The 58,868-nt window shown below is 31.7% G+C and overlaps 1 protein-coding gene and 3 long non-coding RNA genes across 5 annotated transcripts; 1 reads left to right on the top strand and 3 right to left on the bottom strand.

Moving 5' to 3' along the window:
* Nucleotides 1–7,002: 7,002 nt before the first annotated feature.
* Nucleotides 7,003–18,289, top strand: LOC143049229 (uncharacterized). The gene is made up of 4 exons (XR_012970137.1): nt 7,003–7,113; nt 13,267–13,500; nt 13,811–13,954; nt 18,050–18,289. It is a non-coding gene; the product is annotated as an uncharacterized LOC143049229 (long non-coding RNA).
* A 2,051-nt stretch (nt 18,290–20,340) lies between these two features.
* On the bottom strand, nt 20,341–29,990 carry LOC143047822 (uncharacterized). Its single transcript, XM_076221102.1, has 5 exons — nt 29,903–29,990; nt 25,948–26,005; nt 24,935–25,099; nt 22,833–22,987; nt 20,341–21,221 (listed from the first exon to the last, which is right to left on the bottom strand). The coding sequence occupies exons 1-5, from the start codon at nt 29,948–29,950 to the stop codon at nt 21,210–21,212; spliced, it is 438 nt and encodes a 145-aa protein (XP_076077217.1). The 5' UTR covers nt 29,951–29,990; the 3' UTR covers nt 20,341–21,209.
* Nucleotides 29,991–35,072: 5,082 nt separating this feature from the next.
* LOC143047820 (uncharacterized) lies at nt 35,073–40,681 on the bottom strand. 2 transcript variants are annotated; one of them, XR_012969667.1, is made up of 4 exons: nt 40,557–40,619; nt 38,038–38,263; nt 37,081–37,224; nt 35,073–36,344 (listed from the first exon to the last, which is right to left on the bottom strand). It is a non-coding gene; the product is annotated as an uncharacterized LOC143047820 (long non-coding RNA). The 2 variants fall into 2 exon arrangements; XR_012969666.1 differs by having other exon boundaries at nt 35,074–36,344; nt 40,561–40,681.
* A 14,938-nt stretch (nt 40,682–55,619) lies between these two features.
* Nucleotides 55,620–58,601, bottom strand: LOC143047819 (uncharacterized). Its single transcript, XR_012969665.1, has 2 exons — nt 58,378–58,601; nt 55,620–56,188 (listed from the first exon to the last, which is right to left on the bottom strand). It is a non-coding gene; the product is annotated as an uncharacterized LOC143047819 (long non-coding RNA).
* Nucleotides 58,602–58,868: the final 267 nt, after the last annotated feature.

Genomic DNA, 58,868 nt, shown 5'->3' with positions numbered 1-58,868 from the left:
TATCCAAGAACTTAAATTATTTTCACAGAAATAAAGAAATGTACAATTTTTTTCCCCAAAGCCATTCTACAACAATTTGGAAGCAAACTTTACTAACAAATGACATTGGCAATTTTGTAATATGTCTTATTTCACACATTTTGATTGGTCTAACTGCATGCTATTTTGTAATACCAAAGATTTCCTCCCGGCCAGACCATTGGTGTCAAAAAGTATTTTTAGCCAAAAAAGTCATATACGACATTTTGGAAGCCCAGCGACGATTTGTCGAAGACGCAGAACCGTAGCATCACTGTCCAAGGTTAGGGGAGTAATGGTGCATTCCAACAAGATTTAACCCCGCAACTTTTTTTATCTGTTTATCCATCCGTCCCATGTGATTTAGGGTCTTTTACCTTTCCCTTTCGCCGTAGATTTACAGGCCATCTGGCCATGTTATCATTGGGGACCTTAATATAATTCAACACGAACATCTCAAAAATGTGATGTCTCATAGTCCTAAGTTTTGTCAATCTAAACACATCAATTTTAATCATAACTACAAAATAATTATGGATTCCATTGAGGACTACGTTCAATATAAAAAAGAAGATGTGGCATGATTGCCAATGAGACAACTATCCACAAGAGACCAAAATGACACAGACATTAACAACTATAGGTCACCGTACGGCTTTCAACAATGAGCAAAGCCCATACCGCATAGTCAGCTATAAAAGGCCCCGATATGACAATGTAAAACAATTCAAACGAGAAAAATAACGGCCTTATTTGTATTAAAAAAATGAACGAAAAACAAATATGTAACACAAAAACAAACGACAACCACTGACTTACAGGCTCCTGACTTGGGAAAGGCACATGCATAAATAATGTGGCGGGGTTAAACATGTTAGCGGATCCCAACCCTCCCCCTAACCTGGGACATTTGTATAACAGTACAACATAAGAACGAACTATAAAATCAGTTGAAAAAGGCTTAACTCATCAGATGGACAACAATACAAGTGGACGTGTCCGGGTACTTGTACATTTCAAGCATGGACTATCTGAGAAGAAATTTAACTGAACACTTTGTCAAAGTGGGCCAAAACATTCAGGTCTCTGATGAAATATCGCATTCATAATTTAAAAAAGTGTGTGAACGATCGACCAACGTGCGTTTCCAGGGAAGAAGAAGCTAAAAAATATCTTTTTTCTCTTTACCATAAACATGTAGTTGTTCCTGCATAGGAAACTTCAATTATTTTGTCATTGTATGCAAATCTGACTATTACGAGTGTCGTGTAAAAGAATAAGGAATAAATGAGCACTCGAGTAATCCAATATACAAAAACATATCACTTGACAAGGATATATGAGATTTTGGCGAATCATAAGTTCTCAATTGCTGTAATGAGCATTACATTGAGCAGCAAATTGGAGTTCTTACATTGTTTGTATTGGATACCGAAGTTTCACAAAATTCCGTACACACAACGGTTCATTGCCAGCTCATCTGCATGTTCAACGCAAAAATGTACTTTAGATTGACAGACGTTCATGCGCAGTAAAATAGCATCTTCAGAAATTCTGTGAAACTGTTTACTCGCGTATTGGTATTAATCATAAGTGGGTTCTAAAAAACTCTAAAGAACTAATGGATTATCTTCAATCTGGATCTTTCTCTGAAATTATTTTTGACAATTCGTCTTAAAGAAATAATCCACGATGCTTTTCAACATTAAAAGGGTAGCACACGCTATATAAAGTTATTCTTTTGTGATACTACACGGAATATTTTGTTAATAGTGAACAAAAAAGTAAAACAATCTACACAAAGGTACAAGTGATCGATATACTGGAGTTTCTTACTGACAACATACATGTATATGTTGAATTTGGAAGAAGACTTTTTTAGTCAGGTTCTTTAGACTTGTTTAGACAAAAACAAGATGATCAAAGAAACCAGGTCATTTAATTCCACATTGAGATATATTGATGATGTTCTTTCTATTAACAATCTAAACTTTTCTGATTGGTTGTATTAACATATTCTCTGGAACAAGAATTAAAGAAACAACAGATACGGCTTCCTTTGACTTATTCTTAGACTTATTGATACCTTGAATTTGACATAAGCAGTCAGCTTAGTACCAGAAACTATGAGAAACGAGACTATTTTAATTCCCCAGCTCATTCGGTATTAAATAGCCTGCAGGTGCATTACTATAAAACGTCACCAGTGTCTACGTAGGAATTTGATGAACCAGGGGTATGTCAAAATTTATGTGCTCGTTTTTCTAAAACAATTTTATTGGAAGATAACAAGACCTTGTTGATGAATATTCAGTTTCGACTTACCAAATAATAAGCGATGGTTTTGAAGAATAGTTATTACTTTTACTGCTTATTCTATTTTTGGTAAATTTCGTTGGCTAAGGCTCGGTATTGATACATCTCGTCATTGTACTGGCGTGTGTTATTGTACCAAGTGGTATTGCGCTATGGTAATTTCTATGTATTCCTGTCTTCTTTGTTGACATATTTAATTGCTTTAATAGTGATTACATTATAACACATTCACGAGTGTCATTCGGTTTAACGAGAGAAATGATCGTGAAAGATTATCTAACGGTGGTCAAGTATTGCGAGACGATCGTGAAAGCTCTGGTACCGGATCGTGAAAGATATTTAATGTAAATTCTAGTTCAGAATCTGTGAAAAAATCGCTCAAAACGCGGGAAAATTCCAAACAAAAAAACATGTCTGTCAAAATGGTTTAACTTCGTCAACATTACTGTGCAATAAGATAAAGAAAATATGCAGTACTTTATGAAAAAACACAAAAGCGTAATGTATGTCTATAGAATTAATTAAAAAAAAAAACACGCTATGTGTACCTAGTATAATGGTCATATTTCAATATATCCTGATATATTTGAAATTTAATCTTTGGAGTATCTGATAGTACAGTAAAATTAAAGTATGCTCTTGCCTTTAAACAGTTAATTTGTTTATGAAAACCTTTGAATTTTGTTGCATTTTCATCAAACTTGATCGTGAAAGATCAAGCAACGAATAATGTTGATCGTGAAAGATAATGCGTGACCAGACTTAATACTTGTAATATTTCTTTTACCACTTGATATACCTACAACTGGTTCAAGCCTGTAACTCTTTTGATAAGAATGAAATATTATAGCTATCATATTTTTTTTTTAATTCAACACTTTACCTCGGAAGTAAAGAAACACAGCTAAAAACGTGTCTAAATCAGTGTGAAAAATTCAGCTCTGAGAATCGGTCTAGTACAATTCGGACAGACCGCCACTATTTAGCCAATAATATTGGTATGCAACGTTTTAACCAAAATGTTAACCATCAACCAAAAGCTTATAGCAAAAACATAATCTTTCATGAGCAATTTAACGATAACCAACATTTTGTGCAACAGTACTTTTTTAAGTTCTATGTATCTTTATATACAACGTAGCAGATGTGGATTGATTTCCAATATGATAATTATATACTACAGACTAAAGAATACCAGGGCGCAAATGCTGAAATGTCTCTTCTGCTTTACTTATGTTAGTATATTTGTTGGATCTGTACTATTAAGGGTTTTACTAGAAGTGTCAAATACGTTTAAAATTGTCATTAGCTAATAAAAAGAGGTCAAGGTTAGATGAACCATGCATACAGATCTCTACAAACATCCCGTAAACCAAATATAGGTGTTCCGATCCTTACAGTACCTTTGAAACTGACAAATGTAAAAGTAATGTTTGGACAATTAATTCGGAACATAAGGTCGAAAGTATATGTGTAACAAAAAATTTGTTCCGGCGTGACATTTGTTCCGTCAGAACAAATTTCATAGGAAATATGTTCCATCGGAACTTATATCACAGAAAATTTGTTCCAGCACTATAAAATTTGTTCCGGAACTAATTTGTTAACTTCATGTAAAATAAGTTCCGGAACAAAAATCACAGCTCCATGAGTTTTGTTCCAATATTAAAATTTGAAAAAAAAGTGAAATGTGTTCTTGTGATATTAGTTTTTCACGAAAAAAAATTTCGGGAATCAATGAAAATGTTCTGCTCGGACCTATTTCACAGAAAATGTTACACTACAAAATTATATAAACGTAAGCTGGATGCTGTACTATGCTTGCAAGGGGTACATTTTTTTATTGTCGTATTTGTTATTTCTTTTTCATTTCATTTTCTGAAAATATTAATACTTTAAAATGCTCAAATTTATTAAGGATCTTGGCCAATGTCGTATTTCTCAATACCAATAAAACATATTAATCATCATATAATTGAAGATTAATATGAACGTCTTAGTAGCACAAGATCTTTCACGATCCTTTTCACGATTTTCAAAAAGCGGAACGTGATCTTTCACGATCCGAAAAATAAATTTTGTACATATTTCTATTTTTACAACGTTTCAGACTATGTTTATACAAAATAACTATAAGAACCATTTGATTCATTCAAAAAGAATGCCCTTATTCGGAGAAAAGTAGTTTATTTTATTTGAATTTGTGAAAAAAATCATGTTTGTTTACATTTTTATGTCATTGAAATGTCGAGAAGCAGTCTGCCTTTTGTTGTTTTGTAAAAACTATGTACTTTTAAAACTGGATTTTCTCACATACTGATCATAATGTTGAACCATTTTGACAGACAATTTTATTTTGTTGTAAATTTGTCTGTGTAATTAATCAAGTAAGATTATTTACTGGCCTTTCATATGTCTTCTCAATTAAATGTCTTTCACGATCCGGTACCAGAGCTTTCACGATCGTCTCGCAATACTTAACCACCGTTAGATATTCTTTCACGATCATTTTGCTCGTTAAACCGAAAGACACCCGTAACATTGTTGACTGATATACCCATATTTTTGACATTTTTACCTAATATGTTCACTAATCGTTGTAAATTTATTGGAATTTTATGCAAATTTCATACAAATGAGAGGTTACGCTAGCTATAAATTAAAACCAGCATTAATCCGCCACAAGAAATTGTCTGTACCAAGGCAGAATATGACAGTTGTTATCTAGTAGTCAGCACTTCGGTGTTGACATGAATATCAATTATATGGTCATTTTTATAGATTTTCTGTTTATAAAACGTTGAATTTTTCGAAATACTAAGAATTTTCTTACCCCAGGAGTAGATTACCTTAGCCGTATTTGGCACAACTTTTTGGAATTTTGGATCCTCAATACTCTTCAACTTTGTATTAATTGGCTTTTTAACTATTTTGATCTGAGCACCACTGATGAGTCTTATGTAGACTGGCGTATACAATTATAATCCTGGTACTTTTGATAACTAATATCTATTGGTTTGTTGTGTTCTAGGTTTTGAATTCCCTTCGGATTGCGACATTTTTGTTATATATATTTTTTTAGTACAGTGGTTGTCTTTAGCTCATGTCTGTTATATTTATTTTCCGTATATTACTTTTCTATACATTAGGATACTATTTTTCTTTATTTAAATGTTTTATATTATTCATCTCGGGGCCTTGTATAGCTTACTATACGGAATGAATTGTATTCATTGGTGAAGGCTATAATTCAATATATTTGTTTCAATGGACATAATACCGCATCTTTTTATTTTTAAATGACGCCACATAGCTAAAAGAAGACAGTCATACTATATAGAAGAAAAGATACTGGAAAAAAAGTCCCCTTTGAAACTTGATTTAAATTCAATAGCTACGAACGGATAGGAAGTTGATGATCAACATCTACTAGTTTTTCTAATGAGATTTGCATACGGTTATGAAAAAAAACCAGGAATTTCAAAGTTGGACGGAATACAGAAATTAGAAAACAATTAACCAAATGGTAAAGCTGCCAAGTTATTTCGTCAACTACAATAACATTTTCTCTCTAAGAAAAATGCCTTTACCAAGTTAGGAATATGACAGTTGTTGTCCATTTGTTTGATATGTTTGATTTTGCCATTTGATTAGAGATTTTCCATATTTGAATCTTTTTCTCGGAATTCAGTATTTTTGTGATGTTCCTTTTTAAAATAAAAACATTTTTGTGGTCAACTCGCTTTGAATTTTTAAATAATCAAATTCTGATGGGAAATAAGTAAATAACTTAAATACCGAACTCCGAGGAAAATTTAAAACGGAAAGTCCGTAATCAAAAAGCAAAATCAAACGATTGGATAACACATGTTATATTCATGACTTGGTACATGCAGTATTTTAAATGTGGTCATTTTTATAAATTTCCTGTTTACAAAACTTTGATTTTTTTGAAAAACTAAGGATTTTCTTATCCCAGCCATAGATTACCTTAGCCGTATTTGGCACATCTTTTTGGAATTTTGGATCCTCAATGCTCTTCAACTTTGAACTTGTTTGGCTTTATAAATATTTTGATATGAGCGTCACTGATGAGTCTTATGTAGACGAAACGAGCGTCTCGCGTACTAAATTATAATCCTGGTACCTTTGACAACTATTTACACCCCTGGGTCGATGCCACTGCTATTGGACGTTTCATTCCCGAGGGTATCACTAGCCCAGTAGTCTACACTTCGGTGTTGATATGAATATCAATAATGTGGTCATTCTGTATAAATTTCCTGTTTACAAAACTTTGAATTTTCGAAAAACTAAGGATTACCTTAGCTGTATTTTGCACAACTTTTAGGAATTTCGGATCCTCAATTCTCTTCAATTTTATACTTGTTTGGCTTTTAAAATATTTTGATATGAGCGTCACTGATGATTTCTATGTAGGCGAAATGCGCGTCTAGGCTTTCGAGTTTAGGAGAAACTGAAAATGATTGTGTAAATTATTTGATTTCTTCCGCTAAAAAATACAATAAACATAAAATTTAAACTGCGATTATCAATATTAGTTTCACCACGTGATATCAAAAATATACCTTTCAAATGTACAAGTCATGTTATAACTCATTCTGTCTTATTATGCTAAAAAATGAATAATTAAGGTAACATGACCGTCTGCTATTTAAGCTAAACATTTCAAATTGAAAAAAGATAAGTATATAACTAGCCGACATAAAGCACATCAATTCAATTTATCCAGATATAGGAATATAACTATTGATAACAGTGAGTATAGCTAAATAAATTAAAAATAGAAACGATATATAATGCAGTTCTTCTATTTCGGATTAATTCTAATAAATCGATTTTATTAACTTTTTAGCACCATTTAGCAATTTTATTGTAAAGTGGCGAGTGTGTAATAAAAATAAATGTCTTTCAAGTGCTCATTACTACGTAATATTTTGATCGAACCAAAATAGCAAAAGATGATGAATAGCATTTCGCATAATTTTAATCGGTTGATTCATATTCATTTTGCTTTATCTTGGTAATTTCAATTGTTACATTTTTTTTCTTCGATATTTTTTCTTGTATGCTACATGCTTATTTCGTCTAGATCAATTTGTATCAGCAGAATGTAAGATGTATCTCTACAATTAAGGCAACAGTAGTGTAACGGTGTTCAAAATTCATACATCCATTGAAAAAAATCAAATCTTGGTTACAAATCCGGGTTGAAATGTAACTGATAAATCCCACTAGTCTAGGTCTATCAATCCTAGTGGATTTTCAACTTCTTAAACAAAAAAAGCGTTAGACACCTGCAATATGTAAATAAGTAAGTTTAGCTTTAGACAATTGCTTTGTTTTAAAAGAAATATTTACAGAATGTTACCATACATACTTGTTGAGTAACCCCAATCTGAGATTTCCTATAAAATCAAAGACTTCTAATATAATAACTTAGGTAGTACGTAACTCGACGTTTCACCCGATTGGGGTTGGTTGTTCCCAACCGATGAATTTTGTTTAATAAGTCGCTCAAGTTTTAACTTGAAGTTAGTGTTCTAAGATTTAAATTCTGTGTCAACTTAACCCTTTATGGAACAATAGCCGAAATAAATTGAATCAACGTGTAGTTGCAGATGATTTCAGAAGATGAAAGGATAAGTTTACTGGTCATAACCTTTATCAGCCCAATGAATGATTCAAAATATTTTAACATTGTGGAATGTGAAAGGTTTTCAAAGTGATTTTCTTTTATCAAAAAGTATTAGAGAAACAGATTCTTACTTTATGATAGTTACTTGAATTTGGGATTTATTTAATTTTGATAGATAAATTATCAACTTTAAAGTTCATGGCAAGTCTCGACCTTTACGTGGGGTTCGTGTTGTTTATTCTTTAGTTTTCTATGTTGTGTCATGTGTACTATTGTTTTTCTGTGTGTCTTTTTTCATTTTTAGCCATGGCGTTGTCAGTTTGTTTTAGATTTATGAGTTTGACTGTCCCTTTGGTATCTTTCGTCCCTCTTTTACAATTCAATAGTTTAATTATCTCGATTTGATCTATCCGATAATTCTTTATTACCAATGTTACAAACTATATCTAAAACTTGCACTGGAATCTTCATCCAAGGCATATTAAATAAATACATGATTTGACAAAAATCTTGTATTATTAATCACGTGATACTCCAGATCCCGCCTAAATAGCTATTGTCATAAAAGCAGGTATAAACACGCATCATTATCATACCATACGATAGATTTGATTTAGCCATCATGGATTTAATGCCAATTATTTTTTCAATAGACTACGCGGATGAATGCATTGTACAGTCGCTCTATAATTATTGTGACAAGGCTTGCTAGTAGTCGTATAGAAAGATTACAAACATAACCACTGGCACCCATCGTCATTTGAAGGTTGTAAAGTTGAACATGTTGAAGAGCATAGAAAATGTAAAAGACTTATATTACCTTTGTAAATAAACCGATCATACTATGATTCATAGTAACCAGGATTTAAATTTTGTATTGTAATTTCTTTTCCAAGTATTTAAACGTAGAACAGACTTGTTAGTAACCATTACTTTTAATATTCATGTAGGTCATTATTCCTCTCGAATGTATTCATTTATCAGTTCTGAATGCATTATGTATATATCTATCAGTTTTTTGTGTTTGCATTACATATCATTGTGCTGATAAGTACACATTTAAACTTTTTAATACTATTTTAAAAAGTCGCGTTTCATCCTTTTATAATGTTTTGTATGCACATGGTCGTTTTTTCGTGTTGTTATACAAACAGCTAACACTAGGTTATGAATTTCGAAAAGAAAAATGGACGGCTTCTTTGGCTTTAAATAGTATACCGCTTGTACTATCTCATTGGAACTACTGATTCTCTTAGGACTATGACGGGTTTTAAACACCGTCAATTCGATACTTTTGGTTATTTTATCTACAGTAAAATGCAAACTTTCAATTTATATACAGGTACTGCAAGGTGTTTAAGTGTATTGTATGTCATTTATCTTTACAGCAATCAGTTGTTGATCGAATAATTAAACAAAAAGGGCAATGTTGTGGTACATGATGCATTACTGAACGAACTTGTATTAAATATATTAACTAGCTAAACATAAATTCAGAAAATAATTCATGGAAGCTATAGATTTATTTGACAACCCTCAAGATAAAATTCACATTTCACGGTGTTATTGTCCAACAAATATATGGCTTCCATGTATTGTTTCGATTCTAATAGGAGAAAATTCGGTAATTTAAAAATTGAAGCGAAGGTACTATTGTTGTATGTATTGCTGTTCTAATTTACCGCTGTGAGATAAAAGCTACAAATTGCAAATAAATGTAAGTCTCACTTGGGTTATTTCTTAAATATCAAATAGATACCATGTGTTCAATTCTCATAATTCTAAACCCAACATTTTATTTTCTTTGCCTACTATTTACTGACAAATCCAGAGTTGATAGTAACCAAGGAGTGAGCCGCCATGTTGACTTGGTGAAATCCACAAATGAGCGAATAATACAATAGAACAAAATAATGAAACAACAACATCCGAAAAAAACCTCTATTTATCCAAACTAAAGACGTATACGTAACGGAACATTTTCCAGCTTCATTGAGAGAGAGAGTTTTCATTTGTATGACATTCCTATCGATGGTCGGTGGTTTTCTCCGGGCACTCTGCCTTCCTCTATAAAAAAATATTGGCCGCCACGAAATACCCTAAATGCGATGCTCAAAGTGGAGTTCAAACACAAGAAAAAAACAATCAATCAATAATTCGTATGTTATGACAAGACGATAATGCGCTAAGATCATTCATGAAAGAAGTAGGGGCAATAAAGCTCTTATTTGGCCAAAACATTACTGCAAATTATAAAGTTATCATACATATTCTTCAATTACTGGAAACTTCTGTTCGTTTTTGTGAAAACAGTACATATCATGACGTAATTGTGATGTAATCAAATAAAAATCTTTATAATTAGGTCTTTCCACTTTTCCGTGGAAAGACCTATTGGATTTCTTCTGATTATTTTTTTTTTCTTCCGCCTAATTTTTTTCCTTCGCTGTTTTTTTGTTTCGCAAGATGTTGCTTAGATTTTTGGAATATGATATCGAACAGTTTATACGCTTTTGTAACCAACTCTGCTTAACCGAATACTTTCCCAAATAAGAGTTATCTCCCCGAACACTCTTTTTCTTGTTATCTATAAGGCTTTGCAACCGTATAAGAAACCGACAAATTTATTTTTCCAAAATGCTCGTTATATCCTCATGATGTTCTGTTTTATTTTGACTGAAGCCGTATAAAGATTCCATATGAGAGTTATCCCCCCTTTTATGTTTGATATAAGAATATCCATTTCTAACTGGTAAACCATAAGTGATAGAGACCTAGGGTCTATTGATTTGAGATCCTTTGTCCAAAAAAATGAAAATAAGGTCAAGGTCAAAGGTCAAGGTCATATTATAAATTTAGATTTTGGCTTATTTTCACTTATTTTCAAAAGCCTTTTAACTTATCGCCAAATTATTTTTACTAAATTGTTAGTTGCGACATGTCGTAACATGTAAATTTTAGTCGAAAGAGTACGTAGACATTTGATGCCAGTTTTGCCCCCTTTTATATCTAATATTAGTTGTAAGGTAATACAACTCATTAACAATATATAGTAGAGGCCTAGAGTCTTATGATTTGAGGTCCTTGGTTGATGACCTCGAAATTGAGCTAAAGGTCATAGGTAAATGTAACGTTCTAGATTTTGACCTTTGCTTTTACCTCATATGTATACATGATCAAGACATGGGACTTAAATTAGATTGCAAGCAATGTGATCTAGAAAAAGACAACCGGAAGTGACCTTGTGTAAACCGGAAGAGGCTATATTTTGTACTTAATTAATGAAAAAGTATATAGAACCATATATTTTTGGAATCAGTGTCAAGTAAACAATAAAAAATTACCGGAAGTAACATATTTTAAACCGGAAGTAAAAAATGATCTCCCTTATTTATATCTTTTTGTATAGAAACCATATATTTTTGGAATAAGTGTTCAATAAGCTGTCATTTGACGCTAAAATTGACATTTAAAACCAAATTTTAATATTTATATACATATTCACATAAAAAAGGTCTTAACTGGTGGAAAGACCATCAATGGTTCTCTGAACAATTGGTTTTTAATTTTTATTTATATTGCTTGAATATATGCACTTCTAAACATTATGTGCCAATTAGTTACCAAACATTTTATTTTCCTTTCACTGAATTTTATCATATTTTGATTTTAAACATTTTTTAAGCTCTATTACGATTTATTATCTTTATTACAAATTAGAATAGGAATAAAGGTGCTGTTATTCTCTTTTCAACGTAATGCAGTTATTAATATCACTCACATAATGCACGTCAAAACATGATAGCCAGCAATAAATATCGTATGAAAACATATTTCACGAAAGCAAGCTCATTGTAGTGAAAATTGTTAGCATTGAAGACATGTTTTCTTATTCAGTTATATCAACCTGTGTACATGTAATTTTATCTTTAAAGAGAGTTATACGACAACATCATTAAAGGATATATAATTTCATTTCGTGATAAGACCAACGCAATTTTGTGTGAATAATTTCTATACTTATTAAAAAAAATAACAAAACATTGATTTCGTATTTAAACTGTGAATTAGCGAATTGATATCACTTTACTAAATATGAAAGAAACACAATGACCTCGCAACAACATCGTAATCATGTTTCAACACATAAACAACCTTGGTTTGATTGATTATTAACACAAGAGTCTTTACGGCCCCAAAATAAATGTGAATAAACTCATCATAGAAACCAGGACTTAATTTTGTATATACGCCAGACGCGCGTTTCGTCTACAAAAGACTCATCAGTGACGCTCGAATCCAAAAAAGTTAAAAAGGCCAAATAAAGTGAAGAGCACTATTTATACTAACCATGTTTCCTTATGCATGACAAAATATGTTAAACATATTTCAAAAATCTTGCGAGGAATATGATAAAGATACTTCATTGAATTTCTGCAGTTGTAATCATACATTCACAATCTTTTACTATGTCAATTTGACCCATACAAGTTATATTGGTTAATAGATCGATTGGTATTTAATGCCATTTTTAATACTATTGGTCATAGCGTGGTTTTCGGTCTTACAGAAATACAGAAAGCAGAAGATACTTAGGCATGGAAAACTAAAACGTTTTTTTAATAACGATTCGGGAAATGCTCACAAACCATGTGCTTGATCGAACATCATTCATCATGCCTCAAATCGCTCAGCGAAGCTCGACAAAGTTTAGTTCATGTTTTAACTAATATTCTATAGCTGTATCCAATTGGTAATTCATTTCTACAATAAACAAGGGATGTAAAACAAATACAGTTACATATACAAATGATTTTATATTCAGAGTTTGTCTTTTTTATTGTCTTTTCGACGGAAAGATCAAACACCTCAAAATATTGTATCAATTTTAGGTTTCATCATTTATTTCATAAATACGTTCACAATATCCATGCACAATTCTGATCTATTTTAGGACAGTGTATCAACGTAAACGTAATAATAACTTGTTGGTTTTGTACATTTGCTCTGCCATGCATAATCGCTTAAAATCCATGTCGTACTGGCTCTGTTGGAAAGTTGTGTCATTCGCAATCAAACAATTTCTACTACATGTAATTTAAAACTTATTCACTTTCTCATGTATATTGTAACCAGGTGCTTATTTAAGCCCAGTCCAAAACAAGTTAAACATGTCTTAATTTCTTATCATTGTCTATGAAGTCATATCGTTGAAATGTTCATCTTTAATTTCTGAAAGTACAAATTCGTATTTTATTTTATTAATTTTTCAGACTTGTTATTTCGGATAAAGATGGCTATAGAAATATCCAAGATTTTGTTGATCAGCTTTATACTGATCCTAGTAGCATTTCTCTTTGATCTTATTGGATTTGCCACACCAAACTATATCACGGTTGATGCTTCGGTGATTAAAGTCAGTGCGCATGCTGGATTATGGAAAATTTGTACCACTACCCTTGGTGTTAAATCATGTGCGGATATATCAGAAACCGTGGAAGATAAAGGTATAGTATGAATAATTAATTACTAAATAATACAATGCACGACTGTTATAGTAAAATATATACATGGAGGGTTTTAACAACTTTGACTGGCTATACAGTCCTTGCACGGTCGGCTAATAGTAAAATGTTATAATGTAAATACTTATATATCAATTTTTATCAACTGGTAAACCATATACGCCGGAAATGTCGTTATCGTAAAGCCGATTATTTTTTATATGCAATCTGCACCCTCAAATTTTGATGCAACCTTTGTTATTCCATATTCTAGCATCTAAGATTAACGTTGTTATTTTTCTTCTATATATAGATTGGTTTAGAGCATGTAGAGTTATGAGTATCTTCGGATTAATTTCCCTTCTGGCTGCAGCTGTTTTGACTGGATTGAAGTTGTTCCTTCTCCGAGAGATGAAGCCAGTATTCTTTGCTGCTATTGGAACAACATTCGCTGCTGGTGGGTATACAGTGATTTTTTAAAATGTAATATCAGTAATAATGGAAAAAAAATATTGTCGGTTTTAACCAGGTTTAATGCCTAGGTCACACATTCACGGATCACCTCGCCGGATCCGCTACGGAGTAAATCTCACGGATGATCAAGGAAATAGAGTTTCCGTAGTTTTATACGGATCTTATACGGATGCACAACGGTATGACTACGGGTTTTGACGTTACATCCACGGATAATGAAGGGCGGGGTTCATTTTGGCGACATGAGTGATACGGGTTCTTACGGTAAGACACTGTAAAATACGGAAACGAAACGGTTTAGTACACAACGACACGTGTCATAATCATGTATCTGTCTGTCTGTACTATGTAGTGTTATTCGTAATCATTGGACCAATAACATGGAGCAGTTCTTGAAGCATATGTAGGATTAACCTTTCAAAGTTCTTAAATGTAGCTGAATTTTCCGCACACAATTGAGTCATGAGGGGCTCAAACTGGCCATGGATAGGGAATTCAGTCCCTAGACCACCATCTACTCGCCCTCCTGTCACCTCTACGTCTGTCATCAAGTATCTCGACCTACCTTATCATTTTGTGTCATATCAATATCCAATTCCAGTCAATTATTTGCAAGCAGCAGTTCTTCATGTTGGAGAAGCTAGCCTTATATTAGTCTGTCGTCGTTACAGACACAATAATGTGGTTTCATTATTATTAGTTTGGACCAATATTTTTGGGTTTCATGGGTACAGGTGAACAACGAATTTTAATGATCAACGAAAATCAAATTTCTATAAAGTTGTTTCCGAACTTTGAACCTTGAAATCAAATATCCAAGAAAATTCGAGGTTTCCGAATTCCACGAAAATTGGTACCAACGAAAATAAAAGAATCCACAGTATTCCGTATTTTGTCGTGTTGTAACGTAGTAAACCGTAATAGACTCTAAGAACCCTGGCTGATACCTAGCTATCCGTATTACAACGTAATAAAAACATCCCGTTACGTAGCACATTCGTAACAAATTGTATTGTGTCCTTACCAAAACAGTTGGAAAGCAGGTCACGGTTTGACCCCAAGTTTATCAGCAACAATAGAGTCACGTGACCGTGAAAATTCAGTAAAAAAACGGACGAGACAAACCTCATTTTTACTCACTAAATACTATTGTCGTAATTAAAACTTATTGACCCAACTAATTTTGAATAAACATAGTTTTTTTCTCGTCAAAACTTACACATCAAATCAAAGTCCTTTATTCTTTATTTTATCTTTAAACTTGGGGTTTGAGTGAAAATTGTCAAGTCTCCTGTTTGAAAAATCTAAATATTTACGAGGAAACTAAAAATGATGGGCTGAATTTAAATTTGATAAAGCATCTCATTAAGACAAACACTCGATATGGATATCTCGGCAATATAATGTTGGATTCGCAAACGTCAAGTTATTTTCAATACGAAGCGGTGGTTTTTATGCCGATTTGTGCAAGTGGTAATATCTTTACAAAAATTAGAAAGAAAATAAACGAAACTCGATTTACAACTATGTTATAATAATATAAAGGAGAGATACTTCCCTATTTTTCAGAGAAGGACTAAATGTAAAAATTAAAAGACAAAATATTAGTAAAAAAAAAACAATTCAGAAATGTGGATAATGGCACCTAGATCTACATGTAAACCTAAAAACCCTATCTATATTGAAATAAACTAGATCTGGCTGATGAAATATACTTTGTAATTTTTATAATTGTATATTGGATTATTCCTAGTAGAATTTTTTTAAACACTTCTGATAATATTTAATGAAATAAAACATATTTTATCATATTTGAATAATCTTTCTGAAAATTGATATAATAAATAGTACTGATCATTTATATTTTATATTTTATAAAGTGGGACCAAGGGTCACAATAACTTTCTTCAAATTAAGAGAGCCTTTAAACTCAAGCCTATGTTTCTTAGTCGAACAGTAAAATAATGCCTAGAAACTATCCTACAGAAAAGCGATAAGTTTTATACCAAAATTATTGACAGAAATTCTGTAAAAAAACATTATACTTTAAATTATAATTGAAAGTGACACGATTTTGAATTTCAGAATCATTATTATTGTAAAATTAAACTATTAGATTAGCTTGCACAGTAGCCCTTTGTCTTATTTCTCAGGCTATTTTATAGATAATGAAAGTAACCTTTTTTGGAAAAAATGGGGCTTCTTCTCTTCAGGTTGCTGTATCAGCTGCTTTACATATTTATTTAAACAAAGTATTGGATATATATTTTACCTAAATAATTGGATATTAATCTCAGAAATAAAATGAAATTGGTGGGACAAATCTTGTGCATTTTACTTTAATAACGATCAATGATGATTAAATTTGACAAGAATTTGCCATTTGAATAAATTCAATTTTGTAAGAACACATCTCTATGAATTAACTTCTTGTTTGGGTTGATAAGCTAGTTTTTGCTCTTATTATTGTAGCTTACTTAGTAAAGAGATAATAATATAAGCAAGATTTTATTTTATAAAATATAAATATAACTAACTGACCTTCATTTCCTTTTTTCATATGTTTTTTCCTATAGAATTTTCTTTGCAATGCATTTTCTATTGCTATTTTTTTGTGCTTTTGTCCATCCATAGGCTATCAATTATTTGTCAGATTTGTCAGAATTTTCCAAGACATATAGTTTCAAACGCAATAAAGAAGATCTTTGTTTGTTGTTTCACTTTTCCAATGTGTAATTTTTTTTTTAGAACGGACAGGATAAAGGAATAGCAATAACAAGCTATTTTTGTAATGTTTGTATGTCGTAAAGAAATTATATTGGTCACAAAACCTACAAATTTTAAAATCTTATTATAATAAAAGCATGACAATTTGAAGAAAATACTTTAAACGTCAATCTTTTAGCCGATTGATTGGGCGGACTTTTTGACGTAACGGACGACTGTAGCGCCATCTAATTAATTCCCTCTGCTTTTGTTGCTGATAAAGCTTGACGACAACGGACGTTTCCCAGGACTTGCTTTCCAACTGAAAACGGGGTGTAACCGTAATAGTACGTAGTTCTCCGAAACTAGCCGTACGAATAAGTACGGATTAATACGGTTTCGATACGGACTATAACGAATTAGTACGGTCTTATACGGTTTAGTAAGGAGTTACTACGGTCATTTGATCCGGGGTCAAATTTTGCGCATGTTCAAAAATTGTTAAGGATATACAAGTACTACTACGTTGTACTACGTATGACTACGAAAACAATATGGATATCTACGGACTAATACAGATTGCCACGAATGATGCCGGATAGTATCCGTAGTTAATGCGGTCTACAATCCGTGAATGTGTAACATAGGCATAAGATAAAATGAATGCAAACTTAAACATTTATTTACTGATCTCTCATAATCATAATCTAATGCTGATTTCACACGTAATTTGAATTCGATTCGCATTAACTAATACGAATTAATTCGCATTCAAACGTTTTACGTCCTAGTAACGTCAATTTTAATTCGAATTACAATGCACTTAAAATTCGCTTTACTGTCCAAACGACGTTAACTTTTAATTCGTATTCACAAAAGCGTATTTCTAATGCGAATTAGATAATTCGAATAAGCCAATTCGAATCAATTCGAATTAAAAAAAGGTTAGTGTGTGAACGCGATTTGCGAATTCGATTCGCATTCGATTCAAATTCAATTCGAATTAAATGTACGTGTGAACGGGGCATAAGTCAGAGGCTCCGCGTAATATTTATGTTCGTGATAAAATATGGACAATTTTGAAGTCAACTTAAATCATGATCATCTTTATGGATGTTCATGTGGTACAAACATCAGTTATCGATCTGGGATGCATTACACAGCTCCTGTTTTAATAGTGATATTCGAACAACATCTGTTTTACAGAAGCTTCATTAAAAGACTTTTAGTAATTTGCATCAATTGAACAGCGTTACATATTTTTTTTCTCATGTAAGTGATGTATTCAAGACTATTCAAAAAAAATCTTAACTTAAGTTAGTTATCAGTTAAACTATTGTAACACTTTTTTCTTATTCTTGCTACATTTCAGCATTCTTTATTCTTGTTGCTAATTCACTCTATGCAGCCAATCGCGACGATGTATCTGTAACAGGATATACCCCAGACTATGATTTTTCATATGGATTAACTCTAACTGCGATGTGTATTGCTGTTGTTGCTGGAATCATCATGATCGTGGATTTGTTTATGGGAACAAGTCTTCCAAAGGTCCAAAGTAATTGATTTCAATTGAACTTTTTAAAATATAAAACATATAAATAAATGTTGATATCAATTTTGTTTTATTTCGTTTTTTTTAAATTATTTTAAAAATACTATATCATATTCAATGTATATTGTATGAACCTATATCAGCACTTATTTGTTGCATTTTCACAAGAAACATTCAAGAGAAAAAACTAGTGGAACAGATAATGCACACTCTTACTTTGCACTTGATATTTAAAAAAATAGTAAAATCATAAAAAAACTGAACTCCGCGGAAAGTCAAAAAGAAAAAGTCCCTAATCAAATGTCAATATCAAAAGCTCAAACACATCAAACGAATTGATTACAACTGTCATGTAACTGGCTTGGTACATGCATTTTCTTATGTAGAAAACGTTGGATTAAACCTAGTTTTATATCTAGCAAAACCTCTCACTAAGAGTAAGATAGTTGCATCTGATTCCTGGTCAGGTTCGTGTGTAGTGTGTTGTAGATTTTTGTTTTTATTATTCAGTGGTAATTTGTTTATTTCTTAAACTCATCAAGTTTGTTGTCTATTTGATATATCTTATTTATTTATCTTCAATGTGTTTTCATATGTTAGCAATATCAAGAATTGGCAAATTGCAATAAGGTAGCGTGAACATAAAAAGCAAAACAATGTTTCTTCTTTCAGATACTGTTTGCTTTTACTTTGACATCTGATTGATGTAACTATTAAACGAAAAAAAGTTCTTTAACAGTACTCCTTATTACATACTGATAACGCAAGAATATGAATAAATAATAAACTAACCAAGTATTCACTGCATGCACAGACTGATTTATTGCCGGTCAAAGTACCATTTACAAATTAACCAAAATGAAATCCGTTAATAATGCAGAAAAAAATTCACATTTGAGAATGTGTTTTACTCTTGTATAATTCCTTTTGGTACTACAGCTCTGGTGTTTGGTATTATGATACTTGTATTATGATAATCACAGAGTGCGTTATTTCTGTGGCTTTCATCGGTTTGCATCTACGATAGGTTTGAAAATTTGACAAGTAACAGCCTAAGCGAAGGCATGTATGCTGAATAAGGTACGCCTATAAACTCGTCTCATTTTTATGACGACATAAGACACATGAAAAAGGTTTTTAGATAGAAGTATAGATATCAGCTTAAAAGGTTCATACCAATTATTGACAATCTTTATATACTACAAAATGAGAGGCAAAAGATAAAAGAACGACATTTGCAGGGATTATCAATAATGCTAAGATCATTTTTTTTTAATATAAATCGAATATGATAAATAAAAATCTTTCTTTTAAAATTTTAGAAAACATTTGTTTTCAGTCCATTTTCATTAATCAAATCTTACGTAACTGTATTTTTTTAAACGTGTTTATCTATCAAATATGTGATATTTTATTTTGATTTAATGTTCGCAAAAGTATAAATTATTCGATAAACTTTTCCCTCTGCCGTATTTAGCACATTGTTTGATTATTTTGGGTCCTAAATGCTCTTCAACTTTACATTTGTTTCGCCTTCTAATTATTTTGATCTGAGCGTCACTGATGTAGAAGAAACGCGCGTCTGGAGTATCAAATCATAAGCCTGGTACCCTTTGTAATTATTCGACCATATTAACTCATAAAAATTTCTAGAATTAAAAATAATGAATAATAATATCAACATTTTCAATGATAGTCATAATATAACTTTTACTTGTAATCAGTGATTTATACTGTTTCTTTATTTACAGTGTCATTCTGCGCCTCATTCTGTATGTACCACATTAGAAGCATTTAGTGTAGTGAATGTCGTTGGTTGGTGTCTGTTTTTCTTGAATTGTTTTTTCATAGAATAGGTTTTTAATTTCTTCAATGAAATTGGGTTACATGTTTCATGACAAGGCGCATTTTATAACCGACAAAACTGTATATGTTTTCTTATTGTTGGTTATTATGGTTGTCTTATTGGTAACAAATACTTTATTTGAACTGTTTTTGAAAATTGTCTCATTGGCAATCATACCACATATCCTTTTTTAATTATGCCAAAAGCACATTCAAGTTTTGAATGTAATGAGAAGTATTCTGCTGTAAAAACAAAATGGCAATGAAGGTTATTCAATAATTTATTTTTATTTTTTCCAATTACACATTTTAAAGTTAGCAAACACATGCAGCTACATTTTTTTGTAAACGTACAGAAAAAAACCAAAACACATGTTTGACAGATTGAACCCAATTTTGGAGGACAAAACATTAACAGCAATGTTTTGATACAGACTTTGCAGGTAAATCGCATAGAGGGGGACCCAAAAATATAATGGTCATGGTTCATAAAAAGGATATTGCCTGGCTACGAACAAATTTTCCACATAGTCCTAAACAAAAACCAATTTAAGGTGAATTACTCACTTTTAGCACCTTCTTAAATCAGATTCAATATGTGAAGGATAAGTGTTATTTGTGGATGCTGTTGCAAAATGAAATTTAAGGCAGAGCATGAAAACGGGTGATTGTTAATGTGCAATAGTTGATGTCATCCAAATTTTCAATCATGGTAGTTTGTGAAAATAAATGATTTGCACTAGAGTATTGTGCATTTATGTTTATTACGATATTTGAATATAATTCTATAGGATAAGTTACATATTATATATGCTCCTTGAAATTTTCTATTGATTACGCAGGATTCCTGAAAATTTTGGTGATTATATATACTCACTTTTCCCTAAACAAATATCAGGGATTATATAAATTCCTTAATTATACATATTCACTGTAACATAATCATAGATATAGGAAGATGTGGTGTGAGTGACAATGATATAACTCTCCATCCAAATAATAATTTATAAATTAAAGTAAACCATTCGTTGAGAACCTGTTTTGAAATCTGGATGTCTATAAGTTTTAACGAATATTGAACTCTTTATTTTCTCTTTCCTTTCCCATTTTCTTTTCCTGGTCCTGGTCCTGGTCATGGTTTTCTCTAAAATGACATTATACATTTTTTTTAAATACCTAACTTTTCCAATAAAGAAAATCTTAAATAAACTTTGTATGCTAAAATAAGTGTTTAAACATCACTATTTACAAATCCAATAAACAACAAATGTAATCAATTTGTCCCAAATATAATTAAAAAAAAATAAAAAAAATATACCTTATTGGACATTATTGGTCCTCGATTGTGAAAACAGTTATTCCTCAATATGCACAGTTATATATTGTAATATTTTAATGTTTTGTAAATATTGACCTCTAGTTAGTTTGGCTTTATAACTGTTTATTTTGTGTACTGAGAAATTAATGACGCAAGGCTAATTTGACAAGTTGCTAGTTTATTATCTGCAGTTAAAGTTGAACTGTCAGATGTGATTAAGACCAGAAACGATGTCCTGGTGTGTAGGATAATAAAATTAGTTATGCCTATTTGTTTGTCTAGAGATGAAGTAATTAAACTCTATGATAAGGTCAGTTGGTCAAGAGACTGGGAGATTGTGTATCAGCTGTGATACTGAAAGGATGTGTATTCCTTGAAGTCTTGAATCAGTTAGATTCTGGAGGACTTGTATTTAAAGTTTATATGTTTAAACTTTGTAGCTAACTTTGTCAATGTGTCTGAAGTAATGTACATTTGTTAATAAACTTGTATATATAAATACCGTATTATTTAGTTACTGGAAATTTACCACAGGATATATTGTCGTGCCATAGATGGCTATGTCCGTCCGTCTGTGTCGGTGTTGACCTCCCCTCGATCACGTTACATTTTTTAGTGGCAGCGGTGTGGATATTATTAACATGGATTAATTATATTCAGGGATTAATAGTAATAGTCCGATAATTCTGTGTGAGAGGATTAAATATTTCTTGTGTGTAAATAAAGTAACTGTAATTAAATTGTTATAAAATGGATAAACGTGGTTTTTCTGATAAAGAAATCTATTTCGGAGGTGCAGGACCTAAAGTATCAATGGATACGGGAATAGGATTTAGTTCAACTGTGTTATCATCTTCAACGCCTAGAATGATTGAAACCCAAAGAGAAATTCGGCGTTTAACCAAAGAGTATGAATCTCTTCAGGAAGAAATTTCAAGTGCTCCGACTCCGAGAAGATCGCCGATTCCATCCGTGTTCCAACCTTTTGGGAATCAAGGATCGAATTCATCCAAGCGTATGAAAATTGAAAAGCTAGTTGTCCCACCCTCAAATTATGATGGTTCTGTTCCTTGGGAAGATTATAAAATTCAGTTTGAAATGATATCCGAATTAAATTGTTGGACGGATAATCAGAAAGCAATGTTTCTTGCGACAAGTCTAAGTGGGAATGCGCAAAGTGTTTTAGTCGATATTGATCCGATAAAGCGTAAAGATTATCAATCGTTAAAAGCACAAATACATCAAACGAAAAGATAACAAGTGGCATATTCCTTACTTGTTATTGGTATTTTCTTATTAGAAAATGGTAGATTAAACCTGGTTTTATAGCTAGCTAATTCTCTCACTTGTATGACAGTCGCATCGTATAAATCATGTTCATGTCCTGACTTGGTACAGGCATTGTAGACACACCACTACTAATTATAAAATACTTACCGCACAGTCATTGCATTTACAATGTGAATTTTGGCAAGAACCGGAGGGGGCACAACCATTTAACATACCAAGACAACAACCTTTGCATCCGTTATCATCGAGCTTTTCATTAGAACAGAATGTGCTTGTACACGTCTCATGAGGTACTGGTTTTGCTATAAAAGTAAAATCACGTTTGTTCAAGGGCTTTTAGTTTTTCTGATATTATTTAACATGTCACCATTTCGCAGAGGTTTAAAACTGTTACTTTGATTATTCATACCTTATTTTATTGATTTTGTAAGTACATTGTATCATAGATCACTTTTTTTCGTTCAGTGTATGTTTGCTTGTGTCAATATGTCTTTTGATTGAGATAAGCCATTTCAATTTATATTTTGTAGTGTGTCTTTCTATGTAAACCAGCTGCAATTATTTGCACCTGTCCTTAGTCAGGAATATTATGTTCAGTAGTTGTCGTTTCTTGATGTGGTTCATAACTGTTTCTCGTTTCTCGTTTTTATATAGATCAGACCGTTAGTATTTCCGTTTGAATGGTTTTACACTTGTTACTTTTGGGGCCCTTGTATATCTTGCTGTTCGGTGTGAGCATAGTAATGATTTACTTTTTTGAAATTGTGACTTGGATGGAGACTTGTCTCATTGGCACTCATACCGCATCTTCTTATATCTGTGTTATTGTGTTACAAACGGTGTTTAACTGGGCTCCATTGGGACATTCTAATAAATTAATATATCAATCTTCTTAAAGTTAAATTATCGCGCTTTTAAATAATCGGAAACAAAACTAACTCATAGTGCTCGTAATTAAATCTTTTATCATTTAAATGTAACTATTCATTCCGTGTTTATAATGTCTATCATTTGTCCATAGCTGTTAAAATTATAACCTCATTATGTTTTGATCAAATTAGGAAATTCTTTTTAGTGATTTTGCAGTAATAAAAAAAATCTGTTTCGACCAAAAAAAGAATAAAACCTTTTTTGTCATAAAAATTCATTCTTTGTGAAGAAGCGCACCAATGTCAACATCAAGTACATCGAAGAGAAATTAGCAAAATTACTTATTTTTAGTTTCATGATTTGTTATCTCAGCAGACAGCCGATATTCTAATGAGTATGAAGTAGGACCACTGCTGACTAATGTCAGTTTTTGGACTCATATAAAGTAGACTTTGTACCGAAGGAAAAAAACATCATGCAAATTTGTTTTTGTTTCACTTTCAAATATATTTCGAATGTCATATTTCTCAATTATCCATATTTCTTCGGGTGCTTTAATTCGTCTCGTAAATTACAGTGAATACTAAAACATCATGCAAACACATTTTGTTTCACTTTTAAATATATTTCGGATGTCCTATTTCTCAATTTTGATATTTCTGTAGGTGCTTAAATTCGTCTCGTAAATTCCAGTGAATACAAGAACTACAAGATCTGCTTCAAATGTTGATCTTATTACCGATATTGACACAGTGAGGCGACTTCACAATAAAAATGATGACATACGTGTTGATTCCGACCTTCCAATTGTCAATATCCAAGCAGTCAAATATTTTTTAAAAAATCGTAAAACATTTACAATTGACATACGTTTATGGTCTACAGACTTATTTAGCAAGGGAATGCGCGGTACACAAACAACTACTCCAATAGAGTTATAAGGCAAAAGAACTGCAATCGACACACTCAAGTTTAACGACCCATAATGATACATATGTATTAAATCTCTCTAGCGACATATTTTCGCAACTTTATATTCTTAGAAACTACAGTAGTGATATTGTCGTTTAGTGTACAGGCTGTATCATACATTTTAAATGTGTGTGGATGTGTATGACGGGAATGCCTGCATAGCAGAAAGATCTTATCATGTTGATGTACTCGTTCTCACTACTTTTAAAGTTACTGGGATTCCATTAGTCTTTGTATGTTACTTTTGTTATTCGTTTTCGTCGATTCATCAGAATTTAATAATGGTAAAGTACTGTTGATTGAATTGTTAAAGAAATGTCAAAATGGAAATGAAAAATTTAATTTCCGACTGAGAATTGTCAATTTTAGTTTGGTCATGTATTAATTAGTTTAATAAAATGCCTTACAAGTACACCCATTACAATGACAGGCAGATACTCCATTCAATACACTGCATTTTCCACCACCAGTACATCCCAGACCAACACAACATCCATTACAACCAGCGCTGTTTTTGATGGTTGTACAGAATTGGACAGTACATTTCCCTTGTTGAATAGACTCTTTTACACCTAATCGAAAACAAAAATTAACACGTTTACATATTTATTTTTTTAGTATATTTTCATTTGATTTCTGATTAAAATCGTAACACAAGAAGATATTTGTAGATACTATAAAAAGAAACTAAATGTTTATTTGTAATAGTTATACGAAGTTAGTTAGTGTAGCATTCCACTGTTCAATTGGTTCAAACTGTGGTGCCCTCTTAATTATTTAGAATATGGACAATTTTTGCAATAAAATTAATTCGAGGTACAATTTGCATAACAATAACAAAGAATTACAAAGGATTTATCGGAACATGCAATCTTTTTACAGTTCTAATGTGTAAATCCATGCCCAATAAATATTCAGAAAGTTCTACAAACTTATTTTCACGTTCATTTGAACGCAGAAACTGTGATGACAGTCAGCGAACGAATGAGACAAAAACACCAGACTTTATTTAAAAATAAACTTTCTAAAGAAATACCAATACATGTATTTGACCAAGTGTAACTGCCACAAGGTCCATTTCCACGCATGTTTTTAAATTTTTATGACAAAAGAATGCAAATGAAAATTAAAAACAATTCATAAATCATATGAAATCTAAGGAAACTTTGCTTTTCTAGTAAGGGATGCAAATTACTAACATAGTTATAAATGAAATAATTAAACAGACGTTCGAAATTTCAATCATACAAGAATGTATCAAAAACAACAATGATCATGGTATGTTAATTTTAAAGATGGTGATATTGGTAATACCGCTAAAAACGAATGGAATGATGTTTTCCGTTTGTTTAAGGTCAAGTTAAGTAAGCACCGAAGGTATATAGCATATTGAATCTTTTTTAGAAAGATATGTTCTTACCTACTGCAAAAACAATAAGAACTAAAAGAAGGGCTGTATTATTCATGTTGAAGAGTTCCTAAAATATAAGGATTACGGTTATAAAAAATATAATTTACTTTGTACGATTTTTGTAATTGTAACAGTTATACATGTATAAACCACTTTGAACACAGTAAATCAATTAAATGGAACATCACAAAACATATCAAATAAAAATCAGCAATTCAAAAGTTATTCTTGTACTATGTTCTGTACAATACTTTTAAATTATTAGCTGTTTCTTCGTAAAACGGTTTTTAACTACTGTGTCGATACTTCTGCTGGTGGACTATTTTTACAACCAAGTTGCAGCTCCTGTGTTGACGTGATATATCATTGATGAAGACATTTTCTAAAATTCTATTTTTAAAAACGCACCAAACGCATTCTAAACTCTACGTTGTTCTATCCCATGCACATATGGTCTGAGTAAGATTTGGTGTAACTTTGAATTATCAACACTGTTTGTTTACGTAATTAATTTTGGCCTGCAAACTGTTTACATAGAATGCAGCTGACGAATAACAAATGCATCGAATACACATCTTATATAACTAATCTATGTAACCTGAATTTAATTTTGATTCGGTAGTAGTATTCGGGCAAAAGGGGACAGGATTGTATTTGCTCGTGATGGCGTCCGTAATTTTTTCAAATGAATTATTCCAACTTAACCACTTGTAACGCTGTTTAATTCAATTATTGTGAGCAGTAACCATCTATCAGGGAAGCATGATAAGAAATACCAGTCCTTAAATATTGGATCAACTGCGAGACAAATATGTAGCCGCTGATGAAATGTTGCTACATAGAAAAAGAAAGTTCACAATTGTGAAACTAAAATCATCTCTTTTGTCGTAAAGCTTTCATTGCAACCGACCCTTATAGTCATTTTCAAGATGCAAGTTAACTTAAAGATATGAGGCAAACTTAACTGTATCTGTTGTATCCTTTATAGTGACATAGTCATCAAACTTAGAATTATTTAGTGAGAGAAAATCATCAATATAGAAACCTTATTATTTGAAAAGTGGGTGTGTCTGTAATAATGTTTTTCCGTAATGTTTTCAATTTTATATCGAAATGTAATATTATATTATCTATTTATGTATTTCTCTGTCATGAGTGTTCTTGCATTTATTTGTATTGTATGTAATGTTGTTATTGTAGCGGCATATTTAACATAGCCAAAAAGTGCGAGGTTTTGCTAGCCACAAAATCATGTTCAACCCACCATTTGTTTTAAAATTTCCTGTATCAAGTCAGGAATATGATAGTTGTTTTTTAATAGCTCGTTTCTATGTTGTATTGTCGTTTGTTTTGTTGTACTTCAGTGTTTCTGTTGTTTTGTTATTTTCCTCTTATAGTTGATGTATTTCCCTCGGTTTTAGTTTATTTTCTCTCTATCGATTTGTGACTTTTGAACAGTTGTATACTACGAGTGTCTTTTTATATATCTTTTCAATATTAATTTTATCTTTGCTGTTTATGTAAGGGTGTTTGCATTAAACGAATTGTTCTTATCACAGAGATCCACAAACAGCAAAATCGAATAATATTTGTTATGCAAAATTTTATATCGATATTAATTTGATAGATTTAATATTTGTAAAATAGATTAAATTTTAGGTAGTAGACAGCACTGCTGTTTGACATTGATTATCATTGATATTGTTATAACCTGTTTACAAAACTTCGAATTTTGGAAATACTAAAGGCTTTTCTACCTCAGGAATAGATTACCTTATCTGTATTTGGCAAAACTTTAAGGCATCTATTTTCCCTTAATGCTCTGAAACTTTGTTCCTTATATGGCCTTTACATTCTTTTATTCGAACGTCATTGAGTAGTCTTTTGTAGAGAAAACGCGTCTTGCGCAAATATAAAATTTGAATCCTTGTACATGTACACGTATCTATGATGAGTTTATTTTGATATGTTTCTCAAAGACATAACTATCCAACAAAATCCAAATGCCATGGATGAAGCAAATAAAGGTCAACTGTAAGTACATTTCGTCCATATAGTCAGTTATAAAAGTAATATGCATACAACGACCAACCACAAAGAATTACTTGCTCCCCATTTTCGATTGGCATATGAAGAATTTAGCGGTGCTAAACATGTTAATTGGCGCTCAATCATAGCTTTAACCTTCGAGCAGTTGTGTAACAACACTTAATGAAAACAGCTGTAAACTTCAGTTAAAATAATATAACCAAACAGATTGACAATAATTACCAACCTACAACTAATATAAGGACATTACCGGCCTAAGAGTACTCACAGTTACTTAAAACCAGTTCAAAAGCCATTTTCAATAAATCAATAATTCTGGTCCTCGTAGACTTATTTAACACTTAAAACATATTCAACAGATTTAGTATATAAAAGTCAACTAAAAGCATGAACTTCTACAATGCCAAAATATAATCACACACTATTGGTATGATGTAGGACCATATGAGTTCATACCTATAAAACAATGCAAATATAGTAATTCATAATAAAACAATCTCAAATTGTAGTACTAATAAAACAATAATTTAAAATCTCTCAACAGAAAGAAAAAAGAATCCTTTCAAAAAAGGTTGATTCAAAGAGTCAATAGGTTTACTTGTATCGCATAAACATTATGAGGGTTTATAAACAGCTTTACTGTAAGGGTGTGATACAGCTTTATTTCCACCTAATCATAGCTCGTCACATCCGGTTGCATACAAAAAGGGGTCGTAAAAATATTTCCTTGAATTTAACAGTTGTAGTAATTCATTCTACATTTCATTGCACTAAAATTAAAATGTATATGCTTTATTGACATTATTTCTAAGCGGACTATCCACACAAGTCTAAGTTAAGTGGATTTACGCTTGTATTAGTCGCTGTAGTCCTCACAATATCTCTAAATTGACACTTGAAAACACCATTTTAGTAACTTGTACAGCTTTTAAAGAAAATAAATCATTGAGTCACCTTCAGTCTTTATGTAAATTTTCAGCCTTTTTGCAGTAATTTCTGTACTATCATACTATCATACCGAAATGTCTGAAAAGCTACCAAAAAGTACCAAATTTTCTTATTACGCCACTGAATAAATTAAAAAGTTGACAAAAAGACATTCACATGACTGGATCAGACATTGTTAAGAAATGATGTTATGGTACAAATGTCCGTTTAAGACTAAAATGCATTAACTAATGTCATTTCATAGAGTCATTTATAAAAGTCCCGAAAAGAACAATATGTGAATAACATTCAGATGAAAAAACTCCTTGATTTATGACCAGACCAAATTATTAAAAACAAATATGAAAGACAGCAACCAACAACAGTCATTTAATCACAGACTCGAGTTTGAATGTTGATGGCTGACATAATAAGAGTAAGAATTTTGAAAATAGAAATAGATATTTTTATTGTTTATTTTATTTTGATGGTTTATCAAATTTGATTGTATAAGCTTACATTTATGAGAATTGAGAATGGAAATGGGGAATGTGTCAAAGAGACAACAAACCGACCACAGAGTAGACAATAACCAAAGGCCACCAACGGGTCTGTAATGCAGCGAGTAAATCCCGCACCCCGAGATGTGCTTTAGCTGGGCGCTAAACAAAAATGTAAACTAATTCAGTGATAATGGACATATTAGATGCGGATTATGCGTCAAAGAACAATTACATAATTGGTAAGCTCCACTATTGTCAGTTTAACGGATTATATGTAATTATCCCCGGAAGGAAACTGTTCTAACGATATGCAATTATCATGTCCTAGCATGAAAGGGTATGTCTTTTTTATATAAATTATAACACAAATAAACATAAACAATGGTATCAACATGTTTAAATTACTGCATACATTCGATTGATAAGTAACTAATATTTAATTATATATATGAATAAAATCAAAACAACATCAAGTGTTTACTTACCTTAATACAGCTTTGTGCACAAAGTCTATTATGACTTCTAAATTTCATTTATATAGTGCATTTTACAAAACATATGACAAATAAGTTGAGAGTAGTTAATCATAGCGTCATATTACATGTACCAAAGTTCAATGGGCAAAGATTATTTACCGTTCTTTATCCCCTTCAACTCTAGACATAATTAGGAAGGCTAATTTATAAAATTGTTTTGGTATATATCTTGAACGCAAGCAAACATTATATTAATAGTTTGCATACTTGCAACCTTAAATGCAAATTGCATCTTTTGAAGGCAGTTTAATTTAATGGGGGTACTGGTGTAATAGTTAACAATAGCTACACAATATTCTGCTCTAAGATTTTTTATGTGTATATAAATAAAAGCAATTCTCAATTTTTTCACATCACAAGGCAGATAATTAGAAAAACGTTTTTTTTTTTTTACGAAACCGTATTAGTGCAGTAAGAAATTTGAAAGACAGGCATTCTTTTAATTTGATGTCCGACGAATGAAAAACGCTTGAGAGTTAAACAAATTCAAATCTTATAAGTTGACATGTATTTTTTTTTCTTTAAATATGTTATTCTCAGCACTTTGTTCCTATAAAATGTGCCAAATTTTCGCTTGAGCATCCTTGTGTGTTAAGAAATGTGCTTCCAAAGTAATAAAGAAAAACAAAAATTTAATGGAAAATGCTAGAAGCTTTTGTTCAATACTTTATGACTAAAAATGTATGCCAACGTTTAAAGTTAGAATGATTTTTGAATACAACTGGTTATTGAACCCTCAGTTGTAAAATATAGTTTCGCCTTATTTGTATTTCTTTTCATGGTGTTGTCATAGTTAGAAAAAAAGTCATGTAAGTGGATTTAAGAAAATACGAAAAAACAATGAATATCACAATCGGCAAAAAACGTATATAGATTGTTAAAAAATGTTGATATTTCAGCAAAATAGTTTCTTGTAGGTAACAAAACAAGAAAAGAGAAATCAATAAATATTCTTCAATAGTTAGTTTTATGTATTACTCTGTTTTATAATATTTCAATGTTGACTGCTGTACCCTTAGTTTTGATATTTTTACCTGTTATGTCTGTTTGTTTTTGTTCATACATCGTTGTCATGAACTTTTTATGCGACTGTCATACACGTGAGAGGTTCGGCTAGCTATAAAACTAGGTCCAATACACCATTTCCTCCATAAGAAAATGTCTATATCAAGTCTGGAATATGACTGTTGTTTAACGTGTTTGAACTTTTGATTTTGCTATATGACGACGGAGTTTCAGTTTTGAATTTTCATTGGGAGTTCGGTTCTTTTTGTTATTTTTCTTTTTGAACCGACTAGGATACAAGGCTAATAGTGTGGCACTTAAAAGCGCGATACGTCCACATAACAACTGTTCAGACTGATCTGCAATTATCTTCTAGGAAATGGTTTTTAGTATTTTACATATACTCAGAATTTGACAAATCAATGTTTGAAAACAATGCAGTTTTGTCACTTTTATGTAACATCTTTGATATTTCATTATTTTGTAAGATATTATTATTTGTTTTTCGAACTTTACATGCTTGCCAGAGGGCTACAAATTCTTATATTCTAATTAAAAGTTACTTAAACTTTCATAATAGCCTCATCTAAAAATCTGATCACGATCATGTAGATACATGTATGAGCTACACCTTGCATATCCCTTGACCTCCTGTTTGTTAACTACATGTCTGTTTTAGTGAATGAAAAACTATATCTAAGACTGATTTATATATTTATGGCATGTACTATAATTCAGCGTACCAATAATCTGCCAGTATGAAACAATGCAACTAATATACGATAGACCTATGCATTTGTGCCTATAACTGATGAACATGTGTCTAATGTTTGTTCTCAAACATGCACTGTTCTGAACAATAGATTAAAATCGGAAGCGATTGTCAATTTTTTCAAAATGAGTTATTAAGATAAATACATTCATTCCTTAAATAGGTCAAATGTAGATAGAAACGCCAAAAAAGTTGTCAATAGTACGTTTAATTTGATCTGGGTATTTTCATCAGTTTGCTGTTTGCCAATTTTTAAAATGAACTTGAAAATCACATCGAACATTTTGACTCACCATTGATTAGCTTGAGAAACCTTCTTGACGCAATAATATCAATTTCCTTTAGCAACCAAAATAGATTATCTTTAACTGTTGTTCACTAATTTTGAGTACATATATGTTGTTTCTATTTAATATATTTATAATATAAAATCATGAAAGGAAACCTAACAAACATCAGTTCTGATTTTTAGAATAAAACTTCCTTCAGATTCAGAATATGTGAAAGTTATATGTGTTCATCCCTTCAAATATTAGACCCCAATAATAATAACCAGTCCAGTATCTGACTCCTTCATATAAACGTAATTGGAAAATGAATGTTCCGAATAACATTTGAGTTACGTTGTATATACGTTTGGTACTTTCAATTTTGAAATGTCTAGTTTCCTCAATTGTAAGCAATTGCCTGTGCTCAAACAGGACTCAGATTGGGTGTACTTTTTATTACTGTGTAGTGCTATCGCACATACTTCTGTCGAACTGTTTGACATAATTTTAACCTAAGTACAAATATTTAACTTTAATGATGTTTGTGTCCATCTGTGTAAACGTTTTGATAATACATGTATATAGAAAAGGGGCAAAATATTTAAGAGGGACATTCAAACTCATAGATGCAAATAAACTGACAACGCCAATACGAAACAAGAAAACCAACAGACAAACAGACAAACAGACAAATAATAGTACACAAATATTAGTACTCTATAATATATAGAATTATATTTAGTACAACAAAACGGTTGAAACAGATTAAAATACACATGTGCTTCAGGACAATTTAGGATCGGAACTAGTAGTTTAAAAGTCTCAAACTCTCAATGTTAAAGACCATCAAAACAAAACAAATAAGATATGGACTGAAAACAGTCTAAAGTTTGTCATCAACATTTCATATTTACAAGTTTTAGCCAGTGAATAAGGAAATTGACCTGTATAATAACAACGTATGATAAAAAAGGTAGACTCCGTTTTTTTCTTAAACCTTTCTAAATGTCACTTGCTATTTAACTATCTATTTCCATTAAAAACTTTCACTTAAAACTAATAACATGATGCCCTTTACTTGCTGTACGTTCTTATTAATAACAGTCTCATGTAAAAGAATTAACATCTTATGCATGCATATTTTCATACATATTATGTAATCCTCTCGACAAAAACCTAAATTATAGTTATGTTTTTTCTATAATTTAATGTATGACTTATCATGTGTACATACAGATAACTAAGCAATACAATTAAATTTTTTTTGTCTACAAATTTACATGTGTCATATACCTTTTAAGTCTATAATATATTTATAAAATGTACAATTTACAAATATAAAAGAATGCAATATCACAACTTTACATTATCACGGTATAGTGTCCGGCTAGGATCGTGGTTTTTCGAGTGTGACCACTTTTTTTTCGAGTGAATATGATTAATTATGTAAACAAACAGACTACTTTTCTAACAAGACGTGATCTAGAAGCTTGAGCTTAATATACAAGGTTATACATGGTATGTTAGCATTTGAAATAAAAAGATATTATCATTCTGACTTTGCTTTTAGTTACAAAATATCGAATAAAGGCATTTTCATACACATACCAATGCAAATGTCGACGGAAATGCAAACATGGAATCTATATATCCTTAGATATACAAACACTTTACAAAAATTATTGTTATTGCAATGAAAACGTTATTTTGAGACGAAATCCATATCTTTATGTCTGGGCTTTTTCGAGAGCAGTCCGGGCTTTTTCGAGTGTGTCCTTTTTTATCGAGTGATTGTAAACATTTTTTATTACTAACAATGTTATGTGTTGGGGTATTTAAGTTTCAAAACTATAAAATAAAGGTTCAAATTAAGTACTTTCAAGGCACATGGTGTATTAACACTTGCATTTTATAAACAAGTATCGTTCATTTGTATAGGTTTATTTTACATCTTATAAATTGCATGTTCAGTATATTATCGTGATGTCAACTATCTTATTTAAGCATAGACAATTCGGATTGAGATGTAAATACACATATTGTATAATGTGAGATATATGTTTATTTTTTTAAGGGTGTACATCCGAAATATTTCATTATCTATTTGTCTTGTATTATTAGTTACATAGTGTTTTAGTGACCTAATATGATATATACGGGGTCAGTAAATTCCATATGGAATATATCATATTAGGTCACTAGCTAACTATGTAACGAATTTATTTTTTTACCGCCTATCTTTATTTGTTGAATTTAGACTAGATCTGTCTCATTTGCTATCATGACACATCTTCTTATTTCTATATTAAAGTCTTCAAAGTATTTCTCTATCGTATCGATTTGAGCTTGTTTAAATTCATTAGTTATAACACAATAAATGTAAGGGGTTCAACTGTGGCAATTTAAACTAATATATACAAACACATGTGCATCCCTAACTTTTAAAAGCAACTCATAAGCGCCTACGGAGAAGTCACTGAAGTCGCTTTCGTCGACAATGGGAATATACGAACAAAAGAAACATCGTTATCTCACGATAATCTCTATCGTATCATCATTGACCACGGATATGGTTCAATTTTGTCACCACAATACCATTCTCTTATACTCCATTGTGACATCATCGTTGAAACTTACATTGGATATGACCTACCACTTGCAACATCAGTGTATCCGAGCTCATCAGTTTGTGTTGCTTATACTAAGATTTTCTATGTTATGTTTTGAAACTTTCCCATGTTTTAATCGTGTCTCGTTTTCGTTTTTCGTGTTGACTGTTTAATATTAACTTACAAATTTTAAATACAAGGCAAAAAAAAACAAAGCAATCTCACGAGGTCAAAATTATGTTGTTTCGTACAGGGCAAAATATACCGTGTACATAGTTCATGTTTGCTGCTGAGAGCCAAAGGTGTTTTTGTCAATTATGGAGTAACAGGAAGGATCATTCATATATCCAAAAGTACGGACAGATTACCAAATAATATTCCAGGGTTCAATACTAGATTTGAATCTGATTTACATATTGTGAACGTTCTCAAAAATGATAGCCAAGTTGGTTGCATTATAAAAAAGAACAAAATTATGTTTTTTGCATGCAAACTTTATTTTAAATTTTATTTGTGACACCAGTTAACTATAATAACTTTTAACTATAACTCAGTTAAATAAAGGAAAACGTTAAAATACAATATATGTTCCTACTGCAACCGAACCCTTGTCTGCGAACTTTATAAGAATTTCGTATGAATAAAAAGAAATACGACTGCATGTCAATGAAACAATAATCCAACAAGACATTAAAACATCTATTTTTCTATTTCAAATATGTTTATGAAATTTGAATAAACGAACAATTTAGACTCTTGGAAAGACACAAAAATACATTTAAGGCATAATCCATAAATTCTGATTTACGAGAAGACTTTAATAATGGGTAAAGAAGCAACTCTTTCAGATTGGAACTGTTTCATCATTTTAATTTATGTTTTCAAATTCATTAGATTACCTTTTCATATCTGTTCAAATAAATGTTATCTTTTTTCTGATATCAGTAATTTGTTAGCCGGCATGACTTGAAAACGAAGGGTTAATGAATTCAACTTTATATATAACTAATATTCGACAATGTTGTAGATTAAACATAACTACATTCCAGTCACTTTTATTTTCCAGATAATTGATATTTTCAATTATTAACAAGTTTTGAATTGAGTCTAATGCCGATATCAAGAGTATATGTCACATGTAGTTTCCGTTTTAATTGTGTATGTATGAATGGTATGTACCTTCATCGTTTAATAGAAGCACAGCCATAGGTTATGATGTAAATTAGGACATTGAACAAACTGTACCGTTAAAGATTAAATTTTCCTACACAGTTCCAAAGCCTGGCAAACTCTTACTTCCAGAAAGTTAACATTTCAGAACCAAAAATAACTGCAAAACAATGAAATAAACAAACATACATACATACAATCACCTAATTTGATCATCCTCAAATGTAACAAAACAAACTATCAGATAACGAATAAAAAAAACTAAAATGAGGACTTGCCGTAGGTATTTTGATTTAGTCACAGGCCCACGTTACTGCGGGTGTCAATACACTAAAGTTCATGCAGATTTTAGAAGCTCATATTCTTATTTGCTGTGTCTTTAACACGATTTCGAATGTCATTTTTCGTCTTTATGAGGTCATAAATTAAGACAATTTCGACAACAGCAGCTAGACACATTCCTCCTATGAAAAATGCAAGTGAGTAACCATAGTAGAAATCTAATCCTGATGTGATGTCATCCACATTCCTCACATATAAAACAACTCCTATGAGAATAAACACCACTGAAAGAGACATATTGATTGTATTAACATGGTTAGAGAGACATAGAAAAATTTCACAAATTTGAAATTACATTTTTATTGGTTTTTCTTTTTTTTTTTTTTAATCTATTAACGTTAACGGATACGATAATAATGGATATTTATATATTATTAGATTTATACATTGACTTTTTTTACCCCTTTTTTGTAAATGACAAACATTTTTTTTTTTAAATAAGTTTGTTTTATTGTAATTTTGTCTAGTTAATATATATCAAGTACTGTTGTCTGCAGTTTGTCTCTATTGTTTGGAAATAATTGTTTAAAATATTGTCTCTAAAAACAAATTAAATGCGTTTTACTTATGCAAATTATATTTCTATATTATATATTGATATTAAATGTATTTCAACAAGAATATGTTAAACGTATTATATTAGTCCAATTCAAAATGCAGGAAATGGCTGATATGGTTTAATTTTCATATTTAAACTTGGAATGGCAATTGTCTGTTCTATGGTCGGTGTGTTGTCTCTTTGACACATTCCCTATTTGCATTCTCAATTTTATTTACTCATCACAGATACCTACTAGATTAAATTTTGTGCGGATTATTGACAAGAAATGTATGTTAAAATTACTCTTATACATAAAACACTTCAAAGAAAAGTATTAAGACAAAGGTTAAAAAAAACATTACTAAAAGAGGTTGGTCCAGCATTGTGAAATGTTTGCAGATTCCAAAATATAGACTTACCTGCTGAGAATACACCCACGATTGTAGCAATTTGCAATATCTTGTGTTCACGCAGCTTTAATAATCTCAATGCAATACAAGCTGTCGATGTTAAGATAGCAACTAGCCCAAAGATACACATTACTTGACAAATTCGAAACCAATCTGGAAGAACAAGTATAATATAAAAAAGTCTTTTTGCTTTTTTGATTTATTCCATGGCAATTTTTCTGAAATTTATTCAACTTTATTATCTTTCTCAATTTAGTCTAGGAAGTCTGTGGATAGTAGGAGCTTTGTTGGAAAGTATTATCCTGTAAAAACTAAGGTTGTGAGTATCAAACCGACACTTGGCAGGTAAGTTTACCGAAGGTTTTTGGATCCCTCCGGGCACTCCAATTTCCGCCAATCATAAACACTGACCGCCATGATATAGCTCAACAATCAATCAATTAATTAATAAATTAAGTTGGATAGTTTTCTCATTGGCAATCAATTTTTAATCTTATTTTGCGGATATTACCATTACAGTTTTAAAGAACAGTAACAGAAAAATCAACACTTGTCTACATTGTTGTATTCTGTTTCATGATTCTTCACATGCTGTTGTTTATATTTTTCGTTTTCGTTTAAAGTGAACAATCCAAGTACACCAACCAAATTAAGTGTAAATAAGAATCAAAGATTAAAACAATCTTATTACCACCAGTCGCGGCATTGTGATAAAAAACAAAAAAATTATCACCCCAGTCTAGTTTTTATAATAGATCCTATCAGTGGGTTCGTGTTGCTGTCTTAAGATTTCTGTGTTGTGGCTTGTTGATCGCTGTTTGTCTTTGTGCTGTTTTTCGGGTTTTTCTTGCATGGTGTTGTCCGTTTATTTGAAATATTTTATTGTATATTCCTTTGATATCTACTACTAATCTTTTAATTATGATGTTCATTATTTACTATGTATCAGTTATAAGAGTAACGTACCGTTTTCTGCATAGGTTGATGTGTTATAGCATTCTTTTCCATAAGTGGAAGACGAACATCGTTTCCATAATCCGCTGTTGCTGATAAAAGTTAAACTTTCAATCTTAATGAGGTAAGGAGTGGCAATTCCAATCATATAACATACGGAAGCTATGCTTATTATCAGAAGAGACGGTCCTAATCTTTCGCAAAATCCATCCGCCATCTTTAGTAGAAAAAGACAATCCTGAAGGAATATTTACGTCAAAAAGCTATAATCGAACAACATAAAACCTTTTTTTTCAAATATAAAATACAACTCATACATTTAATAAAATAGTAAACTCGTTTCCACATGACCTTATATCAGTTAGGTACGATTATTCAGTTAAATTTCTGTGCCAAGTGCAAATAATGCAAGCAGTAAAATTGCAATATAATAAGAAGGAAATACAGAGGATAAAATTTCAACTTCTATGAGTCAAATTTATTCTGAAAAACAAAGTATACATATTTGTCCTGAATAGCAAAACTTACTTTACAACATTTAAAAAAAAATCATCATTACTGCAAATCAATTATTTAGAAAAGAGTCTATATTCCAATGGGTAGTCTGATTGTAACCCTATATGCCGATTGTTTTTCGTAGTCGTATACATCATAATCTTGTCAATTTCTTTCCTTTCACGTTCATGTAATGATTTATGATGTACAAGAAATCCAGCGAGTGTGTGCATGTCCTATATTTTAGTAAATTTCACATCAAGGATACTACGGAAACTAGAAGGTACGTTTCTTCTCTAGATATCTAAATTGTATTTAACTTAGAAATAACAGCATTGTTGTCTAATCTATAATTTTTACAGATTCAATTCCCAGTCGTAATATTTTATCTCATTTGTATTCACGTACCGAGAACACGTGCATAATAGGTGATGCGTCCACTGATTATGCCCTCGATATCGCTCCGTTCGGAATCTATGCGTTTCCATCAGTTTGATCCCAATAAAGATGTCTTGTGTTTCTAAATAAAATACGAGTGAAACTTTGGAAAAATCATAAAGATATATGATGAATGGCGTATTCACCGTTTCTCTCAGGCTATTCAAATGTTGCGGGGGAAAGTAGGGATCACATACAACAAAATCATAATAGTGTCTCAAATGAGAATTGATAACTTTCAATAAAATATTCTACGAAAACCTTGCTAGTCAAAAAGGTGATTCACAAGGCACAAAGTACTGAATTATGTTTGTCAGGATCAGAAACAACACATTAATAGTAAGGCTAAGAAGGAGTGGAATTATCAAACTGGAGCTATAAAAAAAAAATAGATATGACCGATGTCGATAATAAACTGGAAAGAGTAAGATTTTGAAAGAAACAAACCGACAGGGAGAAACCTTACCTAGTATGCATCTAGTGAGATATAAAAAAATGTCGGAATGAATACGAAAATTAAACTATAAAATCAAAATGTTTTATACTGTGAACGTCACAGAGCACATTAGATCGAAGAAGGTTGTTATGATGGGCGCATGCTTATTAAGTTATTCACTTAAAGAATTTAAACTAGTATATTTATCTGTTACGTAAATATTTTACCGTGTTGTCTGTAACACTAAGAAATATTTCCGCAATTTCATAACAAAATCCCCGTCTATTTTTTTCTAAAAAGAAATGTATTTTCTCCCTAGTGATAAATGATGAAGCATGGAGATTTTACAATGAATGAACCTTATGCTAAAACTCATTATGACCGGGTAGCCAGTCTTACGTTTTATTACATGCCCAATAAGCCAAAAAATGGTAATTCAAAATAGAAAATGACGAGAACACGTTATAATTAGTATGCGTCCAAAGCGTTTTATTTGATTTTCCCTTCATCCTAGAGGATGAAAACTTATAAATTAAAGCCAAGGAGGTATAAAAATATGAACACCTGAAGAAATAGCTGACATAAAAGGGATCAAAAACAATAGTCAAATGCAACTAAGGACATCTTTGCCTTAGGAAGATGAACGCTTGGTTTCTTAATATATTTTTTTAAGTTAATAAACAGAAAATTCCAAAAAGCTTCGTAAATTTCAAGAACTATCAACATTTATATTTAACAGTACCGTACGAGCTTATCTACTAAATCTATTCTATAAAAAAAGTGTCACAGAAAGATTCATTCGTCAAGTATTTATGGCAGATATTTTGAAATATTTATGAACTCATCTAAAGGTAATTCGAGATTAAGATAAATAAACAGTTGAACAAGATTTTAAACACATACATAACTAGGTTCTATTAACTATTTTTTTCGGAAGGAATTGATTCCTATTTGTTATATTGTACTCTTTTTAACTTTTCTGGCAATACCCATTAAAAATAAAAGGGACAGCTTTACACGTCAGTACATTCTTTTGTTGGAACAAAAAGTGATATTAAATTGATACAATTGGAAATCGGAGACGCAATACTTGAAGAAAAATCCGTGTATTTATTATTATGGATAATATATAACATTCCAAATGTCAAAATGTTCAACTGACCTACCTGATTATTGCAGTTTACAACTTTTACCAAATCATATTCCGAATAGTTTCAAAACTTTAAGTGTTCCTGTTTGTCTCTATTAATCATGTGCTATGTAAAGTATGAAAATATCATGTCATTTTTCTTATTCCTTTCAATGATTTCTTTGTTGAATTTTATTTGTTCGAAGTTACCCGATCACTAGTATTGATACATTTAGGTCATTCAAGCTTAATATTCATACAGTTGCACCAAAGCAAAACAAAACTATTGTTCGATCATACTGCACATTTGTTGTTAACAAAACGTCGTAAAGAATTACAAAGTCCAGACATGAAAGCTATACAGGGACACAAATGGACAAAACAATGATCAGACCAAGTTGAAGCGCCTTGAACTACACATACAACTTTATGAATTTCATTGAATGGCTTCATAATGTACACAGCCAACTCATAATTTACAAAACGTCACATGTGTCTGAGCAGAAAGTTGGTGAACCAGGGTTATGTTTGAGAACGTCTCATCCTTTATCTGTAATGCTCATCTAAAGATACCAAGACCTTGTAGAGAAATATTCCATATATACGTCACAAATAATACATGATGGTCTTGAAATATAGATTCCAGGTTCTAACGTTTGTTTATCATCCTAGTTACGTGTCGTAGTGATATTTTTATTTGTCTTTGTACATAATTTACCTATACTGTTAAGTCCATTGTGGGTAATTTACATGCCCAATGTTCAAGATGGTCATTCATTGCATTCTTAACATTTGTTTTTGCTACGTACTTTTTTGTTTATCATAGCAGATTTTATACAGATAACCATCTTATGATGCACAAAAATAGGGTATACATAATAAAAAAAAACGAAAGAAAATCTAGCAATTCAACAGACTATAAATAACAATAATACTGAATGTTTATCCCACAAAGAACAGTCGCATTACTGAACAGCAACAGAATAAGTATGACCTTCATAGCTAATAATATTTAGCAAACAAGAAGGATGTGAAGGAAAATTTATAAACTTGATAGCTATATAACCAATATAACTGATGAAATGCTGTGGTTAAGTACCATTTCGTATCAAAACCTATTGTTGGAACCCATCCCTTAAAAATTGTTGATTCATTATAAGGAAAGTAAAATAAATAAAAATAAAAGTATAATATTTATTAGAAACATAGACGTCATTGCATATGGGCTTATATCTAGCAAACTGAGATATTTAGGCTTTACACAAAGACGATTTCAACTAAATAATGCCATCAAAGTATTAAAAATGTGTTCCAACTGTAACAAATGTTTAGAAAAGTTCTTATTAAATAAGTGTCAAGACATATACATGTAGATGAATGTAGAAAGAATTTTGGTGGTTAATCGTTATAGAATAACCGTTTCACAAATTATATCGGATATGTTTCTTACGTCGTAATTACAATTCCCTTCCCTTTTTATGGATTTCACCTACCGGATGAGACTATTTAGTTGGTTTGTATTAATATGAGCAACGCGATAGGTGCCACATGAGGAGCAGAATCTGCTAACCTTCCGGGGGGAGCACTTGCGATCTCTCCAGGTTATTGTGGGGTTCCCGTTGGTCAGCCTTAGTTTTCTATGTTGTTTCTTGTGTACCTTCATTTGTCTGTTTGTCTTTACCATTTTAAACTATAGCGTTGTCATTTTCTTCTCGGTTGATGAGTTTGGCGGTTTCTCTGGTATTGTTCGACCATCGTTTCTTTTGCTTGTGTTAAATATTATCAAATGTTTAAAAAGCCACATTTCTTTGAATGTCAAATTGTCACTGTTGATAGTAATGATTTCTCGTTTCCTATATCACGGTGGGTATGGTTGTCCTGCGAGAGAACGTTCTGTGCTGGTGATTCGGTCCTGACGGGTGCTGGTGATCAATGAAAAAATGTAAACAAAGACGAAAATTATGATTTTTGACGTTTTCACTCATAAGAAATGGAAGAAAACAGTTGAAATTTTTCAATTTTGTTTCTTATGGGTTCATATGTAAACCATTAAAAAGTTGACTCTCTAAACTGTTTCAGTAAGCGTAACACAAAAATGCTCATTTTCACAAAATCTAGCACTGAAAAAAAAAAACAAAATGCTCATAGTGTCCGCTTTCTACACCGCAATCCACACGACAAAACTATTTTGTGAAAAAACATTGCAATTTATTAAAATTTAGCATTTTCTCAATTTAGTCATGTCCTGATACTGTGCTGGTGGGTCCTGTCATTGTGCTGGTGGGTCCTGATACGGTGCTGGTGATTTCGGATAAGAAGTTGGTCATATTTGAAACAAATGTTACAAAATCAATAAAATTGGGCAGATAATTGTTGTCAATAGGATCTATGACTCCTATTTTAGCTCTTGTGCATCCATTTGGCTGTTTAATGTGTGTTTTCAAATGATCGTAACTTGTATTACATAATTACATAAAAGGGCAACATCTGTCGTCAAATATCAGATAACAATATATAGTATCTAAAATAAAAATAGTTTTATTAAGATATTAAATGCCCCTTACATTGATGCTTCAACAATGATCAAAGCCCATGCCGCATAGACATGTTTGTTAGCGCTCCGCATACCCCTCCCCACTTCCACCCAACCAACCCTCCCCATTTCCTCCTTCATTGTTACAGTGGTGTACAGTGTATACTCAATTGGTAGTATGAAGCTACGAGATATTTTAATTTTTGAAATTGACATATTCTAGTCTGCCCTTTCATAAAATAGTGAAATTTTTTTTAGTGTTCTTTCGAACTTTCGAAAAAAATACCTGATAACCGTTCAGACAAAAAAATTATGTTGCGAAAATCTTACAGATACAGCAAGTGATTCTTAATAGCTATAAGATACATTTTTCTTTTAAAATACAACTTTTAAATCTTACGGGAAACTATTCGAAGCTTAAAACTTTCACTGTAACCTCGCTCTAACTTATCCCCCATCCCCCCCCCCAAAAAAAAAAAACCAAACAAACAAACCCGCAATACTATTGTCATTTTCTTGTAGTCAGCACTTAATTGTTCACAAACAAATGTGTTTTAAGCTGCTAAAGACATATGATTCAAACGCTCAGAAAGTCCTTTGTTCTATATTTTTGCTCTCCATTTTTATGCAAAACCTTTTACATTTTTATTTTATTGGTTATTGTTGAAGGTCGTACGATGACGTATGGTTGTTAACACATACTTCCTTTGGTTTCTTATGGAAATTTGTCCATTGACAACAAACATACCACATCATCTACTTTATATAAGTATTGTATAAATTACAACGTATTTTGGTGATCTTGCAAAATGATCGTAATCCCGAAAATCGTAAACATATTTTCTTATCTTAAAAAGGGGACAAGAAGGGTTCCATTAATAGGCCAATAAATAAGATAACAGTTAATTTAAAAAAAATAAAAAAATAGGGGTATTTTTTTCTCTCATAATAACAGTAAACAGATTCACAACAATGTCAATTTCAAGAAATCTGACAACAGTTAATTGACAGTACAGCATCAATGATCTTGAATATATGCACAGCGTCAGGAAAATTCCGTTTAACGAACTTGCACGACTTTTGCAATATATTATTGTTGTAATATACTTTGCATGGTACTTATGACGCATCAGAGAAAAATTGAGCAACAAAACAGTCGTTTTATTGCCGTTCTGATACAATTTAAACAAACCCACCAGCACAGAATCAGGACCCACCAGCACCTGACAGGACCAAATCACCAGCACAGAACGTTCTCTCACAGGACAAACATATCCACCGTGTATATTGGATATCCATCCATGACACAAACACCGAATGTTCACAGCTGAAACCCCACAATAAGCAAAGGAACTGGTCTTTTATTGCTGACATCAGTTTTGCTTAACTTTATTTATTTTACGTTGTTTTCCTTTAATTTTGTGAAAACATTTTTTATCACAGCTTTTTGAAAGACATTGTATCCGCTTTATAGATGATAATTATCCTATCACAAAGTAATTCAAGATTACTTCGTATTGCAGTTAAATCATTCACTTTACACTTACATAATTCAGGACAAATCATAATTCGTCTTTCATAAAAATATGGTGTGAGAGAAGACAAGTTACGCATTTGTTTTGACATGACATATCATTGATTTGTTCTTTTTCTACTGGTGATTCAATGTTGAATTCTTCCCAAAACTAAGGCTGTTTACCCCAAAATAAAGATTGCCTAGTCTTCTTGGCCTTTCTACTCGGTCAATATCTCTTATTGCGGGATAAATTATATTCAAATAGATAATGTGTAAAATATATGTACAACGATATTGAAGGTGTTCCACATTGGTAATTATTTCTGGTGATTGTAATTAAAAATTATTGTCAGATTCTTGATTCGTATTTTGACCTACTGAGGTATTCTGGATAAGATTACAAATACTAACACGTTTTATTCAGAATAAATTAATATAGCAATAGGAAATAAACAAACGCATTCCTTTCAGGAATAATCAAAAATACAAAGTTTATCAAAAAGGGACGAAAGATACCAAAGGGACAGTCAAACTCATAAATCGAAAATAAACTGATAACGACTGGCTAAAAATGAAAGAAGACAAACAGACAAACAATAGAACACATGACACAAAATAGAAAACTAAAGAATAAGCAACACGAACCCCGCCAAAAACTAGGGGAGTTATCAGGTGCTCATCAAGATGAGTATACAAAAAGATCACAAAATAATATTTGTAAACATCAGAACTATTAAACATGTAGGTCAATATTCGAAATGCGCCTAAAAATATGATATGTTCACAACAATCTCTGTGCAGTGATAATCGACATCGTGCAAAGATTTAATTTAATGTAACACGTCTTCTGATTGGCTGAAAGTTTTTTTCTATTAGCTCATAGAGATACTGTTGTAGTCATCAATGTGTTTTTGGGGATTTAATCCTTGAAAATGGAGTATTCAGTCTATTCGAAATAACCTAAAAACTTGAAAAATGTGTGTCACACTTTTGAATAACCCGCCAGAAAAGGGGGACTTTTCGACCTTCAATATAGAGGATTACAAACAAAGGTGACTCTGGCTTTACTGGCTGTTAAGTTGTGTAATGTTTCCTTAAGACCTTAAGACAAAATAGGAAGTCACGTCGAAACATTGCATATTTCCAATTTTTCTCCAATTTATAACATGTAAGATGTAGTTTTTATTGTACCTACATAGATATTATACATTACAGTAGTGCAAACGAACTTAATAGAATATTTATACACTATAGTGAACAGATAATAATAACCTTTGTAGGTTAAAGGTTTTATGAATGACATTCGTTTATGAAGTATGATACATTCGACTTGTTTATAATACGCTTGGTTGATTATAATGATATACCATTTGATACGACTTATCAAAAGCATATTTTTGTATTTAGTAATACATAATTGCAAGTTACAGAAATTTTTGGAATTTTGGATCTTCAATGCTCTTCAATTTTGTACTTGTTTGGGTTTATAAATATTTTGATATGAGCGTCACTGATGAGTCTTATGTAGACGAAACGCGCGTCTGGCGTACTAAATTATAATCCTGATACCTTTGATAACTATTATAGGCATACTGTGTGGTATAGCATTTAGTTTCTACTGGCATTTGCTCTTAATTTGTGAGTCGTAAAACTAGATTTATAATGACAAACATCTATGTTTTTTCATAAAAACATGTATTTGATGGCATTCCTCTCGAATTCATTAACGTCATGATCGTAATATATTCTTTTCTACATCCTTTTTTCAATTATGAAACAAGTATTATAATTAAAAACCATAAACCTTGAATAAAGAGCTTAGTGTATCATTAACGATACCAATGTTGATGCTTCAAAAGTGCATGTTTATGTTTCTTCATTGTGCTGTAGGTAAAAATATTTCAATTTCGCAACATCGACTACACAAGTTGAATGTAAAACCTTTAAAGAGTTCCGTTAAACGTATGCCAATTAAGTATTTATCATAGCCTGTCCTTCTGTAAAGCAGACCGGAATAGCGACATAATTTACGAAAGAAAAAGAGATACGCAAAAATTCGTGTACGCTTGTAATACTTGTCCGTTCTTTTTCATACAAAATAGTTCTAATGATACCATACTTAATTTATATCAAGAAATAAACATACTGTTTCAACGTTATTTTAACGTTATAACATCTATTCAAATATTGAGATCTTTTCAAAATTCTATATTTTGTAAATTATATTAGTAGAATATCAATGAAGAAAGTATAGCAGAAAATTCGTGATTACTAGTATTCGGTTTTTTTTTATACTTCTATTGATGTTTTATTTTCATGAAACAAAACTGAAAACAATATGAGCATTGAAATTGCCAACATATTGTCAATCATCTAAATATGAAACTGTAAATACTAATAGATAATTACATTCAAAGAATGCAATTTCAAGTTCACAATGATTTTTAAGGTTTTTTAAAGGTTTCTAAATGTTTGCCTTTTGTCCTTGTTTCTTCTCGACGTCGACTCGACTTCGAATGTTATTTTTTGTCATACAAAGGTCAACAAGCAAGATGAAGTCGACCAAAATAGCAAAACACATTCCTGTTGTGCAGAATCCAAATGAGTAACCATAATCGAAGTACTTTCCTGCTGTGATTTCATCTGTATTCCTCGAATATACAGCAAGGCCTATCAGAATAAACACCACTGAAAGAGAGAAATAAATCATATTAGATTTTTGTGGGATTTGGACGAAATTTTTATCAGATTTTGGCACATCCTTTTGAAACTTTGTGTCCTCAATGCTTTCCCATAAACTCATTATAGATATCAGGAATAATATTTTACATATACGCCAGACGCGCGTTTCGTCTACAAAAGACTCATCAGTGATGCTCGAATCAAAAAATGTTAAAAGGCCAAATAAAGTACGATGTTTAAGAGCATTGAGGAACAAAATTTTTTAAAAGTTTTGCCAAATACAGCTAAGGTAGTCCATTCCTGGGGTAGAAAAGTCTTAGTATTTCAAAACTTCAAAATCTTGTGAACAGTTAATTTATAATTATAAACATATCAATGATAACTCAAGTCAACACAAAAGTGCTTACTACTGGGCTGGTGATACCCTCGTGGAAATAAATCTCCACCTGCAGTGGCATTGACCCAGTGGTTGTAAATAAACTCATCATATATACCAGGAACTTTGTACTTGTTTTTTTTTTATTATTTTGATCTGAGCGTCACCGGTGAATCTTAGGTAGCAATACACAGTTAGAAGTTTAGTTTGCATTATGGCCATGGTGAATTTTTTAAATATGAAAGTTTTTGAACAATAAAATGGATTGTTAGACAATTGAAGAACAATATAGCCTTCTTAGTGTTTATATGTACATTTAGATTTATTGTTTTATAGGCCATTTATCTGTTTGACAGTCTATCCGTACCGCCCATAGGTCGATAAATTATTGTAGTGTTTATCAACAAAGATTTTTCGCTCGATCTTTTCAATTCAATTTTATGGAAAAACGAGCAGAAATGCATATGATATTTTTTTTGGACCACTTGATAGATATAAACCTATGGTTTCAGGAAAGGTATCACTGTAATTGATTGAAATTTCCCTTTGGACCAAATTTTGGAGACTTTTTTTACATGCTCACCCCCTTTATTTGCAATATTTATTATAAAAGAAATGCAGATTGTTGCCATGGTTACACCCAAAAGGGATTATATTTCACCATTATGACCAATAGAAATTTGGACTTGAATGAAGAGTTTTCTCATTGGCACTCATTCCCCATCTTCCTATATCTATAACAGTAAAAGTAATATTCAGAACGATAAATTAAAGAATAAACACTTCAAATATCATCGCATGTTTTTGTTGTATTTAGTTAACACGTTTTGTCTCAAGTATTCTATATAGTGTTCTTTTAACGTGTTCGTTTATCGTCATTTTTCGGGTTTATCGTAGATTTTCTTTCACCCTTCGTAACGTTAGCTTATTTTTCAATCTGGTTTGTATACCTTATCTTTGATAGTAGCAGGCATCTAGTCTTCAAGTTCGTGGTTTCTTTCCATATCATATTTAAATTTTGCCTTAAAATAGTCCGAACTTGTACGCATGTTTATCAAGATGATAATTGTTTTATTTTACAAAATTATGGTTTTCAACAACATAGCATTGAGATTGTGTGAGCAAGCAGACTGAACAATGGAATATTTCTTGTTATTCTGTATACGTATGAAGTATAAATTAACTCACCATAGATACCAGGTTTAAAATTTTATATTCATGCCAGACGCGCGTTTTGTCTACAAAAGACTCATCAGTGACTCTCGAATTAAAAAATGTTAAAAAGGCAAAAAAGAGTACGAAGTTGAAGAGCATTGAAGACCAAAATTCCTATAAGTTTTGCCAAATACAGCTTAGGTAATATATTCCTGAGGTAGTTATTTGATACTATTGTAACAACTTTCTAAGTAAATTAATATTTAAAGGGCAACAGGTGTAATGGCTATTGTGGTCATGCTGTGGAAACAAAGTTTGATTGAAGCACTGACCCATTTGTTCTACATTGCTATTGACTGTATCTGATTAAATTGTCATTCCATTAATATGTGTCATGTCCTTGGTACTTTAGCTTGTGATCTCTCATATCTCAAGGTTGTAAGCAACCAAGTACCAATCCGTATGTGCTCAAATCACATATTTTGACAATTATAATAATAACTATAATAATGCAATTGTACTAAGATTGTGTCATTTTTCTGAACAAAAGTGGCCCTATTACAGTGCTGACTATTCTGACAGAGTCATTACCTATTTTTCTGTTATTTCCGATTAAATATAGTCTAGCCCAATCAAAGCTTAAACTTACCAGCAGAGAAAGTAGCCACGATAGTTGCAATTCGTAATATTTTGTTTTCAGGATGCTTAATCAACCTCAATCCAACACAAAATGTAGATGTTACGATAGCAACGAGTCCAAGTATACACATGGCTCTAACTATTATAAACCAATCTGAAAAGAATTTAACAAAATAGACATAAAAAAAGTCATTGAAGGCCGTACCTTGACCTATAATGGTTCACTTTTATAAATTGTTATTTGAATGGAGAATTGTCTCATTGGCACTCATACCACATCTTCCTATATCTTATCAATGCTGGTTGATTGTTTTATAAGACAACCCGTTTGTGCTTCATTTAAAAAAGTAAGCGTCTTTAAAAGAAAACTCAAAACTCAAAAACAAAGCGGCCAATTATAAGAATACTACAGATATAAATCCACTCATCATAGATTCCAGGATAAAATTTTACATTAACGTCAGAAAGTGCGTTTCGTCAACAAAAGACTTGTCAGTGAAGCTCGAATCTAAAATAGTTTAAAATTCCAATTAAGTAAGAAGTTGAAGAGCATTGAGGACCAAAACACCTACAGGTTTTCCCAAATACAGCTAATGTAATATATTCCTGAGGTAGAAAAGCCTACATTGTATATAGTATTTCAAAACCTCAAAAGGTTTGTAAACAGATAATTTATAAGTATGACTATATCAATGATAATTCATGTCAGCACAGACGTTATGACTAATGGACAAGTGATAGCCTTTTAAAATCAGAAATAACAAATTAATAAATGACTATTATAAGTTTATATAAAAGTAAAATAGTAAAAATTGACGAATGAAGCAACATTTTATGTATAAAAACTTAAAACCTTCACTTGAGGCAAACTTTGTGAAGTGACCATGGTTTTGAAACAGAAATTGGTCGTTAAACTAAAAGTCCTCGAGAACAATGACTGTATACAATTTGTAAAGTCATCGAATAGAAATTTTGATTTATTTTCAATTGCAAGGAAAACAAAAATATCAGAAAAAATCTATATAATGATATACACTAGGATGATGAACATTTCATGCATTTCCCTGATGAACAAAAAATATTTAATATATCAAACCCGGCTTCCTTTAAGCATGCTAGAATTGTTGGCTTCTTTTTTAAAGGTCATTAGAACTGAGGTTAGAAGTCTCGTTGCAACATGACTATTGAATATTGTATTATTGTAAATCTATCACTATTAATTTTTATATATTGTTTTGTTTTATTATGTTGTTTATTGTCTGTTTGCACTTGCCACAAACCCTGTAAATGTTTGATATCAATAAAAACATTGAAATTGAATAAAAGTTATACTACAATATAAATGTTAACTGTATATAATGTTAACCTTTAAAAAATAGTGACATTTTCTAAACCTCTAATTAGGTAACAACCCTTTGAATTGAGTTTCAGTTTTTATTCAGTTTTTTCATATCATAAACATATTATAAACAGTACCTTAAATTCGATTATAGCCTGACGATCATGGAGTCTTCCAATCAAATCTACATCAATATGGTATTTGAATAAATGTGAATTAGTGGAGGAAAAAACTTCAAAGAAGAGGATAAACAAGTTTTCCTTTGATATCTTCCTCACTCTAAAACCACGAAAAATGAACTAAAAACAAACACTTGAAAACAAGGTCTTCAAAAATCCTAGACTTGCGATTTTAAGATATATGCATCGTTCGGAACACCATAAAATATGCATTGACTTCCTTAAGAGGCTACAATTCCACAAACCAATTATCCAGACTACCTACTTTAGGTGTGAGAAGGAAGTAGAAGGAAGGATGGATAATAACAACAGCAGCAATTAAGAACGCAACGTCGTTATGAGGACTGAACCATATCTCAAATCATCTCAGTCTATTCATATAACTTTATTATTCTGAACACTAAATTATTATTCGGAAACAGGGAATGTTTTGCCAGTTTGTCTGCAAAAGTTCATTATGACAGTAACAATAAAGGTAGGACAGGCAAATCATATATCAATCGTTAAATCGAACTCACATGAGAACTGTTACCTCCCTGGTGAATGTAAAAATGAATTGTACAATTAAATACCAGATATCGAATTCACCTTTCAAATAGTTGGTTCGTCAATGCTCTTCGTCTTAATACGTGTTTTTTTTTTTTTTTTTTACTTTTTTCACTTGAGTGTTACTGGTAGTGGACTGAATGCGCTAACAGAATTTCATTCCTGGTAGCTATGATGAGTTCATGTAAAGTTAAAACCGCTGGGTCGATTTAACTAATGTTAATTTCTCGTTGTTACAATGCTTTAAAATGAAATTTAAAATATTAGAATTATTCCAGCTAAAACATGTTTGTGATATGGGATAGAGAAATATGTTTTTAAGGTGGCTCGGCCCTTTACCAATGCGCATATTTTAACGCATGTTTCTTACGACGAGTGCCTTGGAAACGGTCGCTTTAAGGGGTCTTCTCAAAAATAGCTTTGACGACCTTGGAACGCGGGCGTGTATGAAAGCACCCTTGACGATGTAAACAAGCGAGGCTAACGGGAAATACGAACGGTCAGAAATTCACAGTGCTTTCTTCATTTTTCGCATAAAAGTCTAAAAGGAGAAAAATATACATGATTTAAGCATAACATTAAAAAAAAAGAATATATAAATACTGACAAAGTCACATGAATGACGTCGACGGTATTTGGTGCCGCTTCGCTCCCAAAACGCATTCTCATCTTACACGGTCGCCTCTTGGGTCCGTTCGTACCATATTTTGAATTCACTTAAATACCAGTTGAATTAATTGATGTCTTGGATATTTATTTTTGAAAATGTTTTGCCAATGACGCAATGATTAACTGTAAACAAATGATAGCGATGTAAACAACTTCATGTCATCGTACAGCTTTCAAAAACAGGCAAACTTGTGACCCGTATCAGAGACATATATGTGTATATATGTCTCTGCCCGTATAGTATGGTTTAAAACATCGGGGCGGGTTTGTTATCATGCTATAAACCGTTTGGCGTTTTATAACAGTTTGTTTCTGTCATAAATATATTTAAAACTTGAAATATCTTTATTTCCAAGTATTTTTAGGAGTTTATTCCCGAGTATGCGATATATTTTTCCATTGCAATATTTTGATAATTAGAGTTATACCAAAACAAATTTGAACATGCCAATTTTCTAACAGACTTAATACTTAACATTTTCATTTAAAGATTTGTTTACCTGCACGAAAATCATCTGATAATTTTTCTCGTATCACAATTCCATGATTTCCGGAACACTAGACTAAGTCCTATAATCTAAGAAATCGGGGCCAATGTTTTCTATTTTTATGATACTTTTCTATTACTTATTTTGTGAATTGTTATTTTGTTGACTTGCAATTTTCTGTTGTATCTATCAATATGTCAACCGAGTTCATATTAAAAAAAAAAGAAATATCAGCATTAAAACTAAAATAATTGAATCAGAGCACTGAATGTTATTAAAATAGACTAATGGATCCAGCAACGATCAATCGGGTGATCCAGCCATTTCAAAAGGGGGTTCCCAACCCAGGACAAAAAGGGAGTGTTCCAACTATATTTCCCTATTCAAAGGCATTGATCGTCCAAAAAAGGGGGGAACCCGGAACCCTCCCCCCTGGATCCATCACTCTCAAAAGTAACCGGGACTGGCCTAGTATTCCGACCTTATATATCGGTCTATGATATTATTCCTAAATACTGCATGCTTTGCGGAGAACCGCAAAAGTTTTGGTTTCACCATGTCGCGATTTTGCTAGGACATACATCCGCAGCGTGCCGGGCAGTCTCAAACACTACTAAAGACTTTATATATAAAAAAAATCTATACTACTACTAGGTTCAGGAAAAGTTTGGATTGTAATTTAAAAACTACGCCCTGTATACACAAGAACGCTATATTAGCCGGTGATGTTGGCAAACTTTAACTTCTATCTTAATTTTTGACATGCTTTTTTAAAAGGTAAGCTAATAAGGAAAGTTCTTGATTAAAACAAATGATCACAAATATAGTTGAGTGATGTCAATGCGGCAAAAAATGTGAATGACAATTTTGTTTGTGATCACTGATTTGATCTTACCGGGGCAAAGAAATGCATAACTAATCATCGATCTATGCGTGATGATAAAAGGAGACAATGTTTTTTTTTATTTATAATATTGAATTTTAAATATGAACTTTGGTGGATAGTTGTTTCATTGGCAATCATACCACATCTGCTTATTTTCATATCGTATGGTTAACATAGAAATATGACTAATCTGACATATGACCCTTTGATTATACAGAATGTTCAAACAGCTGGATGTATACATACGAAGCCTCGTAGGGTAAAAAAGGGGAATTTTGCCTATACATGCACCAAGCGTAATTGTCAATTCATTTTTTTTTTTATGGCAGTCCATATACCTAGCTCCCTTCTTACTTTGCATAACTTTCATAATTGATACTTATCTGCATGTTCTCATCCGTATTATGCTTGAAATACTTGCCAGTGATCATTCAGTATGCACAACTTTAGTTTTCATTATGTGCAGTCATATAAAAAAACGTAATTTCTGGGACTTTTATTTGTTTGACTATGTGGTATATCAGTTTATAGTAATTGTTGAAGTCCGTACGGGGACATAATTGTTATCTTCTATGTAAATTGGTCTCTGGTGAAGAGTTGCCTCATAAACAATGATACCCCATCTTCCTATTTTATACCCTACGCAAGGAAGTGGCGCAGGGTATAACATTTTTGACCCATCCGTCCGTCCATCAGCCAGTCTATCAGTCCTGTTTCTTGTCATCACAACTCCTCTCAAACCACCCAACAAAATTTCATGAAACCTTTTTAGATAATAAGGACATACTATGCAGATGTGCATATCGACAGGAAATTACGATTCAAACTTTTTCTAGGAGTAACAAAATGTATGCCCCTTTGAACTTATTTGCTTCAATATACTACTGCAAGTTTGTCATCGCATCTCCTCTCAAACCGCACAATAGAATTTTATGAAACCTTTTTAGATAAGGACATACTATTTAGATATACATATTTTTTTCCTAGGAGTAAGGCCCCTTTGAACTTATTTGCTTCAATATACTACTGCAACAGTTTGTCATTGCATCTCCTCTCAAACCGCACAACAGAATTTCATAAAACCTTTTTAGATAATAAGGACATACTATGTAGATGTGCATATCGACAGGAAATTACAAATTATTTTTCTAGGAGTTACGCCTCTTTGAACTTATTTGCTGCAGTATACTACTGCAAACAGCTTGTCATCGAAACTCCTCTGAAACCACACAACAGAATTTCATGAAACTTTGTAGATAATAAGGACATACTATGTAGATGTGCATATCGACAGGAAATTATCGTGATTTAATTTTTTTCTGATACCATTTTTTTTTTTCTTAGTTATTTTATTTCTCTAGTGGCAATGTGGGGACTGACTGCCAAAGCAGGGCTGGCTTCATAATCCACTAATGAGCCCCCACCCTATGTCGGACTCTGTAACAATCATCCCATCAACCAAATATTTTGAAACATATTTAGAATTCAAGAAAAGACAAGTCCATGAAAATGAGGTTAAGTTCAGATAAACCCTGCAAGACAGACATTTGTTATTCATTTATTATTTTGTACATAAATCACCCATTAGTTTTCTCATTTTAAATGTTTTAAATTGTTCATTTGTCATTTCGAGACCTTTAAAACCAACTATGCAGAATATGTTTTACTCATTGTTGAAGTCCATATGGTGACCTACAGGTATAGTTATTTCTGTGTTATTTGGTCTCTTGTGTCTCATTTACAATCATATCACATCCTCTTATTTGATATTTTAATTTGTTATAATACATTTAATAATCATTTTATACACCAAATATACATGAAGATGACCTATTGATTACACAATATTATATAGCATATTAAAAGAGGACTTACTGTTGACCAATGAACCATACAGATTATGTGGTCAATGACAATTGCCAGACAGAATTGTAAATTATTTCACGCAAATAGTTTATCTACTACATGTACCTATTAGTATTTATCATTTTTGAGTATATGTCCGACATGCTGACGACGGACAGTCAATGGTATATACCATAATATGTCCTGAAAATTGGCGTAAAAAAAAAAGGCTCAACTAAATCAAATTTTTGAAACGTGATTGATTTTATTCCTCTAATATCTATGAGATCAAATTTATAAAACATCTATTAATATAATTAATTTCAATGTACCAGTATACATGTAAGAATTGTTGCCATTTATACATCATGTACATGTACAATAATTAGCTGATCAGCTCTATATTTTCATTATTTTTATTCTCCTTCACTGTTTTTTTTATAAGAGTAGACTCATATATATGATCTGTATTCATCATTGGGACAGGTAGCTATGTATATAGGTGAAGTAGGTCCTATTGATTTGATTTTTTAAAGGATTTTGACAGCACTAAAGCATATACATGTAGTTCCAATTTATAGTTGATCTTAGCTCCTTAAGTGGATTGTGGCAACACATATTGCATATATACATGTAGAATGTTGTTCTTAAGTTTCAGCACTTTACGCATAGTTTCCGGTTGCAAGACTAGAATATGATACTGGCTTCTCATGAAATTCTGTCAGTACTTTGCCAATAGTTTCCAAGTAAAGTTGAACATTCCAAGCTCACTCCTTCCATTTGCAATGTACATGTACAAATGTACTTGCAGCCTGAAATTAAATATCAGAGTAATTCTGTCAGAAAATCAACAATTATTGACATTCAAAAGCATTATATAGATGTAGACTAGTTCATAATGGTAATGTGTCCATGGGACACAGATGAGCAGTCGCTTCCATATAAATAATGAAAAGAGTGACACCACCCAAATTTGTACTTGATCTGAGTGTTGCTGTAGTAAGCATTACATACAATGTATAAGTTTCAGAACATTTGGATGAAGCAAACTTGTGTTAAAGAAAGGAACAAAATTTCAGCATTTTTTTTAATTTGTAAAGGGGCATAACTCTAGAAAAGTAAAAGCGACCCCACCAAAAATTCAAACTTCATGTGTGTTTGATGGTACAATATAGTAAGCTTAAAGCATATATATATATATATATATATGCATTAATTGTGTATTAGTTTCATAACATTGGTAGAGGCAAACTGAAGTTGGAGAACAGAAACCAAATTTGGGAGGTACATGCAAGTTTGATAAGACTGACCATGCAAGGGTAACCTTAAAAGAACTAAAATGGTCTAAATTAACATGTGTTTATTTGATAATAGGTTCGTTTTCATATATTTTTGTTTTCCCTTAAGAACACATAAAATTTTTTTTTATAATTTAATTTGGTTGAATATTATACAATTACTGTCTTTTGATGAGGTAAATATGCGGTTTTATTGACTTTTGAAAAAATGATATTCACTGAGGCCGATGGCCGAAGTGAATATCAGTTTTTCAAAAGTCAATAAAACCCCATATTTACCGAAACAAAAGACAGTAATTGTTTTATTCCATAGTCTGAGAGAAGAAAATGTATCTAATGACAAACATATACCAATTTTTTTTTTTTACATGAAACATTTTACCATAACGTTGCATGTAAAAGCGTGTGACGTTAAGCGCAGTGAATAACACTTTCTCAGGTGAATATGCTTTTTTTTATTCAAAATCCAATTCATATAGAGAAACCTACTAAAATAATACCAATATGGATAAACATGTATATCGAATTTCTGAACAGAAAATAATGAAAATGAGACACAAAAAAATATAACCAAAAAATAAACCTGTGATAATACTGCTTCTATTGGTACCAGGATGCTTAAAATCAATCCAAAATATTTTTTTTTGAAAAAATGTATACACCTATAGTTGTTAATGTCTGTGTCATTTTGGTCTTTTGTGGATAGTTGTCTCATTGGCAATCGTACCACATCTTCTTTTTTACATTATATACAATATATATGAACAGCTAATAATCTCAAGTGACAAATACTTATGGCCACATTCTGTACATGTTTAACCCTGATACTTCTATCATTTTTGTATACCTAACAGAATTAGAGGGGGGGGGGGTTAATGGTAAACAAATTGTGATTGATAAAGATGAATCCCTCGATATTAGATGTACTGCCTCCTACTGTAGGGTTTATCATTTACAAATTAGGCCAATTATATCATATTCTCAAGAAAATAAACAAGTCAATCAAACCCTAGACCTTAATAGAGGGGTGGACAGGGGTAAGGAGACAGGGGAATGAGGGATCAGAGAAAAGGGGTATCTTTGAAATATATTTTGTCTTGGGGCAAGGAGATGGAAGAATTGAAGTAAAAGGGGGGGGGGATTTTAGAGTAAAATGGGAAGGGAAATATAGTTGGGGTCAAGGAGTAGATACTGTCCCGATGGAAGTTATGGGGTACCCCACATACATATGACCCTAGTCCGAGATTTCTCTGACGTCCAACGGCTGTTTTGCCAGACAAGCTGGGGCTAATCTCGGACTAATATGAACCTAACTTGGCTACGAAATTAGATATTAAAAATGATGATTAAAAAAGACTAATTCATTGACACTAACGGTCAACGGTAGCGTAAAAATGACAGTAAGCTAGATGTCATCCCTTCCTCCATGGCCGTTTGCACACGGATATTTTGCAAAACTGGCCAGACATGTTTACAACTTGTCTGTAAAAGGTAAAATAAACACATAAATAACATACCAGCTGTAACGATCTATAATATTAAACATGGACCAGAAATTGAGCCCGTGCAAGGTTTCAGCCGCAGTGATTTTCAACAGTAGCGAGTATTTTGAGACAACCCCCAAGTGTGTATTTTTCGTTATACTGATAACATTTGGCTGCCTAATATATCGAAATCTATGTTTTCTTATGTAATAACCCTACCTTCATCGTCGTATATTCGCCACAATGTCTGTTATGCATGTACATGGTCGTATTCATCAATATAGTATGCTGCTCGGTAATGGCGACCTTGAAATTCCTCTGGTCCGATAATGGCGCCAAATTAGAGGGAAGCAACTCGCGCCAGACAAAATTACCGTATTTCACCAAAATAATCAAAATTTCACTTTTTGATAACAAACAGTAATACGATAACCACATTTATATTCTGCCATCGTTTATTGATATAATTACAAACATTATTTTATTAAAGCCATCAATAAAGAATTCACAATTAAGTAATTAATGGAGTGCAATGAAATCAGACCTTATGGGGTAGAGGGGTCAAACAAAAGCTCGTAACTTTTTTAAAAGCCTGGTGACCCCCATTTTATTTTACCTTAAAGTGTTCGAAAAATTCATAGCTTTGACATATCTGTTTTTAAAAAAAAAAATCTACCGGGGAAATTTTACGAAAAATCGATTAAACCAAT

This window comes from Mytilus galloprovincialis, chromosome 10, assembly GCF_965363235.1.
Source record: "Mytilus galloprovincialis chromosome 10, xbMytGall1.hap1.1, whole genome shotgun sequence".
In the NCBI taxonomy this organism is placed as follows: domain Eukaryota; kingdom Metazoa; phylum Mollusca; class Bivalvia; order Mytilida; family Mytilidae; genus Mytilus; species Mytilus galloprovincialis.
This window is presented reverse-complemented; position numbering and strand designations above follow the sequence as displayed.

Bases quoted from the DNA above. Each gene is read 5' to 3' on its own strand.
- LOC143047822 (XM_076221102.1), bottom strand. From the start codon at position 29,950: ATGAAATTTAGAAGTCATAATAGACTTTGTGCACAAAGCTGTATTAAG. The intron at 26,006-29,902 runs GTAAGTAAACAC...CTTATATTTTAG, and splicing joins GTGCACAAAGCTGTATTAAG to GAACTCTTCAACATGAATAA. The intron at 25,100-25,947 runs GTAAGAACATAT...GTTTTCGATTAG, and splicing joins TCTTATTGTTTTTGCAGTAG to GTGTAAAAGAGTCTATTCAA.